The sequence below is a fragment of the Gallinula chloropus genome (genome assembly GCF_964237585.1).
Source record: "Gallinula chloropus genome assembly, chromosome: 4".
Taxonomy (NCBI): Eukaryota; Metazoa; Chordata; class Aves; order Gruiformes; family Rallidae; genus Gallinula; species Gallinula chloropus.
The window spans coordinates 91327187-91395730 of NC_140088.1; the positions used below are offsets into that span (position 1 = coordinate 91327187).

Sequence of the window (68544 nt, forward strand, 5' to 3'; positions counted from 1 at the left end):
CATTTTCTGTTTGTTGAAACTGGAACCTCACTGGATCAAATCAATCTGCTCCCGTCGCCACCACGGACTCTTGTCTCCAGCAGTGTCGTTGGGTTTGCCCTTTGACATCTCTTCCCTTGAGTTTATCCATGAGAAACAGGACATGGGACACACTGCAGCATCTCTGCAGATCCTCTAGGTGATGATTTATTTTGCAAGAGCACGTGCTACCTCGTCAGCAGGTCAGAGAGCCCCCTGACCAGCCAGTCTCCACGGGGCTCCTCAGGTGCCACTGCAGCTGCTCGCCAGCTTTGACCCCAACACTGTGAACAGGTTTCTGTTGTGGGTCTGCGTGGTGGGGCTGTGGCAGAGGAGGGGGCTACAAGGAGCAGTGAGAAGCTTCCCCCAGCCCCACAGAGCCAACCCCAAGCCCATCAGCGCCGGGCACAGGCCCTGGGAATCACCCTGAGCAGAAACAACCAACAGCGGCCGCTTTGTGCCCCAGAGAAGGGGGTGAGAAGGTGGGAGAAGCTCTGCAGGCACCAAGGCCAGGGGAGGAGGAGGCAGGAGGACAGAAAGATGCTGCTAAAGCCCCTGCAGAAGCCCGTGCTGGAGCAAGTGTCCACACAGCCCAGGGAAGAGGAAGGGGAGTAGAGACCCCTCCTACAGCCTGTGGAAGATGCTGTGACCCCACAGGAAGCCCACATTGGAGCAAGCTCCTGGCAGCAAAACCTGCAGCCTGTGGAGAGACCAACCCACACCAGAGCAGGTTTGTTGGGGGACTTGTGACCCCGTGGGGGACCAGGCTGGACCAAGGGAAGGCTGGGGGGGGGGGAATGGCCCCCTCCCCTGGCAAAGAGGGAAACCAACTGGTGAGGGACTGACCCAAACCCCCGTTCCCCAGTCCCTGCCCCTCCCCGTGCCACACTGGGGGAGAAGGGAGAGAAATGCTGGGTCAAGCTGGGTCTGGGAAGGAGGGAGGGCTGGGGGAAGGTGCTTTAAGGGCTGGTGGCACCTCTCATTCCCTGGCTCTGGTGTCACTGGGGGTGCAGTGCCACCAGTCAGAGTTCCTGTCCTCTGCCCCGTGCTGAGTCTGTCCTGCCCGTGACGCTGACTGTGGGATGGTCTCTCCTGCCCTGATCTCCACTCCTGAGCCTCTCAGCATCTCTTGCCTCCCCTGCCCAGCTGAGCAGGGCAGGGACAGAGCAGCTTTGGGGTGAGGCGTCCCAATCCAGCCTTGAACCCCTGAGGAGAAGGGTCCCACCCCGGGAGCTGGGCTGCCTCACCCGGGCCGCCCGTCCCGTCTCGGGGGCAGGAGGGCCGAGGGGACGGGAGGGCCGAGGGGACGGGAGGGCTGCGGGGACGGGAGGGCCGAGGGGAGGGGAGGGCCGCGGGACCGGGAGGGCCGAGGGGACGGGAGGGCCGAGGGGACGGGAGGGCCGCGGGACCGGGGTGCCGCGGGGGCGGGAGCGCTGTCCGGCCGCGCGCGCGCCTCCCGCCCTGAGGCGGCGAGGGGAGCGCGCGCGGGGCGCGCGGCACGGTTGCTAAGAGCCGGAGCCGTGGGCGAGGCCGAGGCAAAACTCACCCCACCAATCCGGAGGGCCGGGCCGTCAGCCGGCGACCAATCGGCGGAGGTAAACAAACAGCGCCGTGGGCGTGGGGGGGGTGTGTGAGGGCAAGGGAGGCGCGCTCCCGGCCAATCAGCGGCTGGCGAGCGCGGGCCAATCAGGGCGGGGGAGTGTTTCGGCGGACTTTTTAAAACGGGCCGCGGTGCCGGCGGCCGCGCTCCCGCGGCCCTTTAAAGGCGTGAGGCGGCCCCTCCTGGTCTTCCTCCGCCGGGGCCTGGCTTTTCCCCGTCCCGCCGGGGCGCGGCGCCGCCCCGCCTCCCGTTAGCGGCCGCGCCTCCGGGTGGTCGCGTCGCGCCTGAGCCCCGCGCCGCCTCGGGGCGCCGGCCGCGGTGTGCGGCTGGAGAGGGAACTACTTTCCTCCGCCGCGGCGCCTCACCGGCCGGGCCTATCGCGGCGCGCTCCGCCCGGGGCCACCCGCGGGCCGCCAGAACAAAAACAAGGGGGCGGGGCCGCGCCGGCTCCATCTTGCTGTGGGGCCGGGGCGGCGGCGGCGGCTGCGGGGCCGCCCAGCGCCGGGACCCGCGCGGGGGAGGCGAGCGGGGCCCGCCGCGGGCGGGGGCGCCAGGCGGCCCTGCCTGGATGCGGGGCCGACCCCCGGCCGCGAGGTGACGGGAGCCGGGCTCGCCTCCCCCTCCCCGCCGAGGAGGCACCGAGCGGTGAGGCCCGAGGAGGGGGAAGGGGGGTGGGCGGCGCTCGGGGTCGCCTCGCCGCTGCCCCGGGGCCGGGCCGCTCCCTTCCCGAGGCGGCCCCTTTGTTCGCCCCCTAGATGGGGCTGGGGGGAGGGGGGGGTGCGCCCCTCGGGTGGGGCGGGGGGGGTGTCTCTCGGCTCCCTTTGTCCGGTGGGGAGGGCAGCCTGCCAACCCCTGACGCCTGGTCTCCGCCTGCCGTACAGGGGGGAGCTGCGGAGGCCGGGGGGAAGATGAGCAGCGAGGGGCTGCGGCTCTTCAAGCAGCTGAATCTCCACCTGGAGCTGGAGGGGCGGTTCCAGCCCCGGGAGAAGGGGCTCAGCCTCATCGAGGGCGCCGCCGAGGTGAGGAGGGGGAAGGGGAAGGGGGGCGGGCTGGCGGGGCCCGGGGGGAGCGGGCAGCCTGCTCGGGCGCTGGGCACCCGTGGGTTTAGCGGCTCCCAGCTGGCGGGGAGACGTGTCTCGGGCCAGCCTGCTCTGCCCTCGCCCAGCGCCGCTCGTTCTCCTTCGCTCTGCAGTCTGTGCCTTCAGAGAGCGGCGAGGTCTGGGGCAAGGAGAGCATTCAGGCCTGTGCTGTTACTGGTTGGACTGGGGAGCGAGCGGGAGCCGGGGCAGCGGCGGCAGGTCCGCCCCCGGGGCTCGGTGCGCTGAGCGGTGCTGGGTGCTCAGGCGGGGACGCGGCCGCGCCGCCAGCAGCAGGGGCCGGGCAGAGGAGCCGTGGAAAGGGCCGTAGTGGCTGACCACACCACGCCACCGAGCCGTCTCCAACCGGTCTGCCTGTTTGCTTCGAAAGCAGGATGCTTGTCGCTGAAACGCGTGCGGGCAGGGAGGAGAACCAGCTCAATGTGGTCATCTCCGCTCCCAGGAGTCACCCACTGCCCGTGCTCAGCAGTGACCGTTTTTAAATCACCAGCGTGTGCTGGGAAGCTGTGCTTGTGCTGGCTCTTGCACCAGCCTCCAGACCTGCCTGTAATCTGTGTGCTGTGGGTGTGTTTTGTGTCTCCAGCATCAAGACTTTTCTTTATTTTACGTAGGGAAGTAAAGTGCTTATAGAAGAAAAGAATTGCATCCCTTTGATCAAGCTAAAAGATAACTTGGGGGCTTGAGGGGTCACAGGCACCACCACTACCACAGAATAATCCTGACTTTGGCTTTCTTGCCACAGAATGAAAACAGCCTGTGTCCCAGACAAAGGAACGCCAAGGTGGAGGATCTGTGGAGCCTGACCAACTTCTTTGGCTTTGCAACTGAAACGTTTGTTCTGGCTGTGAACATTCTGGACAGGTTCCTGGCTCTTATGAAGGTATTTTTAGGGGGAGAAGACCTGCCACGGTGTGAGCTGGGGGTATGTGAGATGCCTGAGAACCTTCTTGTCTGAGGGAAAGGGGAAGGCTGATCTAGGAGATAACTGTGGCTGGTTATGCATTCTGTGCTGGCAGCTCTTCTCAAGTCCTCCTTTGTAGGCTTGGAGTGCAGTTCTTACATGAAAGGTGAACTGGCATTGCTGTTAGTTATTAACTGCTTTAAACCACGGCCTGTCTTTAGGTACTTTGGCAAGTACCAGCAGGGTTTGCTGCCTTGTAAGCCTGTAGCCCTCACCCTGTAGGTGTGAAGAACTAAGAAAGGAGATTGCAGCATGAGCAGAGCAATCTGTGTTAGCTGATAGTGCTAGGGCCTGAGTCAAAGCCCAGCTCAGTGCTGGGACTGAGACCAAGTGATCATTTCTGGGTGTTTTCAGTTTTGATGGCAGACTGTTCACACCTAAACCAGCTCCCCCTTAAGCTGGCAGGAGAAACACTAAAGCTGTCTCAGTTCTCTAGTCTGACTGCCCTTCAGGTTGCCCAAAAGGTTACATGGGGGAGAGTTGCAGAGTGGGACTGTCTGGAGCAGGCTCAGGCCGGATTGGGATGGGCTTTAAACGAGGGTGGGTGAGCACTGCCGCTGGGAGCAGCGGGGTGTTACAGCTCTCCCTGCAGTTCTCACTGCGTAGCTGTGGGGAGCAGTTTCACTGGAGCTTCTCAGCTGCTGAACTGCCTCTGACTTGGCAGTGGCAGAGTCGTGTTGCTTTATTGGCTCTGCCAGCTGTGTTTCCATGAAACTAAAGTGATGAAACCAGTTGAGGTGTGTGAGCTGGCTGACTTGGGTCTGGCTGAGATAAGCTAATCTCTTTCTGTCAGACTATGAATATTCCAAGCAGCTTCCCTGGGCTGGGTGAGGTGTTGGTGTTGTGATTTCACACCCACGATGCTTATGAGGGGGGAAAGGTGAGTGTTGATAGTGCTTCCTCTTCCTCTCAGGTGAAGCCCAAGCATCTGTCTTGCATTGGAGTTTGCTGTTTCCAGCTGGCTGCCCGAGTGGTGGAAGAAGAATGCAACATTCCCTCTGCTCACGAGCTGATCCGGATCAGCCAGTGTAAATGCACTGTGTCCGACCTGAAGCGGATGGAGAAGATCATCGCAGAAAAGCTGCACTTTGAATTCAGAGCTACTACTGCCTTAACCTTCTTGCACTTGTACCACACTATTGTACTCTGCCATACCTCAGAAAGGTGGGTAGGGGGGCGTGCTGCTGGTGGGCTGGGTGTTGCCCAAGCCCTTCCTCTCTTTCAGTGCCTCTGAAATGATTGTGGCGCTGGTTGTAGAGGAAGCAGCTCCTCAGTTCCTCCTTCCTGATGGATGAACACTTGTTGATGTGAGTGCCTCTTCTCTTGCAGGAAAGAAGTACTGAATCTCGACAGGTTGGAAGCTCAGCTGAAAGCTTGCAACTGTCGTCTCATCTTTTCTAAAGCAAAAGTGAGTAGAAGGAAGCGGCTTCCTCTGGCTCCTGGGCAGGTTCTGATTCATGTCAGACTGAGCCCTGGTTTGTTTTCTGTCCTCCTAGCCGTCTGTCTTGGCCTTGTGCCTTCTCACTCTAGAAGTTCAGACTCTGAAATCTGTTGAGCTGTTTGAGATCCTTATGCGTGTTCAGAAGCACTCAAAGGTAAGGGTTTCAGTGGGCTGGTGTGGCGGGTGTTGGGACTGGTGTGGGACTGGTATGATTCCTGATGTGCAGCCTTAGGCTTAACAGACCCCTGCTCTGAGTGGCACAGTCTTCACAGGTGTGGTTCGGGGTGATCCTGCTCTGGTAGGGGGTTGGACTAGATCTCCAGAGGTCCCTTCCAACCCCGACTGTTGATTCTGTGATTCTGTTAGGCCCCAGCTGAACCAGGTGGTGACATGGGATTTGAGCATCTGCCTGTAGCTCCTGTAACTAACGCAGCTTCCTTGGTGGAATGCCAAGTGCAGAAATCCCGCTGCCTGGAGAATCGGGTCAGGCAGTCGATCTGCACTGGCACATCTTGGCAGCTGCCTGGCAAGCAAAAGGGTTATGGCTTCAAAAACTACCTGGAATGTTTAAAATCAGAACAACTGCTGACCTCACACCTCCATGGTGCCTCCACACAGCACATGCTTTAACAAGCAGCCGACTCAACTCCCATAGTTCTGGCTGCACATTCGAGAGAAGCTTCCAGTTGTTTCTTGGGGCTACAAAGACTGCTGGCCTGGCTCTTCTTTTTGCCTGAATAAACCAGGATTTGTGGCTTTATGCTCTCTCAGCTGATGTCCACACCAAGCTTTTTACTCCCAGGGTTAAATTGAACTAACCAGGTTTCTTGTGTTCCCCAAAGCACACGATTGTTTCATTTTTGAGTGGAACAGTTGTGGTTTCCTTTGGAGGTAATAATGAAAATGTTAACAGCTGCTGACAGGGGCCAACTGTCAACTGAATTCAGCCTTCAGCGTGGATGTTTGAGGGGTGTGTACAGTGGTTCACCTTCAGAAGCAGCCCAACTTTCACAAGGGGAGCAGGGTTATGACTCAGATCTCGACGGATGTTTTCCACGTCCTTTTGAGCAGGTGGAAGGGAAGGAGGGGGGTGTCAGACTGAACAAGTTCCTTTTCCTCTTGCCAGATAAGCGACAGTGACCTACTTTACTGGAGGGACCTGGTCTCGAAATGCCTGGCAGATTATTCCTCTCCTGAATGTTGCAAGCCTGACCACAGGAAGCTGGTTTGGATTGTCTCGAGGCGTACAGCCCAGAACCTGCAGCACAGTTACTACAGTGTGCCTGAGCTGCCCACCATACCCGAGGGCGGGCGCTTCAGCGAGAGGTCAGTGGCAGTGAGACTGGGAGCTTCACTTGCGGGGGGGGTTCTCCTTTTCACCTCTGTGCAAGTAGGGCTCGTTCAGTACTGCTTGGGGGAAAAGCTGCCAGCTTGGAAGATGTTGGGGGACTATTGTTTAGAGCCTGCACTTCTGCAGAAGGAAAAAGAGAGGGGGAACTGTCACTGTGGTGTTCAAAAAGCACTTTGTGGGGTGGGGGGAGGCATTCCCCTATTTTAAAGGCAGGGGAGTTTACAGAGCATTGAAGTCTTACAAAGCAATTGATGCTTGACATCTGGAACAGCAGCTCCTTGGCTTACAGGAGGTTTTTGGCCTCAGGAGAAAGCAAGCTGCACCCTGTGAGGGTTTAGCTGTAGCACTGAGCAGCGTTTGGAGTTGGGGTGTCACAGTGGGAACAGGCCAGCTTGCAGGGCAGCCCAGCATCGAGGCTTTGTGGCTTTGGAGGTGGTGAGCTTTAATCTGCCTTCCCTGCTGTTCCTTCTAGCGAAGACTCCTGCGAAGACATGAGCAGCGGAGAAGAAAGCCTTAGCAGCTCTCCACCCAGCGACCTGGAAGGCGCCTTCTTCTTTGAACTCAAACCTAAAACAAAGTGGCAACCTCTTAGTTGTCGGTCTTAGTACGATGGAGACTGGGTGCTGAGATCTTTAATGCACCATAGAGAGTCTTTTGGCAATAATGAGCGGGGTGGTAACCTGTAAACTGTATTAAGGCAAGAACTGCTGCGGTCTGTCCCTGCTTGGAATGCCTGCCTTGTTTTTTTTCTTTGTAATTTTAAGGAAGAAGAGAAGAGTTCTGTTTGGATTCCTAGTTCAGCAAAAAGAGTTCATGTTTAGTCCTGTTGTCAACAAGCATGAATGAAGCCCAGTGCCTGGTGCTCCAGAGTGGTTAGCAGTGTGCCCCAGCCCGACGAAGGCAGACAGCTGTGTGAGCAGGGATGTAGCCAGCACGCTGAGGGAAGGAGGTGGTTTTCCTCCCTTTACTTTGCATTCATGCTTATTTGGAACAGGGTCCAGTTTTGGGCTCAGAGATGTTGATCAGCTTGTGCAAGTCCACCAGGAAGCTGCCAAGAGTAAGTGCTTTGGGGCGAGGGGACCGGAGAGGAGAGGGGAGGTGAGAGGAGCTTATTCAGCCTGGCAGTGTGGCCTTGGAGGGTGGGGGGATGACATGGGGTTGAGCAGCAGCCTTTTGGTGTCTGAGAGGAGGTTGCTGAGGATGAGGGGATGTCAGGGTCTTAACTGAGAAGCACGGGGCCAGAGTGAGAGGCTGTAGTGGAATGGAGGTGTCCGTTCATGGAAGCTTGCTCCGTGGGGTGGCTCGGTGGACAAGGAGCGGCTGTGCGGTCTGTCCTGGGAAAGTCTCAAGCTCCAACGTGACACGGTTTGAAAGGAGCATTTGACCCTGCTTGGAGGGGGAGGTCAGACATAGAACCCTCCTGGGGCACCTCAGCTCATTAGTATTTTGGGATTAAATTGGCTGAGCAGGGTGTGTTGAATGATGTGTATGTAGTACCAGGCTGGAACCATTCGCTGCCCAGTGGGCTGAGTACTCACACTGCTCCAGTACCTCATGGGCTGGGGTCTCAAGTCACATGCTCCAAGCAGGTGGGGTTTTCTTTCTTTAAAGCTTGGCTTTTATAAACTTCAGGAATCCCTCTTCCACAAGAGGAGTGTGTGTGGCAAGGAGGGAGTTTATACTTGCTATGGAAGGATAGCATAAAGCGTGTGGCAGGATGAATCTCCTACGTCCTTTGACACAGACACACCGAAATTCCCATTGTGTCCTTCAGGGTGTTTAAAGTCTTCATTGTTAACATGCTGATTCATGCTACTAGCTTAGACTTATTAACATGGTAAATCTTGATAAGTCTACATTCCTTTTAATATTTAACCCTTGTAGTTGTTTTTCAGTATATCCACGTTACTGAGTCATAACCAGACTTGTTTGCATGCTTACGTACAGCAGTTAGCGCAGGAGAAGCTGAGTCTAGGCAGTGATACCAAGGTAATTGTGATGTTGAAGTAGTTAATGTAATGGTTATTTTTCCCTGAACTTCTTTTGTTGGAGCACAAACAGGAAGCACGATGGTGTTTCTCTGCGTTGAGAGAGATGCCTGAGTAGCAAGAGGACTAATTAATTAGCTGGAAGTCACGGTGTGAAGTGTGGTGGTGCCAAAGTAGGAGAGAAGGAGCTGAAGGCTGTTGGGGTTAGCTGCAGGTGTTGTGTGAGAGCGGTGCTGTAAGTTCCTAACTGTTCTGTGATTTCAGTTTGAGAAAAATGCAAAAAAAAAAGTTTACAAAATGTATATAAAAATGTAAATGGAAAAAATGTACAGAAAAAACTTTAAAATGAAAAGCAAGCAGAAAATACTGTATTTTTTTACGTTCTATGTACCTTTTTTTGTAGGTATGTTGCATGTAGATAGTAATTTATTGTGTACTCTGTATGATATAAATATTGTACATCTGAAGGCTTCTTCCTGCAAGTCTCTGGAAGCTCACTCCTGAAATAGAGTACTTTGGCTACAGGTAACAAACCTACCGAGGCTCGTTTGGGTTGAGGACACAAATAAACCAAGTGCTGGGATTTGTTAAGTGTGTGAGGTGTGGCTGGTTACTTTTTGGGGGTGTTTTCCTTCTGCACAGCTGTTTTCTAGGCTCCCCAGAAGTTCTGCTGAGTGGTTTGTGGAGAAAAAGGGAGAGGCTTCTCTCTGCCTTGATGGATCCTTTGGCTTTGCTGCTGTCAGCTTGAGAAGGTGGTTGTTGAGGTACCTTCTGCTGGGCCCCCAGTTGCCTGTGGGCTCTGGTGTGCTGGGATGAGTGGTGCACATCTGGCATGTTGTGCACATCTGGCAAACAGGAGCTCCCACTAGTGCTGGAGTTGGGAAGAGTGTGTGTGGGGGGGTGTTTGTTGGGTTTGTGGTTGCTGCTGTTCTGTGTCTCCTGAGGAAAACCTGGGGATGAGTCTGCATCTTGGCAACTGGAAGCACCTAAAATAACCCCTCAGAGGCAAACTTGAGCATGTTCCCTGTTTGTCCCATCTTGCCCAAGTCTTTCCAAATGGTGCCTGTGATGCAGAAACTAAGGACTCGGGGGCTGTAAAGGGTTCTTGGTGGAAAGATGTTCTAGCCCGAGGAGGACTGGGAGAGGGAGCCAGGACCTGCGCTCCTGAGGTGGCTGTAAGCACCATCACAGACCTATTGGACCTTGAAGCTTGATACACATCTTCCCTGCTGTTGTCCTGGTGCATGGGATGGAGTGAGAGAGAGCCCCAAAGGCTCCCTCTGCCAGGCCAGCCTGCTTCCCCCCAGCCACCACTGCTGCCAGGGGAAATCCTGCTTGGGACCTTTCACCTCTGGGCAGCGTGTGTAGGCTGGCAGTGGCTCGGGCACTGCCACACGTTGGCAGGGAGCGTGTGTGGGAAGAACAGGGCTGCTGCTGCTGCTAAAATCATCCTCAGAGTGTAAGGACTACTTGGGGGGGTGTTGAGGCTTTCATAACTCTTGGTTTTAAATATGGGAGCGTGCTGCAAGGCTTCTTCCTTCCCATGGAGAGCAGATGTGGGCTGGACACTGGGTGTGTGTGACTGAGTTGGGTGTGGAAGCCCCTTCTGCCTGCGAACTCCCAGGACCCACTGTGAGCCAGGTAGGCAGTGGAGCTGCTCCTCCTCCAAGCACAGGGTGCAGTGTTTCAGGAGCAGTGGCTTCCATCCCACGTGTGGTGACCGCTCTGAGCATCAAAGCTGCTGCAGCACGGGTGCTCAGGCTCCTGCTCGGGTGGCTGTGGTACAGCAGCAGCTAGTGAATAGCACGAGTGCTGTGTGGGTGAGCTGTGGGGAGGTAGGAAGCCATGGGCAACACCCCTGGGCTTACCAACAGCTTGTTTCATAAAGCTTGAGGGGTAGAGTTCAGCCCCTTTCGAACTTGTCCTGGCGTGAAGAGAAACTCACTTGCAGGATCTCCTGTGCTGTTTGTCTGTGGTGCAGCTGGAGTGCTGGGTCCAGTTCTGGGCCCCTCACTCCAAGAAGGACATGGAGGTCCTGGAGTGAGTCCAGAGAAGGGCAACCAGGCTGGGGAAGGGGCTGGAGGGCAAATCCTCTGAGGAGCAGCTGAGGGAGCTGGGGGTGTTGAGCCTGGAGAAGAGGAGGCTGAGGGGAGACCTTCTCCCCACCTCCCCTGCCCTGCCAGGAGGGTGCAGAGAGGTGGGCGATGGTCTCTGCAGCCAGGGGACAGGAGATGGGACAAGGGGCAATGGGCTCAAGCTGCCCCAGGGCAGGATCAGCTCAGCTGGGAGGGAAAAGTTCTTCCCTGGCAGAGTTGTGGGGCTGTGGCACAGGCTGCCCAGGGAGGGGCTGAGTCCCCACCCCTGAGTGTGTTTAACAGAGGGGAGATGAGGTGCTCAGGGATCTGGGTCAGCACAGGACAGGGACGGTTGGACTCCAGGGGCTTAAAGGGCTTTTCCAACCCTGTGACTCTGTGAAGAGTAAAGTGTTGGAGCAGGAGATGTCAGACAGCCCTGACTATGGTCCCTGTCTACTGTGAGCATTTCATCAGTGTCCCTTATCTGGTGCTACCTGTTGGAGCTGTGGGGTGTCACCCAGCCTTGCTGTGTGGTGAAGCCCCTGCATGTCTAGTGCAGCACACACACCGACAGGAGAAAGTTGCCATAACAACTGAATGAAGCAATTAGAGTAATAGGCAATTAAAATCTCATCCTTAGTGTTGCATAAACAGAGCATTTTGCTCATGAATTATTAGTGATCTTGCCTCTAGACCTGTATGTTCTGTTCCTGATTTGCAGTCTCAACAGTTTTGGAATTAATGAAGCATTTCATTCCCCTTCAGAGTGCTGCTGGCTCGGGCTGTGTTTTGGGTTTGGGGTGGGTGTTTTTGGCTGCAGTGAGAACATCCTCATCAGAGAGATGTAAACACTATTAGAACATCTGAATGAAGGAAGCCTTTGTGATGGGGTTTCCAGAGCACTTCTGTGCTGGCTTTCTTCCCACCCAGGGATTTCAATGGGAGAAGAACAAGCCTGTAATGATGGATTTTGCTCCAGACCTTGAAAGGCAAATGCAGCTCCTTCCTCTGCCAGGAGCTTCCTCCTTGTCCTTACATGTTCACCATCCCTTGGGGTGCTCAGGGAGAGGCTGGATGAGGGACTTGGGGACGTGGGTTAGTGGGTCGCATGGGTGGCAGGGGGGCAGTTGGACTAGATGAGCTTGGAGGCCTTTTCCAGCTTTCAGGTTTCTGTGTCATGACACTCAAAGGTCACTCCTCTCTGCCTGTGTGTTCCTAGATGTCACAGCCAGGACCTTGCAGGAATCTGGAGACGTCAAACCCCGTGATCCTGGACACTGTCCCATGCAGCCTACTTGAGGGGATCCTGCTCTGGCAGGGGTTTGACTGGGAGATCTCCAGAGGTCCCTGGCAGCCCTGCTGGATCTGTGATTTGATGCTGGATCTGTGATTTGATGCCTTTCTGAATCCCTGAGTCGAACCAAGACAGGAATGGCTCCTCACTGCGGCTCCCGGCGGTGAAGGGTAAGTCACCCGAAAACAGAGCACCAGGGAGCTGCCGTGGAGAGGTGGGATGTGTAGGGAGGGCCCAGGAGATCTCAGGACCATCAGTGGCCATGGAGCTAGGCCACCCATTTCTTCCCATTTAAGGGGGAGGAGGCATTCAGTGTTTCCCATGTACACTCTGGGGAAACCCCTCTGTTTCCTCCCTCTGCTTGCTGGGAGGGGGATGTCCCATGGTGGTTCTCCAACAGCCTTGTGCATGCTCCTGGCCTGCTGGCTATGGGTGGATGTGTGGACCGAGCCAAGGAGAGCTGCAGTGGGGAGAGTCACACAACAGGAGAGGGAAAACACCATCTCTGTTTACTTTGCAAGGGCCTGCATGTTTGTTCTCTGGGGATTTCACGTAGCTGTGGGTGAAATGTTTCAAAGGTCAGAGTTGAAAGTATAATCCCAAGTCTCCAAGGCACTTGGGAAAACATTGCTGCGGTCTAAAGAGCAGTCTTCTCACCTACAGTGTCTGAGCCAGGGATGTAGGAAGTGGTTTTCATCCAGAGCTCCATTATTAGCTATGTCAGGGAGCCAAAGGACTTGAGGCTGTCCCTGGTTTGGGCTGGCTGGCCTGCCAGGAGTCCAAAAGCAAAGGCCAGCAGCCCAATGGCTCGTGCTGCAGATGGTCAGAAGCTGGGTGCTGTTTACGTGCCAACTCCTTGTCCAAGATGTTGGCTTTTCCCTTGGTGTCTGAGGAGAGCAGAGGGATGCTGCAGCTCCCAGGTGATGCTCTGTGCTCCCACATGCTGTCCCTCACTTGAACCGTGCCATAAGAGGCTTGTGAGGCCAAGACCACCTCTTCTAGGGAGACATTCAGCAGTGCTGTCTCACCAGAGGCACTGATGGTGCGTCCAGAGCTCATCTGTCCGATGCCTTCTGCTTCCCTGAGTGATACATCATTCAGTGAGGTGTAATCCTGCTGCCTTTACCCTGGCTGGGCAGTCAGGAGAATCCCCATGCTCAGTGCCAGGGATGCAGTGAGCTGCTTCTGGCTGTTGTGACATCAGACGTGGCTCCCTGGAAGGAATTTGGGGTGGTTCTGTGTGGAACCTGAGCAGGCAGCGCTGCAGAGTGCTGCTGCTGTTGGAATAGCTGCTGTCCTGCTCTCAGGAGCCCGAGCTGGGATTCACTCTTCTGCCCCAAGCTCTCTAATTCCCTGTCAGTTCCCAGGGTGACACTTGCTTTAGCCAGGTGAGTGCTGGTGGTGACAGTGCTCCTCTGAGCTGTTCCTGGGAACAGTTTGGCTCACAATGCTTATGAAACCAGGGATTTTGGTTTCAGTGTTTGTGGTGGTTTGTCCCTGGCTGGAGGGCAGACACCCCCCAAAGCTGCTCTGTCCCTGCCCTGCTCAGCTGGGCAGGGGAGGCAAGAGATGCTGAGAGGCTCAGGAGTGGAGATCAGGGCAGGAGAGACCATCCCACAGTCAGCGTCACGGGCAGGACAGACTCAGCACGGGGCAGAGGACAGGAACTCTGACTGGTGGCACTGCACCCCCAGTGACACCAGAGCCAGGGAATGAGAGGTGCCCCAGCCCTTAAAGCACCTACCCCCAGCCCCCCCTCCTTTCCAGACCCAACCTGACCCAGCATTTCTCTCCCTTCTCCCCCAGTGTGGCACAGGGAGGGGCAGGGACTGGGGAATGGGGGTTTGGGTCAGTCCCTCACCAGCTGGTTTCCTTCTTAGGCAGGGTGGGGGCCGTTCCTCACCCCTTCCCCTGCTGCACCGTGGGGTCCCACCCACAGCAGACAGCCCTCCACCAGCTGCTCCCAGGGGAGTCCCTTTCCCAGGGGGCTTCAGCCCCCCCAGCTGCCCCAGTGTGGGTTTTGCTTAACTCAGCACAAGCTGGAGGCAAATCACTGCTCAGATCTTGGCAAATGGAGCAGCCTGGGCCTGGTGTTGCTGCCCTGGAAGGGAAGGAGTGAGGGTGAAGCTTGAATCAAAGAGGGATTGAGGGATGGGGTCCTGTCCTGCAGAAGAGGGTCCTGTGACTGGGATGTCCCAGTGATGCACTCGAATAGCTTCTGCCATCTTCCAGATCATCTGCATCAGCCAAGGGCCTCCTGATGTCTGCCAGGCTGTGGTGGCTTCCATCACCGACCTGAAATGCAAGTCTTCTTGTGGGGCACAGCAGCTCAGAGCCACTGTGCCTCAAAAGAAGAGCTTTGCCTCAGGCCTGGTAGAAACCTGGGCTCCCTGGTCTCAGCTTAACCTGGAGCAGGGCAGAGCTGTGAGTAACCTTAGGAGAGGCTCTGGGGAGGAAGTGAGTGTGCTCCTAGTCACCCAAACACCCTGACAGCTCAGGCAGTTGAGAGAGCAGCTCAAAGTGAGGAGTATCACCTGAGAGGTGTCAGCTGGGGAGGGGAAGGAGCTGTGGCCTTGCCCCTGAGCAGGTGGAGCTGGTGACAGCTTGGGAGGGGAGTGCGAATGAGTCACCCGACTTGAACCTTCACCTCTGCTTGCCCTGGCCTGAAGCAGAGGAAGAGGGCAGGCAGGGAAGGGAGGGCAGGCAGGGCAGGCAGGGAAGGGCAGGCAGGGCAGGGAGGGCATCTGGGGGAGGCTGAGGGGAAGCGATGGGGCCGAAACACGTCTGGCTGACAGAGCCAGGGGTGGGGATCTGGGATCTCATGCACACCATAAACTATCCAGTGATGGTGGAGGTGGGATGCAGCAGCCCTTCCCTCCTCACTCCTGGCACAATCCCAGGGCTGATCCAGGCAGGATTCCTCTGGGGAGCAAAACTCCTCCCCTGGGATGTGACCTTTGGATGCTTCCAGGGCCGGTGCCATACAGAGAACTCCCTGGAGGGGAGGTGGGGCTGGGTGTCTGCCTGTGGTGAGTCAGGCTGCGGGGTGCTGGCTGCTCCTGGCTTCCCAGCCCCTGTGTTTGGGTTCTGGGTGGGTGGGTAACACCACCCACTTCAGCACGGCACCGGGGACAGCCCCATCACTGCTGTGGATGAGCATTGGAGGGGACAGGGTGTGAGAGCCTTAGAGCATCGTGGTGTTCCTGGAGCGGGCCAGATCCCAGCTCTGGAAGGTGCTGGGCTGGAGGCTTTGCCCAGCCTCCCTGCAGAGCTGGGTCTCTCTGGGAAGTGGCCCCGTGCCCTCCAGCCTGGCCACTTCCCCACTATCGCTCCCTTCCAGCCGGAACGATGACCAGTTGTGCCACTGAACAGGGAGAAACCAGGCTCCAGGGAGGCTCAGCCAGCTGACATGGGGCAGGGTGGCTCCATCGCCCAGCTCCTGGGACCCAGTGCTTTCTGGGTGGCAGTTTGCATGACTCCCTGGGGACAGCACAGCCCTGGGCTCAAGCAAGGCCCTCCTGCTGCTGCCCAGAGAGAACTGGGCACTGTGTGTCTCTACCTCAGTGTTGTGGGAGGGGTTTGTGTGGCACTCAGTGAGCTCACAGCCCTGTCACTCACACCTCCCATCACTCCTGGGAAGCCACCAAGCCAAGAAATACCACACAGAAGCACGTGGGTCACCATGTGTCATGCTCACAAGCCGTGCCTGGTGCTTACAGGGGCCAACCTTGGTAACTCCAAACACTCTGGAGTAACCTAGGAGTTTCCTTTCAGTGTTTTCAGGGCCAGTGAGGTGTGAGGGTACCAGTGCCCATTCCTCTGTCTTCCCTTGGTTGTCTTTCATCCCTGGAAGCTTGTACTTGTGCTGGTTGTTAGTGAATATCCAGCGTTGTCTCAGGGGAAGCGTGTCTATGGGATGCAAATCTCCTTTGCAAGCAACAACCCAGGAGAAATCAGTTTCTCCAGCAGCTCCTGGCAGGAAAGCTCTGCTTGTTGGGGGTTAGTGTTCCTCTGCTTTTTGAGGTGGCACACTGGCTGCCTGTGCCATTGTCAGGTTCCAGTTGTTTCCAGGTGTGCAGATGAACAGTAACACTTGTGTTTAGTCTGGGTGGTCCTGCTCTGGATAGTTCAGTGATGGGGGGTCCTTCATAGCATACGTTCCTCAGCTGTAACCTCTGTCTGCATCTCCTCCTCCTCCTCACCTTCCAGAGCCATCCCCATGCTGCCAAGGAGGTTTCTTCCACCCTCCCTGAACCTGAAGGTCATTTACATTGCTGCAGGGTCTGTAGGGTCTAACCTGTGTTTCTAGATTTCCAGGATGCCTCTGTACCTCTCCCCACCCAAAAGCCTCCCCTAAACTCTGATTTGCTGCAGGACATCAAGTGGAGCCAGTTCCACAGGTTGCTACTGCTCCTGCCTGGGAAAGAGCACTACCCCAACCCCTGTGCTTTGTGAGAGGAGGAAATCCTCCTCCTTTCTCCTCTTTCCCTTTATCCTTCCCCAGACCCGAGTTTCCTCTGTGCTTCCCATCCTGACAGCCAGTCTCTGGGTCCTCTGCTACATCCCATCTCCTTGCCTATCCCTGGGGGTGACCAGCTCTTGGTGTGGCACCCAGCAGTGCTCAGGTCTGATGTCACCAGGCACTGGCCAGCTCCAGCTTTATCACACCCCAGTCACTAACAGAAGTGATAAACTGGGAGGTGGAATGGAAGCTGGTGGGTCAGCAATACTCCTGAAAACTGCCTTTCTGAAGGGGGGCAGTGGGTAAAATCCCTCTGGGATGAGAGCAGGCACGTGTAACACCTACAAAGGTGTTCAAAGCTCTTCCATACAGTCAGCTGGCTTTGGCTGCCATCCTCTGCCTGTGACCCAGACCCTTGGGTTACCCTGGGCTGTAGGAAAGTCTCCCTCCCCACTCCACTTTTCCTTGCTCAGCTGCCCTCTGCAGCACTGGTGGCTGATGCTCTCTAGTGGTGCTGAGCCCTGGGCCTCCTGGGGAGCCCTGCTTTGCACCTGCCTTTGTGAACCCCTGGATGCAGACACACGTGCTGGGAAGGGTGTCTGTCTGTCCAGCCAGTCCTCTCCAGGCATCTGCCACCAGGCCTTGCCCACGGTGAGTTGCTGGGCTCCCTGTCCCAGCTGTTCCCCAGGTCTTTCCTCAAACCAGATGAAACATCTTCCTGTGAGAAGAGGAGACCTGGACAGCTGTGCCACATGGCCCATGTGATGGACTAAAACCCCAGCTGTGGCTCTGAAGCTGAGGAGGAGGCTGCACACAGACCTTGTGGTGCCACTGCAAAGGGAGAACCTGGCTGGGGCTTCTCTGCTCCACAGCTCGCTTCTGGCGTGAGGAGTCTGAGTCCTGTATCCACGTGATGGGGATGGTTCTGTTCCCCGGTCAGTCCCCTGCTCAGAGGCAGAAGGAAAGTCCCTGGGTTTGGTTACACTAAGGAGATACCCCATGTGGATGTGTTATGTTGGGGAAACATCTTCCCAAGGGCCTCCCTTGGACACCACCTCCACCTTCCACCCAGCCCAAACTGCTGGGGAAATACTTCCCACTGCCATGGAGACCACAGCTCCCCAGCCCTCAGCAAGTAGGGTAGAAAAGAAAATCCCCTGTCCAGGGGTGGGAAAACCCTTTCTAGCATTAATTTCCTTGTGCTCAGACTCACCCTTTCCAGGTGCTGCAGCTTGGATGCTCGTTCTGCTGTGCCCTGGTCCCTGGCAGCGAAGAGGAAGGCTTTGGGGTGACCTGATTGTTTTGAGTGAGTGTGAGAAGGGGTTTTGCTCAGTTCAATTCATCAGGTGGCTGAAATTCAGACCCTCAAGTCCCAGTGCTGTCTCCTAGTGGGTGTGTAATGCACACATTGAGGAGAGAGGGCATCATGCTGAGATGTGAGGTACTGTGTCTTGGTTTAGTTTGCTGTTTAAAAGCAAAGTTGCAATGTCAGAGGCTTAAGAGGGGTGCAAGCAGCAGCTCCTGGGAATACAGTGTGTAAAGGTGTCCCCAGGTCCCTCATCCAACCTCTCCTTGAACACCCCGAGGGACGGTGACTCCCCCACCTCCCTGGGCAACCCCTTCCAATGCCCAACTGCTCTTTGGGAGAAGAAATGTCTCCTCATTCCTGACCTGACCCTCCCCTGGCACAGCTCACAGCCATTCCCTCTGTCCTGTCACTGGGTATCTGTGAGAAGGGGCTGAGCCCCAGCTCCCCACAGCCTCCTCTCAGGGAGCTGGAGAGAGCAAGGAGGTCTCCCCTGAGCCTCCCCTCCTCCAGACTGAGCAGTCCCAGCTCCCTCAGCTGCTCCTCATCACTCTTGTGTGCCAGAAACTTCCCCTGCTTCGTTTCCCTTCTCTGGGATCCTCTCTGCAGAGCTGCCCTGGTGTCTGTCGTGCCCTGAGGCACCAGGAGGTGTCGGGCTGAGCTCACTCCTTGGCTGTGGCTCAGCACCCACAACCTGCTCAGCCCATCCGTGCTTTTTCTGCCCCAGCCACAGGCACCCACCAGAGCTGCACTGTTGGCTTTCCTTACCAGCTGGTTTCCTTCTTAGGCAGGGTGGGGGCCATTCCTCACCCCTTCCCCTGCTGCACCGTGGGGTCCCACCCACAGCAGACAGCCCTCCACCAGCTGCTCCCAGGGGAGTCCCTTCCCCGGGGGCTTCAGCCCCCCCAGCTGCCCCGGTGTGGGTCAGTGCTGTGGGGCAGCCATAGAACCACAGAGTGTCTCTCAGTCCCTCTGGCCCAGACTGCTGCAGCCTGGGCCCCTCGGGGTCACAGGGCCCCTCGGGGTCACAGGGTCCCACGGGGTCACAGGGCCCCATGGGGTCACGGGCCCCATGGGGTCACAGCCCCCCAGCAAACCTGCTCCAGAGGGGGCTTCTCCCTCTCCCTGTGCTTCCTGGGGCCTGAGACCGGCGCTGCTGGGCTCGGCCTTGGCCCTGAGCCCGGCTGGGGTCGGCTCTGTGGGGCTGGGGGAAGCTCCTCGCTGCCCCTGCAGCCTCCCTGCAGCCTCCCGTGCAGACCCGTGGCCCTGCCCGCTCCAGCCTGTGGCAGGTGGTTTGCAGAGGTACCAGCTTGCTTTGGATGTAACTGAGCAGCTCCACGTGAGTGAGTAGAGGGACAGCAGTTTAAGGAAGGTGCTTAAGTTTGTGGAGGGGGTTTTGGCTTTTTTTTTCCTTTTTTTCTGTTTTTCTTCCTTTTCTCCTCTCCTCTGGGCCCTGGAAAATACCCTGAGCAAGTATCCTCCTAGTCAGAAGGTGTTTTTAAAACTGCATCATGCCCGTTGCCTTCCCTTGCCTTTGGACCTCTGCAAGGGTGCCTTTGTGTGGGTGGTGTGATGGGCCTGGAGCCACGACACGTCTGGGTGTCTGCTTAAGCTTCCTGGAGGCTGCAGGGCTGTTACTGGGTAAAGGATGAATGGAAACACGAGGGTTTCACCCGTGGTGCTTGGCAGACACGGTGTCTCTCTCTGTTTTCTGTTGTGAACATCCAGGTGAGCTTTCAGCATCGCCCTGACCCTGCTAGTACCTGCAGTCTGTAAGGCCACCCTGCTCAGCAGGGAAGGCACGGGTGGCAGCGAGCATGTCGTGTCCTGTCAGCACCAGCCCTGCCTGTGTCTCAGTCTGGGAAGGCTGGCACAGCTGCTGGGAAGCGTGTGCTTCCTCAGGGCATGGCTTGTACTGGCTGGGAGCAGGAGCCGTTCCCGTTAGGCGTTGGTCTCAAGTCACCTCTGAGGATCATGTCCCTTGGAGCGCCGAGGTGTCGTGTGCTGGGTCATGTTCCAGCTGACCCTTCGTAGCCTTAGGTTGTCCAGCACAGTGTGGCACCAGCTCCTCACCCAGCCTGACTCCCAGTCAGTGTCTGGCTCCAGCACAAGCCTGAGGCAAAGCCACAGGACAGCACACCCCTCACTGGCACGGGTCTGGGAGGTGGGGCAGGACCTCAGCACCAAGCCCAGGAGGTGCCTCCTGTTGGCTCCTCACTGAGCAGCCTGTGCAGCTGCTCTGCTGGAGCGATGGTGGTGGTGGTGTGGGTTTGGTACCATGACATGTGTGGTTCTTTAGTCTTTTATTTTCAATATCTCTTTTCCCTTGGGGGCTTTTCAGGCTCTGAACAGTCCTGTCTGTCCCTTCCTTTTGTAAATATAGGATTGTGCTCAAATCTGGGGTTAATGTGGTGGTTGGGAAGAGGGATCAGCTGAATTCTGCAGGGTTGTGGCAAACAGCTGAATTGCTTCATGTAGCATCCTGGCTGTTACTTCAGAGCCACAGGGTTAGAAAAGCCCTTTAAGCCCCTGGAGTCCAACCCTCCCTGTCCTGTGCTGACCCAGCTCCCTGAGCACCTCATCTCCCCTCTGTTAAACACACCCAGGGTGGGGACTCAGCCCCTCCCTGGGCAGCCTGTGCCACAGCCCCACAGCTCTGCCACGCTGAGCCATTTGTGTTTGTTAGTGTTTCAGTTTGGATCTCATGGGTTGGGGTGGGTGGGGGTTGTGTTTGGTTTGGTTTGGGGGGGTAAGTTGTGACTAAACACCCCCAGTGACCCCGCTTATCACTGCCGTGCTCCTTCCTACAGGGTGCTCCTTGAGGACGTGAACGTGGCTCCCTTCTGAGAGGCTCGACAGGGTGATGAGGCACACCAGACATGGGCCAGCATCCCATGGGTGTTTGGGCCACAGGACTGGACTAGTCTGAGTCTGGGATGAAAATCAGACAGCCCCTGGTGTACGTGAGAGGCTGGATGTCTGCAGATCGGCTGATGCTTTGCAGGTACTGTGCTGGCCCAGGCTGCTTGGTGATGTGGATGGGGATGTGACGGCTCTTTGTGACCTTAAGGGAGTAAATCACTGTGTTGAAATGGATGTAGGGGGTGGAGGGGAGCAGTAGTGAATCCTTGCTGGAGCACTGGGAGATGTACTGCAGGAGAAAACATAGCAATAGGATGAGGGGTGATGGTTTAAACTGGAAAAGGAGAGATTTAGGTTGGGTGTCAGGAAAAAGCTCTTCACTCTGAGGGTGGTGGGTCACTGGCCCAGGGTGCCCAGAGAGGTGGTGGAGGCCCCATCCCTGGAAACATCCAAGGTCAGGCTTGCTGGGGCTCTGAGTGACCTGCTGTAGTGAAGATGTCCCTGCTCACTGCAGGGTGGGACTAGATGGCCTTTGAAGGTCCCTTCCAGCCTTAAACATTCTAGGATTCTACAGAGTTAACTGGTATCCTTCTCCTCTGCAGTCTCAGGCAATCAGGCAGCTTTCATCCCTAGAGCAGCTTCCTTGCTGTGTACCCTGGTTGTGTAAAACCTGCTTCCCCCTGTTTTCCCCTTGTGTGTGGCTGGCTGGGGCAGGAAGCTTCATGTCTGGGCTGGAAGACCTTTCCTGCAAGACAAAACCTCAAGCCAGGGGATGCTCCAGCCTGTGCTTGCAAGAGATGGTCACCTGAGCTGGGGGAAGATGGGGTGTGAGGGGGGGGACAGATGTGCAGACGGGTCTGGGGATGTTCTGGACCCGACCCAGGGCTCACCCTGTGACAGGTGGGACTTTTTAGGCTGTATTGGTTTTCAGGGTGTGTTTGTAAGCAATGACCAAGATAAAAGCTTTGGAAAGATCAAAGCAGCTTTCATGGTCTGTGGGTTTGTGCTGCTTGGTTTCACTTTCCAGCACCTCCTGGTGCCTCCCTTCTCTCCCCACACGTTGCCCTGCCATCTGCCTCCCTTGCCAGAGCCTGCAGAGCTTCCAGCTTTGAGCGTGACCTGTGAGCTCCACCAGCCTTTCTTTCACCCCCCCAGAGCAGTGCTGGACAACTCCTTTCAGTATTGATTCCCTCAGCTGGTGAGATTTGGGTCCTTTGCAGAAGTTGGCCTCGAGTTCCTCCTTCTCTGTCGGGAGCAGCATCTCTGGGCAGCGGCGTTGGCGCAGCTGCGCGCGTGGGGCGCTGACGTCCCAAGTGCTGATTCAGGGATGCTGGGCCCAAGAGAAGGGCTGAGAAGGGGCTTTCCAAGGGGCAGGAGGCTGCTCATCTCCCAAGAAGGCATTCATGTTGCAGCCACATGGTTCCTTCTCAGTGGAGACCTGGGTTTCCCCTCCTTACCCTGTGCATTGCTGCTGGCTGCTAGAGAACAGTCGCTCTTGGTGGGCTTTTTTCTTGAATTTCTCTATTTAATGTGACTACTCTCAGGGTGGCTTGTGGCTGGCGTGTGGGGAAAGCATCTTCCCTGGGGAGAAGAGGTGGGGAGACACCTGGCCTAAAGAGGCTAAGGAAAGGCCTCAGTGATGAGTAGACATTAATGAGGATAACGACTCAGCCCAAGACTGATGGCTGAGTCTGGGTCTGTTCCTGGTACATTTGGGTACAAGTACCTCGTGGCAGAAGGGGTGTGCTGGGGTGTGCTGGGGTGGGCTTGGGTAGCACTATCCCCCAGTAGCAGAGGGTAATCACCACAGACTCACAGACTGGTCTGGGTTGGAAGGGACCCCAAGGGTCACAGAGCTCCAGCCCCCTGCCACAGGCAGGAACACCAACCTCCAGGCCTGGAGCTACACAAGGTTGCCCAGGGCAACCAGGAGAGCAAGCATTCATCTGTACCTGCCTGGGACTGGGACCATCACTCCCTCTCCTGCCCCACCATGTGGCTCTTCCAAAAGTAGCACATTTTGGTGCTCCAGACTGTGCTCACTTCGTGCTGCCAGCAGCCCAAGGACTTGGGGTGAGGATTAGTGCTCTGGTGGCTTCTCTGCATCTCTTCCCAGGGGGACTGGGGCTCATCTCTCAGCCCATCCAGCTGGTCCATCCTGCTGCCTTGGTTTCCTGACCTCTGGGTAGCTCACCCCAGGCTGTGAATGGGCCAGGCTGTGTCTCTCTGTGCGATTCCTGCTTGGAGAAGTGGGTCCTGTGGGCTCTGGGGGTTTGCAAACCCTTCGTAAGTGACTCAGAGGTGACAGAAACTCGTTGTTGGACCTCATCAGGCAGGACCCTCTTCGAGGAGGGGAGCTGGACCTCATGTGTGGCTGGTGTGAACTTCACATGTAGGGTGGATGAACCTGATGTTGCTCCATCAGACAGGAAATGTCAGGCACTGCGAGCACAAGGTCTGTAAACACCCCTTTGAAGGAGAGGGAAACGGGGGAGATGTCAGTAGGTCATCTCTGGAAAGAGGTGTCATCTGTTGGGAAATGAGTCACCCAACACATGTGTGAAGCGGAGATCTGCTGCTGCACACCGGGGAGGCTGGTGGTTGTGGCTGAGGGAGGCTGTGCCAGGTTACAAAGCCAGAGGTGCGAACTGGCTGGAGATGAGCTGCTGACTGAATCAGCAAAACGTGGGTCAGGGCCACGCTCAGCTTTACCAGAAAGCCACAGTTTCGGGTAGGGGTTGTTCACAGAGGCAGCTCAGTTACCCGCTCAGCTAAAACAGAAACCACTGATGTTTTGAAAAAATAAATTACAAATACAGCTTCAACCAAACCTGCCAGCTCCTAGCTGTGTGTGTTGAGGTGTCATGCTCTGAGGAGAAGGGGAGGAGACCTTGTGAGACCACAAAACAGACAGGGATCTCCTGGAGAGAGTCCAGAGGGGCTACGGAGATGCTGAAGGGCCTGGAGCATCTCCCCTGTGAGGAAAGGCTGAGTGAGCTGGGGCTGTTCAGCCTGGAGAGAAGCAGCCTGAGAGGGGATCTGATCACTGGGTATCAATAGCTGAAGGGTGGGACACAGGGGGACATGGGCAGCCTCTGCTCAGTGTCTGTGGGGACAGGACAAGGGGCGATGGGCTCAAGCTGGAGCACAGGGAGTTCCCCCCCAATGTGGGGAAGAACTTCTTCCCAGTGAGGGTGAGGGAGCCCTGGGACAGGCTGCCCAGGGGGTGTGGAGTCTCCTTCTCTGGAGAGATTCCAGCCCCGTCTGGACACCGACCTGTGTGCCCTGTCCCAGGGACCCTGCTTTGGCAGGGGGTTGGACCCCATGGGCTCTGGAGGTCCCTTCCAACCCCTACAGCTCTGTGACATGACTCTGTGGCTCTCTTTACGCACCTGTTGTGTGAGTCTCCTGGAGCAGCATCACCAGTGTGGCAGCATCTTCCTCCTGTCCCGGGAGAGGTGCTGGGGGGTATGGGGGCAGCCTTCGAATTTGGTGGAAGCTTCCCTTCTTGTGAAGCACAGGCTGGCTCTGGCTGGGCGAGCTTCTAGGGATGTGTTTTGGTCCAGCCATTGAGATTAAACCTGGACTGCTTCTCCTCCAGCCCCAGAATTAAGTGCTGACAGGAGACGTCCCTCCTGGCCAGCCAGGACGCAGGGTGAATTGGGTGGAAGTGGCACCACCCACGCACGGGGAGCAGTGAGGCCACGGCGAGGGTGCGTCTGGCGTACAAGGAGCTGCCTTGTGATTGACTGGCTCCCTCCCTGCCCCAGCCCGACTTGGTTTTGGCTCATCATCCACTGGCCCCTGCGCCGGGGCGTCGAGTCCCCCCACCGCCCGCAGCCCCTATGCAAATGGGTAACGGGCGCTCGCCCGGCGGCACCTGCGGCGTCTAGACCGGTTCCTGAGCCCCCCATGCAAATGAGCAGTGAGGGAGCCGGGCCCGTGGCCCAGGGTGAGGCCTCTGGGCCTTCATTTCACCCTTCGTGTCTCTGGTGCCGCACGGCACAGCGTGCTCCCCCCTTCCCAGGCGTGCCTCTGAGGGACAGCACTGCTTCCCCCCTGTGCAGCCTGTCCTGGGGACCCTGCTCTGGCAGGGGGTTGGACTCAACGGGCTCTGGAGGCCCCTTCCAACCCCTACAACTCTGTGAGTCTGTGATGGTGCCATCTGCATCTCTGGGGTGGGTGGGATGTCCCAGAATCTGTCCCTGCTCTGGGGCTGAGTGGCACGCTCTGCCATGCCACTGGTCACAGCTTCACAGAATAGTAGGGGTTGGAAGGGGCCTCCAGACCCCATGGGGTCCAACCCCCTGCCCAAGCAGGGTCCCTAGGACAGGGCACACAGGGCGGCGTCCAGACGGGGCTGGAATCTCTCCAGAGGAGGAGATACCGGTGTCTCCCAAAATGAGCCCGACATGAGGTCCTGTCCCCGTGCTGTGTCACCAGCTGGCCTGTGTTCCCTTCCTTCAAAGGCAGCTCGGTCAGTAGTTCAACCAGCCTAATTCTGGACCCGTCGTTAGGCTCTGGCTAATTGTGGTGTTGAGATTTCACTTCCATACCTGGTGTCTGCTGCACTCAGCACGGGCTGGTGTGCATCCGAGTGCCGACTTGTGTCTGCGCCGGTGCCCACGGCACGGGGCTTCGGGGACCCACACGTCCTGGCTCCTCCTGCCCTTCCCCTGGGCCGTCCCGTCCCGTTGGTGGGGTCTGGCTCTTGCTTGCGGATTTGGGCTCGTGATGTTTTGATTAACAGGTCAGTTGTACGAAGGGAGCGATTCTTCTTAAAATGCAACCCGGGGGGAGGAAAGGGGGTTGCAGGTGTTGCTGTCATACATGGATAAAGGAACAGAGCCTGGGTGGGAAGGTGTTTTTGAGGTGTAGGTGCCATGAGGGAATGGAGAACATCCCGGTTGGGCCAGAAGGAGCTTTGGGCTGGAAGCTGTGCTCGGTGTGGAGTGCCTGTTCCCGGGCTTCCACGTGGTGCTGACCTGGTTGGGGCTGGAGCAGGTGTTTTAGTCAGGAGGCATCTTCATCTGTGAAGCAGGTGATGGACCACAAACCACAGTGTGGATAATTCACCCCACTGGGGTTTGGGGTTTTTTTGTTTGGGGGGTAACTTAAAAAACCCCAACAACCCAAACCCCACACGCAGAGTTGTTGTCTCTCCTGCAAGAGGCGCTGGGTGAGCTGTGGAGACAGGAGGGGTGTGCTGAGAGGTCCTGTTCTCTGCAGGCAAACCCGGGGGTTTCGGTGTGGCCCAGAGGTTTCCTTGCTGTGGGTGTCACTGACACGGCCCCTTCTGAATCCCAAAGGGCAGGCGGGCAGGTGTCTCCATGGCATCGACATCCATCCTGGCCAGATGTGGAAAAGGGGTTCTTTTACAGGTGTGGGGGGCTCTGGGGTCTCACTTTGGGTTTTGGTGGGTACTCAGGGATCTGGGTCAGCACAGGACAGAAGTGGTTGGACTCCATGAGCTTGAAGGCCTTTTCCAACTGTGACTCTGGGTATGTTTCAGTTGATGCTGGCTGGGACAAGTCTGTGGGTCAGCATCTTCTGAATTACTGGCACCCAGGAAGTGAGTAGATTAAAAATAGTGATGGGCCAGCTCCTCACCCTCCCTCTCCCTTCTCCGAATTACCCCTGGCATGGGCAGGCCTTCGCTGCAGCGCGCCGCCTGCGAGCTCTTCCTTCCAGAGGAAACCTCACAGCACTTACCCTGACACACGTCAGTCAGGCGTCAGAGCCACCCTGACTGCTCTGAAGATGATTCAGGAGCCCTGGGGTGGCAGTACCTCTGCTGAGTTCCCCTTTCTCTCCACGTCTGCGTTTATTCTGCCTTTCCTACCCGAAACAGAAACTCGCTGCCTGAGGAGCAGCAGCGCAGCCGTGCGCCCCTGGGGCAAGGGGATGGGGATTCACCAAGCTACCCTGGCCTCCTGGGGGAAACCCATCACCTCAGAGATGGAGCCCGAGCTGGGCTTCGCTATGAGGGTCTGTGTCTAGGTATGAATCAAAGAGGGATGTCTGAAAGGGAGTGGCCGGTGATGCTGGTTCATCTCCATCGCCTTGCAGGCAGTGGCTGCCATGCCACCCACCAGCCAACGTTGCAAAGCTGAGCCCATGCTTTGGGCTGTCTTTCTAAAGGCATCTCTGGGCCAGGCCAGGGGCACTGATGCTTCGATGGCTGTTGCTTCCCTGTATTCCTAGGGTGAGCATGTTATTTTGTCCCAGCAGTGTCCTTTTCTCCTACTTGGAGCTGCTGCCAAGGCCACCGCTGCAAAGGCGACAACTTTCTTGGTGCTTGTGAGGAAGAGGAGGTCCTTCTGTCCTCCCACTGAGGGAGGATATGTGGGTTTCATCCAGAGTACAAAGGGAGCTAATGAGCACCACAACCATCACAGAAGAAGTCTTGTGAGGATAGGCATCAACAGACATGTCAGCACAAAGTAGCCCAAACCTAGAGGGGACAACCTCAGTGGAAGCACCTTGCCTAAGTCTGGGAGGAAACGCCTGCTCCAGGCTAAAACTGGGGTCGCTGGGGCTGAACTGATTGCCCAGGACCCCTCTAAAGCCATCCAGCTGAAACGTCCTCCTGTAGCTCCCATGTCTCTCCGGGGTAGACAGGAGGTGGCTGCCCTGTAGCCACAGGTCTGGTGTATGGTCTTGGTCGTGAGTTACCTCAGTCTGTTTGTTGCCTGTCTCCCAGGGGTAGCTTCCTCCCATACCAGTTTCCTTGCCTGCTGCCAGGGCTGGTGTTCGTTTCCTCTTGGCCGTGGAAGAGCCGCACTCAGAGCTCTGGCCACGTGTCCTGACTGTCCTCTCCTCTCTGCTGTGCAGCTCTGGGGAAAGTTGCTTTTGCTTCTCTTGGTTTTCCCCAGCTCTAAAGCAAGATCACTTTGAAGTCATGAACTTGAGGGACATTTCACGGTGTCTTTGGTGCCTCCACAGCACTTGGAGCTGGTGGCCAGCGACCTTCCCCAGCAAACCACTGCCTTCCGCACCGCTCTGTGGACTCTTCTTTGAGGAGACTGCTGCTGTGACCCAGCCACACCACTCAGACTGGCCCTAGGTTGGGCTCCTTCCCATAAATCTCTGCAAGGAAACGTCACAATTCTGAGCACTCAGCAGAGCACGGTGTGGAAGCCATCTCCTCCTCACCCCCTCCGTGGGTCTCTGGGAATAGCTCACGGAGAGTGTCCCTGGCCTCTCTGTGACCCCAGTCTATGGGGAGTTGAAGTATTGCTTGTCCCTTTCTGACCTTCATGCCTTGAATGAAGCCTTCACCAGACTTCAGGACCTATTTTGGAGGAAACATAAGTTTTTAAGAGAAAGAGGAGAAGCTTAGTTTGAATGGGAGACTGTTCCTCCCCCCCTTTTTTTAGTTCACCATTTTATTACTATATAAAACGCTGATGTGATTTTAAAAGCTCCAATTCACAACATTATTGCCCAACCACATTTTTTTTTGCTTTCTTCTTCTGCCCTCTTCCTTCCTCCTGGCCTGTGCCCTTCCCCTTTTGCTTCCTGGCTGGTGACTTGGCCTTATTCAGGGCAGCCCCATCCCAGCACGAAACTGTGAGCGTGGGGTGCTGCTGCAGCCGTCGCTGTGTAGTGAGGGGCCTCAGATATCCTGTGTGAGAGCCCAAGGGGTTGGTGTTACAGGGCTGAACCCCCCGAGTGCTGAAACAGAATCACAGGGTTGGAAAAGACTTTTGGGACCGTCGAGTCCAACCGTCCCTGTCCTGTGCTGACCCAGATCCCTGAGCACCTCATCTCCCCTCTGTTAAACACCCCCAGGGCTGGGGACTCAGCCCCTTCCCTGGGCAGCCTGTGCCACAGCCCCACAACTCTGCCAGGGAAGAGCTTTTCCCTCCCATCTGATCTGACCCTGCCCTGGCCCAGCTTGAGCCCATTTCCCCTTAGCACCACAGCATTTCGGTCCTTCACCATCTCAAGAGGAAACCCAGCAGTGGCTGTGAAACGGTCCCACGGTGCCCCAAACGGGGCGGGTGTGCGTGGTCTGACCTCCCTTTCTCCATCCCCTCTGGTTTCTCTCTGCCATGGATGCACCTGCCTGGAGGTCAGTAGTTTTCCCACTGCTGCTTGCTGATCCCTGCCATGACCCATGGAGACCTGGCTCTCCGACTGCTCTGCGCAGCGCGTCCCTGAGCTGGGAACGCCATAACAGCCCCTTTAGCTGAATGGGTGGGCAGGCAGCACCCCCTTGCTGAGCCCAAGCTGTTTCGGGTCTCAAGCAATGGGATACTAAATGCACCCGGGGAGCAAAGCCTCATGGCCATCCCTGGCGCTCCCCCCTGGCTCCTTGTGCATCCGGATGGGGATTCATTCCCTCTGGGATTGTTCTGGAGAGAGACGTTCACTCTGGGAACTACAGGGCTGCAGCGGCGTGAGGCAGGGGAGAGCTGAGGCCTCCCCCTCGCCAATCCCTGAGCCCATCCCAGCCCCTGTCCCTCTTCCTGCTGCCATCCTCTCCCCCTGTTCCTCTCCCAAAAGTGCTCCAACACGTGGAGATGTAGGAGTGACCCTTCCAGGGCCCCTTCCAGTCACCCCTCGCGTTCCCCAGGGGCTCTGCCCAGCGCGCGGTGCGAAGGGTTGGAGTGGAAACAGGCACCAGCAGCCCCTTATTATGGCTTTTTTCCATGGTGCAGCGTTTTTGCTGATGTCAGAGTGTGAAATTAGTGTGGTGGAATTAGAGCCCCAAGAAACAAATATGTAAATATCTGAGCATCTCAAAACCCCCTGCTTACCCAGGCTCTGCACTCCCGTTTTAGCCCGGGCTCTCTTTTTTGTGGTTGACTAATGAATGGTTAAAGGGAACAAACAGGGGCTGTTTGTAGTAACCAGAAACGGGGTGTGTGGGGGGAAATGATGTGGGGGATCCACATGTGCACCTTGTCCTGATGCCTGCTCGAAGCAGTGACACTGTCAGCTCAGGTTCTGAGCAGCCTGCCCGGAGCATCCGAGAAATGACGTCACCTCTCTCCTCACGCTCCGCTGGCGCGATGCGGCCGCTCGTGTTGGAGCGTGACCCTCCCAGATAAATAGACCCTTGCTTCACCCCACTCCTCAGTCTGTCTCTGGGGCTGAGCCCTACGCAAGGATGCAGGTGCTGGCTGGGTCGGGGACCGGAGCCCCTGTGCTCCTGTGTCTGCTGCTGCTGCTGGTGTCCCACTCAGCCCACGCAGGTGAGATCCTGGTGTCTCCCAGCCCACCGTGGTCCTGGCGATGGGTGGGCATCACCTGCATCCTGCCCTGAAAGGGGCTGGAGGAGATGGGGGCTGCACCTGGGGGTTGTTCTGGGAGCAAAGGGAAGAGTGTGGTGTGCTCCTTTGCTGGGAGCTGTGGGAGAGCAGGGTGGTGAGGCAGGGCACAGCTTCTTGCTGGCGAAGGCGCGGGGAGGGACAGTTTTTCCTCCGTCACTGCAACGGTCTGTGAGTCACCACCTTCTCCTCTGTCCCTCAGCCATCCTGGAGGTGAACGGGAACCTCAGCTGTCGGTGTGTAAAGACAACCTCAGACTACATCAGTCCCAAGAGGTACGAAAGCATCGAGATCAGACCCGTGGGGAGCACCTGCCGGCGCACGGAGATCATGTAAGTGCTGATGCTGGGGTGGAAAGCTGCTGCCTTTCTCCTCTGGCCCCTGCAGAGCAGCTGGGGCCAGTGCCGCTCCATCAGCATCATCTTCTTCTGCATCCACTTTGCTTTGCTGCTCCCTTTCTGGTAACTCAGGCTTTCAAAAACACCGGGCGACCCCCCTCGTGTCTCGGGGCTGCGGAACATCAGAGCCCAGCCGAGCTGGGAAGGGAACACAGGTTCCTTCATGCTGGTGCTTAGCAGGAAGCGTGCTGGGCTTGGGGTTTGGAGGAAGCACATCCTCAGGCACTGAGGCAGGATGAGCTGTAACCCTGTATTATTACTATTGTTATTATTAGTCAGGCCCTTCACTCACAGCTGCTGTCCTGGCTAAAGCAGTCCTGCTGAGCAGGAGCGTGACATCTCTGTAGCCACTGGGTTTGTTAAACCTACAGAGAACACTTGTCCTTCAACACACCTGGGCTTCAGGCGTGGGCTCTGCTCTGCACGGGGACACAGCTGGCTTCTCCTGGCTGTCCCCTGGCTTCCTCCCATCCCAAGCAGCTTTCTGCTGTGCACTGAGGCTCTAAAGGATCACCCAGCCTTGCACATCGCCTGTGCCCGCTCCCACCCCTGCCTTTGAGGATGCTTTTAAACTCTCCTGCGTTGCAGAATTAAACTCCGGACCTCGGGGAAGGTGTGTGTGAATCCTGACGCCCCCTGGGTGAAGAAGCTGCTCAAGCGCATCGCCGGCGTGTAAGTTGCTCTGATGGAAAATCCCTCTGGCTCCCGTGGCCCCAGATGGCATCCTGTGACATCCACAGTCCTGGGAAGCGCTCATGGGACCCAGGGCTCTGGGTTGGGGGGCTGCAGGGAGGGTGCCTGCACCCAAGGTGACGAGGGGTGAGAGCTCTGTGGAGCGTGTGGGTGCTGAGCTCTGCTGGGGTGGGTGCTTTGGTGAAAGACAACAAGGAAGGAAAAATATTTGGGTGGAGTGGGATGGGCAGGAGCAGGGTTTTCTCCCCGTGGGTGTGACGGTGTGTGGGTGCTCAGCAGAGAAAGCCCCCTTCATCCCACACACCCCGGGCGATGGCAGAGCAGAGGAGGGACGGCTGGGAGCCATCCCTGGGGAGGATGCCTGCCCTGCGGAAGTGGCAGCTGCTTCCTTTGGCTGGGGCAGGAGCTTCCTCCTCCTCCAGGCCCTGCTTTTCTCCCTGTTCACACGTTTCTCCTCCTTCTGCTTTTTGCAGGAAGAAAAAATAAGTTCCCTGCCAAGGAAGTCGATGCTCAGAGCCCTGAGATGGTTCGGCAGGCTGATTGCACAGGCTGCTCCTCACTTTGCCCTTGCTCCCCCCCTTCCCAAAAGCCTCTCAGCTGGCCCCAGCCCCAGGGCAGGTTGTTGGGGGTGTTTTTCCTGCCTCCCCCCCCAGCATTCTGTCCTCGGGTTCCTGATTAGAAACGCTTCATTTACTTAATTGCCTGGAGCCCCCGAAGCATCTCTGTCAGGGGCGGCTCCCGTCGCTGTAGGAGCAACTCCGTGCCCCTTTCTTGCCATGCAAAGCTCCCCAGAGCCGGCCTGGAGGCTGAGGGGGGGTTATTACTTAGTGTGGTGTGTCCTGTCCCAGGCAGCTCAAGTCAAATAAAATTTGGGGTGTGTTGGTTTGGCTTTTGGTGCTTCTCCCTGTGCTGTGTTTGCCTTGGTGCTCTCCTAACCTGGGAGAAGCTCTGTGGAGCTTTGATGAGGCCCCCATCCTGGAGCTGGATTTACCAGCGCTTGTATCTGGTGCTCTCCCATGGTTTGTGTACTCAGGGCTGTACCTCAGGTGGGGTACGTCTGCTGTAGGTCAGGGGGTGTGTCTGGTGTGATTAAATCCCCCTTTTAGGTGGTGGGATTGAGGCAGGGATGGAGAACAGATTGTCCAAGGCTAGGCAGGCACTGGGATGGGTGTCCCGTGCCCCAAACCACCAGCAAAGGGTCTGGCAGAGCTGGTGGGGGAAGCAAAGCTCCTTCCCACTGCAACCTGTTGTGTCCCTGGGTGCTGATTTGAGGGCAGGAGGGTGCTGGCAGGGTGCTGTATCCAGGCGCCATGGTTTGTGATGGGGCTGGGGTCTGCAGGTGGCTGTAAAGGCTTTGGGGAGCACTCAAAGCCAAGGAGGAAATGAAGAGGGTGGGTGGGGGGTCACTTTGGCAGGGCTTTGGGGTAACCAGCCCTGGAGAGGTGGGAAGAGGGAAAGCAAATGGTGGGATGCACCTTCCAGGGGCAAATCTGGCTGCAGGAGGAAAGAGCTGGTGTGGAAGAGAAAAGCTTCTCCCCCAAAAGAAGGTCTCTGGGCTTCTGCAGCTGCACAGGCTGAGAACAGGCGCTGGGGCTGTGACCAGGACCTCTGTGAGACCCGGCTTCTGCGGAAGGGGGAAACGGAGCCGGTTTCAGGAAGCCCCCCCGAGCTCCCCCCAAGCCCCCCGCTCCTTCCAGCGGCAGCCTGAGCTCGGCGAGCGCCGTCAGCAGGGAACTGGGGTGGGTGAAAACCACCCTGACCCCGGGGCCTCCCCCCGGCGCCGCCTCACTTCTCCTCTCCTCCCGCTCAAATAGCGGGATGCCGCCGCGGCGCGGGATGGGCACCGGCCGGCATGGCTGCGCGGGCGGCCCTGCTGCTGGCGCTGCTGCTGGCGACCCCCCGCCCCGGCGATGCAGGTGAGGCTTCCTGGGCCCCCCTCCCGTGGGGCTGGGGGATGTTTGGGCTGGGGGGTCAGGTGGGAAAGGGTCTTGGAGGTGGCATCTTGTCTCTGGGGTTTAAATACTTCCAAGGCCCTTCTGCAAGGGGGCAGAGTGATCCTGGTGGGATGCAGGGATGGGGGGGGGAATGAGATGTGTTGCCCTGAAAGGGATTTTGGGATGGAGGTGGGAGATGGGTTTCCAGGTGACGCGTCAGCCATGGCTGTGTGCCCCCCCCTCCAGCTCTTCTGGAAGCCAACAGCAACCTGAGCTGCCGCTGCGCCAAGACCACCAGGGCCCTCATCCCGCCCTGGAAGTACCGCAGCGTGGAGGTCTGGCCGGTGGGCAGCAGCTGCCGGCGCCCCGAGGTGGTGTAAGTGCCTCCCGGGGGGCTGGGGGCACCACATGAGCTCTCTGCTCCCCTCCTCATCACCCCCAAATTACTGTTCTTTGCAAAGTGTGGGGGGGCTCAGCTGCTGGAGCCCCCCCTGCCAGAGGGAGGGGAGGCAGCAGCACCGAAACCCAGTGTGTTTTCCAGGATTCGGTTGAAGAGCCGGGAGAGGGTCTGCGTGGATCCTGAGGCCCCGTGGGTGAAGAAACTCCTGCAGGACCTCCCAAACTTGTAAGTGCCTCTCCGCCCCGGGCAAAGGGGGCTCCTGGCAGGACCTGGGGCAGCCCGTAGTGACCAGACATCACACGTTTCCCCTCCGCTTCTGCTTTGGGCAGGAGGAAGAAAGAGGCTGCACGCTGAGGAAGCTGCTGCTGCTGGGCCAGCCAGAGAACACCCGTCCCCAAAGCAGACACCCCCGTCCCCACTGCCGCCTCGCCCTGTTGCAGAGGGGTGCGAGTGCTGCTGTGGGATGCCCTGAGCCCCCTTCTCTCTGGTTTATCCGGTTAAACCCTTGAAAATGCCTGTCCCTGCTTCCCAACGCTCACGCCCCACGGCCGTGCCCGGGGCGTCCCCTTTGGGCACGGCCCCGTGGGGCCAATAAAGGCAGCAGCCCTCAGCCAGTGTCCCTCCTGTCCCTTCCTGCGGCGTGCCAGGGGCAACCCACGTCCCCGTGGGGAGGGGTACGGAGGGGGGTCACTGCAGTTCCTGCCCTGGGGGGCATGGGATGCGCAGGAGGGCTCTGCAGGAGCCACGGGGCTTTCCTCCTCTCTCGGTGGGGACGTGCCCTGGCCACGTGTGATGGGGGAAGCGCTGGCAGGGAAGTCGGTGCCAGGGGCAGCTCCTTTTTCACCCCCCCACCCCCTGGCATTTCCCATCCTGCAAAATCCCCCTGGGGCCGCCTATAAAGCGGCCCCTGCAGAGGCTTCGGGCAGGTGGAGAGGATGCAGCTGCTGCCGGCGGCGCTGGCCCTGGCCGTGCTCACCAGCAGCCTGGTGCCGGCGGGCGGTGAGTGACCTCGGGGTGTCCGTCTGTCTGTCTCACCCTCCGAATCCCCGACTCGGGGCCGAGCATGGGCTCCTCTGAGCCTTCCCATTTGCCTCTTGCCTACCTTTGAGCTTGAGTTTCTCTCTCTCCAACCCAGCTGGAGGGGTGCCTGGGACTGGGGAGGGGGGTGTGTGGGAGGGAAGATTTGCCTGATGGGTTTTAAGGTGCTTCTCTTCAAGACCCTCGTGAAACTTGAGCACTTTGGGGGTGGCAACAGGTTTAATTCCTAAAAGAGCGGGTCAGTGTTCCAATCCTGAAGGTAAAACCTCCTCTGTAGGCATGAAAAGCGAGTGTTGAGCCTGTGCTGGGGAGGGGTCGGCCCCCGTTACACACAGGCCCATCGCTGCCCCGCGGGTGCTGGGGAGGGGAGGGGGGGAGGAGCATCCTCACCCACCTTCCCCCGTGGAGGGCCCGAGACGTGGGTGCAGGCTGCTCTGGGGTGCAGGTCTGTCGCTGGAGAGCCTCCTGACCAACATGAGGTGCAAGTGCATCAAGTCCACCGCCCGCATCATCAACCTGGGGCTGATCCTGGCCATCGACGTGACGCCGCCGGGAATCCACTGCCGGAGGAAGGAGATCATGTAAGTGGGAAGCCCAGCAGCCAGCTTGTGGGACCAGGTGGTTTGGGTGGCTGCGCCCTCTCCCCAGCCCCAACTCTCCTGGTGGCTCTTGCAAGGCACTGGCTGTTGCACAGGACATCGCTGCCTGGTTTGGGGGGGGGTCAGCCCTGGCACAGCTCACAGAGCCGAGGGTGATGCCCAAAAACACCCGTCTGTCTCCCACCAGGGGTTGCAGGGGTGTTGGGTGTAGCTGTGCAGGGAGCGAGGAGGGGTTTGCTCTGCAGGTGGTGGCATGGGTAGGAAAATCTGGGGCTGAGAGGGTTGTCTCCTTACAGCCTGACCCTGAAGAAGAACAAGAAGGTGTGTGTGGCCCCCGAGGCGCCCTGGATCCAGCTGCTGGTGCACAAGCTGATGCAGAGGTACGTACTGCCCGGCGACCGAAAAACCAGCCGCCTGTGGAAGGCGTTGGCGGGCCCATCCCTTCCTCCCCACACCTCTGAGTTCCAGTTCCTCCCCCCTCTACAATTTTCAGGAACACCAGCAAGAAAGAGGCAGCAGTGCGGCTGCGGAGGGACACGGAGCAGTGGGACAGGGGGGAGGAGAGGTGGGCTGGGGGAGGGGAGCGGTGGTGCCGACCCCCTCGCAGACCCCCCGCCCCATCTCTCCCTCTGCCTGGATCCGGGGATAAATAACCAGCCGCGGCTGGCTGTTCCCCTGGGGGTGGCAGCGATTTGACCATCCCTCTGCGCCGGGATTCGCGGCAGGTGCCGGCACCCGCTCTGCTGCCGGGGCGGGGGGCAGGAGCCTTTCCCTGCACCCCCTGAAACCAGGCACCCGGCATCGCCTCCCTTTTCGGGCAGCTCCCCGGCCCCCAGCGCCTTCAATAAAAGGATGAACGTGCTTCCCCCCCTCTTCCTGTACGGACTGGTGTAAGAACTGGGATTTTTGGGGTGGGGGAGTCAGGCTGGACCTGGCACCACGAAGCCCTTGGCTGATGTGGGGATGTCCTTCGGCTGCGCGGACCGAGGCGACGCGGGGTGTGACTTCCAACCCCCTTGCACAGTTCTCACCACCCAAAGCTCAGTGCTGGCTGTGCTGGTAGTAGGTGGCCGAGGCCTGGGGATCTCCCCAAAAAGGGCAGGACGCAAATTTGCACCCCCTTGGATTGCAGAAGCGCGTCCCGGGGCGGTGACGAGCTGTGGCGCACGCAGCCGGTCCCCAGCATCCCCCTCTTTCCCACCTCCTGCTTCCCAAGAACCGGAGCAGGGGCCAAGGGCGGTTGCCAGAGGGCTGGCTGATGCCCATGGAAGGAAATACAAGTACAGGAGTTGGAAGAAACCAGCAGGTATTTAGCAGTACCCACCGTGCGTGAGCAGCACCCCCTCTCCACGGGGCCCAGTGGGTGTGTTTAAACACACACATCGATTATCTAAAGAGAAAAAAGGGCAAGAAAAGCAAAAGGTTGAGGGTGTTCGAGGAGCTCCTTCTCCTGAGCTGCCCTAAGGTTGGGGAATCTCTGTTGCTGTGGAGATTGTACCTGTGTCGGGTCGGTGTGGGGAGAAGGTCTCAGCCCTACCTGGGTGCCGACTCGATGGGAATTCCTCTGCTGGGTGAGATTCTCACAGCAAAGAAGAATTCCAGGGAGGGGGAACTGTGCTGTGGCACCGTCGCCAGAAGAGGATTTCTTTTGGGGGAACAGAAGGATCCTGTTGTGAAAGCCAAGGCGGGCTGGAGAGGCGGCTTCCCGCTGCTCACTGCCGTGGAGTACGTGAGCTGGGGTCTTGCTCCGGTTTCGGTTGAAGGCTGGAGCTGGAGTCAGCCTTTGGGAAGCCCTTTCTTTTGCCAGGCAGCACTATCCCCCCTCCCCGGGTCAGGGCTGGTGGGGAAAGCAGCACCCAAGATATCCCCCCATCCCTGAGGGTGACAGTGATGCAGAGCTGCCCCAAGGGGCAAAACCAGGGCTGGGAGAGGGGCAGCAGCGGCTCCCACCTCCCTGAGCAGCAATTTCCCCAGCTGAGCACCCTTTCCTTAAAACAAGATGTAACACCCCCCACCCCATCTTCCCCACCCCACCCATCTTCCCCCCCGCCCCTCCCCCCGCAATTTTAGCTTCAGCGTGCTGGGGAACGACGCTGCAGCATCCCACACAAGACAGTAAACATAATCTGACTCACCCCCCCACCCCACCCTGTCCCACCTCCCAAAACCACCCCGGGGATCCGGGGCAGGAGAGGGAGCCCAGGCTCCCGCCGCTCCCTCGGGATCCAGCCTGTGAGGTTAGGAATGAAGGGAGTATTTAGGCACTGTGGTGCACACAAACACTTTTAATGGCTCGGAAAGCAACACCCGACCTGGTCATTGAAAACAACGTGTCAGGACAAAGCCAGAGATCAGGGAACAGTCACTGGGGAAGGGAGGCACCGCGGGGGTCAGTTGGGGGGGGTTTGACTGTTTGGTTTCCTTTTGCTTTGGAACAGAGACAGACAGAGGCAAATGCAAACTCAGGAACTGTGGGGACCGGTTAAGAGGACAAGCCCAGTACCAGCATCACCCCAACCTTCACTGCTGGGACAGCAAGAGGTTCCACAAGCTGTGTGAGCACAGGGAGGGAAGTGGAGGAAGAGAAAGAGCTTTGCCACCAACGCTGCTTCCAACGGCCCAACGTACCCAGGTACGTCCCAAAGCACCCAGGTATGTCCCAAGGAACCCAGGTACATCCCAAAGCACCCAGGTACATCCCAAAGCGCCCAGGTACATCCCAAAGCACCCGAGCGTTCCTCTACCCGCGCACCTGTTTTCAGATCCACCCCATGAACCTCTCCCCTGACAGCTGTCGCTGTCAAACAGCCAAACTAATAAGGTCTCTGCTCTCATCGTACCTTTTAGAGCCAAATCATTTCTCATGGGATGGAGGAGGTATTCAAGGGGTTATTTTTGTCCCTTTTCTGCCCCTGCCCCATCCACTCTGCTTTATGCCCCTGCTCTCTTTCCCAGAGGAAAAGCCAAGCCGTGGTTGCAGTGGGAGCCAAGAGCAGCCCCGGGGAGGCAGGGTGCCTCCTAGAGCTGTGCCCACATCGGGAGCCTCCCCATCCCCTCCAGAAGCTGTTTGTAACCTTAGAACGAGTTCTCAGTGGTACTTGGCAGACTTGAGCCATGAATGGTTCCCCCTGGGTTCTCTGGGGTTCCTGTGGCCTTTGCACGCAGAGGGGTGAGCAGAAGCTCAAGGGGATGTGCTGAGCTGTGTCACAGAATGCTTTTCCTCTGCAGTGAGCACAGCAGTGTCTGTCAGAGAAACCCAATCCTCTGCCCCTAGGGCTCATTTCTTTTCCCATCTTTAACCCACCAGGCTCTCTGGCCCCCTTTTTAAACTGGTACAAGGGTGCAGACTGTGCTTTGGTGGTGTTCCCAGGGCAGGCTGCTGCTTCAGAGTGGACAGGAGTGGAAAACACTGAGCCTTTCCCTCTATCCTGCTCTACCAGTTCGTGCCAAAGGAAGGGTTTGAGGCTAGAAATGGAAAAGGCATCGTGGAAGTGAAGCAGCTGCAGCTGGGTTTAAAGCTGGTGCTTGGACAGTAAGGCCAGGCAGCCTCCTCCAGCTCCTGCTCCCTCCCAGCAAGAGGTGAGTGCTGTGCTCCTGGTCTAGGACTCCTGGTTTGTAAATTAACAGAAACTGGGGATTTCAAGAAGCCCTTTTGTCTTCCCCTGCCCCACACCTTCCCAAAACCAACCCCCAGAGAGAACACGTGCTATGAACTTTTACAGGCTCAAATTCTCGCTCACGATTCGGACCAGGTCAGTGGCAAGTGCCTCTGGAAAGGTTGAGGGTCAAAGATTTTGGCTTTCTAGCCTCTAAACAACAGCAGAAGCAAGGCTTTGGGACTACAGAGCCCTCTTCTGGGTGTGCCTGCAGACTGATCAGGGGTGGCTCCCAAGAGAGGGGGAAAGCTCAGCCATATGCTGAACCCCTTTTTGATGATGAAGGCTGGCAGGAGACGACAGAAAGCTTTTACCAAGGCAAACGGGAAGCAAAGCTGGTCTCAGGCCCCACTGTGCTGCACCTGACAAAGGTTCAGGCTCCCTAATGTGGGAATAAGGAACAAGAAATACCCAGCTACATTGTAGAAAATTCTCTTTTGTTTATATATATATATACATACACACACACATACACACACCCCCTGCAGCTAACAGGAGGGAACTTTAAAAAGTTGCTTGTGGAAGGGTTGGTTTTTTTCTCTGCTGGCTTTAGGCAGTGCTGCTGCTGAGGAGTTGACACCAGGCACCAGAGTTTTGGGAGCAAACCAAGACAGTGAGGAGCAGTAAAGGACTTGGAGCTTCATCCCCACCACATGCTGGGAACTGTGGGTGGGTGATGGAGAGAACTGATGGGTTTCCCACCCATCCCCACTCAGAGTAAGGGATGTTCTGCTTCAGATCCTTCCCTCCCCCCTAGAAAACTCCCAGCTGTCAGCTGCCATCTGGGTCAGGAGCTGATTAGTGCTGCTGCCTGGGTGATGAGTAGAGGTTTGCTGGAAGGGATCTCAGCCTGCATGTGAGGCTGATGGCTGCCTGCTCCCTGCTCCCTGCTCCCTCTCTTCTTGGAGGAGAAATTCCCTGCAGAGAGCGAGCAGCATTTCTGCTCAGCTGGGTTAACCCAAAGGAGCACAATCCCTTTACTGCTCCTGCTGGGAAGGGGGAACCAGAAGGAAAACAGGGAGCCAGGCACATGGAGGGCAGGTAAACACACCCCTGGGCAGGTGCATCGACTGAAACATGAAGAAGACCTGGGGCTGTTGAAAAATAAACCCCAGAGGGTTTGTGCAACATCATAAAATAACTTGTCCTTAAAACCCCCACGGCACAGCGTGGGGAGTGTGTTCCACAGCAGAGAAAAATCCAACTAACCCCCTTCCTGCAGCACTTGGATCACTCAGAAACCACAGGGGAGTCAAAGGGGAGCAGTTCCTGGGGTTGGGTTGGGTTTTCTTTCATCCCCATCGTCTCCCAGGCCGGTATTACAAAAGGTTGTTGTTGTTGGGGGTGTTTTTATTAACAAACGGGTTCCTCTGCAGTTCATATACAATCACAGGTGTATTGTAAATCCCACTTTTATACAAAGAGCTCCAAAAAATCCTGGGAGTGAAGTATGGTAGGAGATATTGCTGATGTTGCTAGAGAACAGGCGTGTGGGGGAGGAGGAGCAGGGCTGGTTAGAGCAGAGCAAACCCCGTCCCCACTCCATCCCCTCCAAGAAAAGGCCCCAGCAGCTGCTCCCAGAAAGGTGATGTCCAGGGAATGACGTTTTCATGCTATTCTACTTTCCTCTGCTCTGCAGGTGGTGCTGGCTGGGGGTGTGTTCCCAGTCACCTCCCAGAACACCCAGCCTTAAAGGGGCTTTTTATCCACTCAGCTCGGTGCTGCCAGCAAGGAGATGGCTGGAGAGGTGCCTCACTCCCCCACCAGCACTTCTAGTTACCAGCAGGCAGTAAGAATCCTTATTTTAGGGTTTTTTGGGGGTAGGTGGGGGTTTATTTTAGGCACTTTTAAAAGGGAGTCACTGTTTCCTTACACCCGATTCCTTACACCACCCCGCTCCCCGGCCCCAACAACAGTCAGGGAACAGTTTCTACTCCAGCTCCAATGGGTTTATTTCTTTTTAATTATTTTTTTTTGGCCTTATTTCCCCTCCCTGCAGCTAATTCCCCATGTGTGAAACAACAAAGGGAACGTTTAGTTGAGGAGTAGAGGATTTGTGAGACAGAAGCTGGCTCCTCAGCCTTTGAAACTGATTTCACCGTTTTCAATTTGACTTTGTTGAGACATCAGTACAGGCTGCAGCTCTCTCAAAATTTCATCCACATCATGGAAAAAATTCTTTTTTCTTTTTCATTTATTAAAAATATCACATTTTGAGACTAGAAACAGTAAAGTGCATGAAAAGTTTAAAATATAAATTCAAGAAAAAACCTTATAGCAGCAAAAAAGCAGAATAAAGAAAAACTTAAAAACACAGACACAACCTTGTTCCTATCCCTGTGCCTTTCTGGGTGTTTTGTTTTGTTTTGAAACATGGAGCAGCCAACCAATCTTTCAGAAAATTGCATTCTGCTTAATGCCTTGAGAGGCACAAGGGGTTTTGAACTGGCCACCTAGAGCATAAAAACAGGAGGAAAAAAGAAAGAAAAAATAGAAAGAAAGAAAGAGGAAAAAATAGGAAGAAAGACCAAAAAAAAGCAAGTTTTTTATGAAGACACCAAAGAGTGTTACTGGCTGGGAATGAACCAGCAGCTTTGTGTTTCAATTCCACCCTGACTGAGAACAGAAAGGAAAGGTTATCCCAAAAAACAAAGGTGTGATGGTTATTTGGCAACTAGGGTGAGGAAAGAGAACCCAAGGAGTGAGTCCAGCTCCCGCTCGCTTCCCCAGGGAGTAAGAAGCATGCTGATGGCTGCTCCGCATGCCCTCAGGGGACAGATCCTTTCCAGAGGCTCCTTTCCCTGTACCCTCTGCTCATTTCACCCCAAACTCCCCATCCTTGCACCCCAGCTTTGGGAAAGGGATCTGAGGACGGATTCACAACCTCTTTATTCACCCAGAACCCAAACACTCCCAGGTGTGGCTTCTTACCGGTGCAACGGCCCGTGTTCCCCAGTCCAAGTTCTCCAGGGCTCCAGAGGAGGGAAACTCCCACCCCCCACAATGCAGGTGGCAGCAGCACCCGCTGAGCACACAGGGTTCCACGCTCACCCGCGAGACGAGGCTGCGCTGGGAGGCTCCTTGGGAAGGAAACTGCACCAGGAGAATTCAGAGCTCGAATTTCATCACCAATATTAACCATCTTTGGTCTTTTCTCTGAGGGTAATGGGGCCGGGGCAGGGCCAGGCTGCTCATCACACACAGTTGGGCATTAAGTGCTTCGTTAATGTGCAAAATTTGTTTTGAGGGCTCTCTGAGAGTCCGCCCTCCGTTCTGGGGTCAGGCAGAGAGTGTTTCTAATGCTCTTCCTACAAAAACCAGCATTGCTGGGGTTGGTTTGCCTTTCTCCTAAAAGGTTGGCTCGTTTCGCCACGGCCTGGGAAAAACAACACTGTCCTGAAATCTGTTAATAAGCAACTTTTTAATCTCATTCGTCCATTTATAAGTGCAGCTTCCTATTGAAAAGAAAACGCTTGCCAGTTGTGTTTGGTTTTGTTGTTGGTTTTTTTTTTTTTCCTTAAAAATAATTAAATTAAAAAACCTGGAAAGGGAATAATACTTTGGTTCCAGCCCTAGTGCCAAATGATACCAATAATGCACCAAAATGTGCAAAAATCTCATATCAAACACATAAGGAAAGGAGCTCGAAGAAGCAGCTTAAGGTTGGCCATACTTCACTCCTATAGACTTTGATTTACAACTGTACAGGTCCGTGACAACAGGTCCTGGCCCTCAGAGGGGCAGGGCTGCTGCACTACCTCCTGCTCGGCAAGTGCACGCCGTTGACAAGAGGCAGGAGCGGAGGGTGGAGTTCGAGTTGTGTTAACAGTGAGAAGTGGTCTGAAGGGATGTGAGGGTGTGGACACCCAGTGATGTTGTTGTCAACCAGCCACTGAGGGTCCAAAGGCCCCAGGACACCAAGCACGTTCATGTGAGTGTTGGAATAGAAAATGTAGTCAATCACACCCTAGGGAGAAAGAGAAACACGACAGTGAGAACAGAGCTCGCTTCTGGCAGCCTGAACTGGGCTGGCTGCTGGCTGCCGCTCAGAGGGGGAGGCGCAGCTGGGATTAGGGTAGAACTGCCCGTGGCCCTCCCTGTTCTCGTTAAGTCACCGGCCGGGGCCAGGTCGTTAAGCCTACACACACCACGTAGGCAGAGTGTCCACCAGCGCAGGGACCGGGGATGAGGCACTTACAGCAACAGAGGGGAAGAGCCAACGGTCAGAAAGCTAAGGCAGCGTCCTGGGGACACCAGGCCAGTGCTGCCACGTCAGAGAGCGCTGCTTACTTTGAAGTCAAAAGTGTAATTGGTGTAAGGCATCAGGTTGTTTTCGTAGGCGCTCTTGAGCTGGAAGCCGTGCGTGATCCTGCCCTCGGCAGCCCCGTTCTTGCCGTTGCCGCTGAAGTTCATCAGACACTCGTTGTACCGCAGCTCCTTGAAGTCCTTGTGGTTGTCAGCCACGATGCCATTGCTCAGGTATTCCACCACACCTGTTTGCAAAAGAAAGGAGTCGGGGAGTGGCTGGGAAATACAGCGGGCAGGGACCGTCGGCCTCCGAGTCAGAAACCAAACCAGCAGTCAGACACCCTGTGAGATGAGAGAAGAGCTCTGTGTCTGAGGGGCAACGTACACAGCGCCTGGCTGCTCCATGTCTGAGCTCTACACACCTTCCCGACACTCAGCCAGGGAACTGAGGCTCTCCAGAGGCTTTGAGCCATTGTTTGAGGCTTACAGTAAACCCCAAGTGCAGGTACCGTGTGGCGGGGTGCTAGCGAGGCAGCTTTTGTAGGTGTACCTGGTATTACAGTACCAAAGGTTATTGGTACTAGAGCATAAAACCCCAGACTGGTTTGGGCTGGAAGGGACCTCAAAGATCACCCAGTCCCACCCCACCCGCCATGGGCAGGGACACCCTCACCAGCCCAGGGTGCCCAAAGCCCCATCCAACCCGGCCTTGAGCCCTGCCAGGGATCCAGGGGCTCCCACAGCCTCTCTGTGCCAGGGCCTGCTGGGGAAGGATTTCTTCCTACTATCTAGTCCCTGTTTCCCCTCTGTCAGTTTAAAGCCGTTCCCCTCACCCTATCGTTCTGTGCCCATCTCAATGGTCCCTCTCCAGCTTTCAAAGCAAACTCACTCCCTCAGAAAGTGTTCACCACAAGCTCACATCTTTCCTGCTCAGCACTGCTGCTCAAGGCGTGGGTATCTATCCAACGATTTCAGATCTACTTGTGCTTTTCTCCATCTTCACAGGCATAGCCAGCTTTTCTGGAGGGTGAAACTGACCATGAAAAGCAGTCTGATCAGCTGACTCACACTCCCCTCAGCCAGATTCCCACAGCCAGCTGCTATTGAGGAGGCTTTCATCCAGCCCAGGGAAGCAGAAACCACCCCATCCTCCTCAGAGGGAAAGAGTCGTCAAACGCTCCAGCAGGTAAGATGGAAATGAAACCAGTCTTACCTGAATCAGGCAACGAGTTGAGATCTGCACACAGCACCAGGGGGATAGAGTTGGGATCTGCTGTTGGGCTCCCGGGCCTGCTTGAGGCTTTCTCAAGGATATTCTTCAGTTCTGAGACAAACATCATGGTCTGGATGAGCTTCACATCCGAGTACTCAGGGTCCCAGTGCATGTGGGCATTGGCCACGATAAGCAGCTGTTTGTCCACGTGCAGAGATTTCAGACCTGGGTAAACAGACAGGTTTCTGTCAGGGAAAGGCTGAACACAGCAGGTTCCACCATTAACCTGCAGGGTACTGAGGACTTCAAGCCTTAGTAGCAGCAGATGGATGTATGTCATTGCTGGAGAAAAAGGTGTTACCTGAACCTGGCTGCTGCACAACCACAGAATCACAGGTTGGGTGGGAAGGGACCTTCAGAGGCCATCTAGTCCCACCCTGCAGTGAGCAGGGACATCTTCACTAGAGCAGGGCGCTCAGAGCCCCAGCAAGCCTGACCTTGGGTGTCTCCAGGGATGGGGCCTCCACCAGCTCTTTGGGCAACCTGTCCCAGTGACCCACCACCCTCAGAGTGAAGAGCTTTTTCCTAATACACACCTAAATCTCCCCTTTTCTGCTTTAAAACCATCACTGTCGTCCTGTCGCTCCATGCCCTCGGGAACAGTTCTTCCCCAGCTTCCTACAGGCACCTTTCAGGGGCTGGAAGGTGCCCCCAGAGCCTTCTCCTCTCCAGTCTGAACCACCCCAGCTCTCTCAGCCTATAAAGCTGTAGCTGCTTTTTATCTGAGCAACAGCACTCTGAAAGATAGGGTGTACAGTCCCAGGCAGCTCCTTCCTGTCCTGCAATTCAGACACCCTGCTCCTTTGCAGGGTACTCTGGCAACAAGCCATCAAAAACCCAGGCAGGCTGACAGCGTAGGGTGGCAGTCTGGAGTCTGTTGAGATTGTCTGCTGGTTCTTATCAAACTTCATGAAGATGTGACAGTCAGTCAATCAAGCAGCATGAAAAGAGACCTGATCATCTCATTCTTCCCCAAGAGTCTGTTAGCCCTGTCACAGAACCACTGGGGAAGGGTGGGAGGAGTCAGTCAAGGGGGGGGAAAAAGAGAGGTGAAAATAGAAGTCAAACAGCTGGTACACAGGCAAACACACTGACCTTGGGAAAACCTGATTCCTCAGGTAGAACTGAACAGAGCAAGCAAGCAGGGACAAAGGCTTGACAGGAGAAAGCTACGTGTTGGGCACCTGGCTGCCCATACAGTCATGTCTTCTGCCTCCTGTCTAAGCCACCCCTGGGCTCAGTTAGCACCGTGAACAGTGTTTGCTCATCTGCCAGGATCTGGTTACCCCCTGATGGGAATAACATCCTGGAGAGCTGTATCCTCTGGGAACAGCTACTGAGTGACGGGCGAGGGAACCGGCAGCCGACTCACCTGCTCCGAACAGCTCCTTGTGCACCTCTAACACCACGGCCACGCCGATGTTGTCCTTGGTCATCACCCTGTTGAGCATGGCCTCCGAGCCCTCCGAGTTGGCCATGGCCACCTGGTTGAACTCCACCGTGTGCTTCTGCACCAGCGTGAACCTGGGGGGACAGAGACAACCGCTGACCCGCAGCTGCGAGAGGAGCGGGGTCTGCCTGTGCTCCGCTCTGCCAGAGGGTCTGCAGGGCAGTGTGAGGCACCTTTCTTCTGGCCTCTTGTTTGATACAAGCAAATCCAGCTCCAAGAAAGTGAGTTCCAAGAAACTGAGTCTGGATGGAGCTCAGAGCCCGGCACGGGAGGTACCTGGGGTTTGGGAAGCACTCGCCTGTTCCAGCACTCAGAGGACCTTTCAGAGCAATGCCCAGAGGTGATCACACCTGCTGAGGTGTTTTAGGCACAAACTGAAGATGTGGTGGCAAGCAAAGGCTGGGTTTTACTCTGGGCAAATGCATTATTACCAACCAGCTTCTTTCCAACCACTGGCTACCACCAGTAGTTTTGTGAAACTGGTTTCTCTCTCCTTCCAGCCTCAGGGCACCCAAAACTGCCTTGTTTCAGGACTAACTCAAGTCTACCTATTGAAATGGGCTTTGCTGTTTGTTTGGAGCTCTAAGAAAATTAGAACAGAACATTATTAGACTGCTGTTCTCACCCAAGAGCAGCACAGCATAGTAACAAGCTCTCTACACACACTTGTTGGTTTCAAGGTTTACAGAAAGCATCAGCTGTTTGTTTTCACAGGCTTCCTCCATGGCAAAACAAGCTGAGTTGTTTTTATACATGCTCTGAAAGGCATATTTTCGTTTCTGGAAGCAGTGAAAAACTCTGAAAGGGAGCCAAGGCTTTGGGAAGCTTCCATTCTCCTTACTGAAACCTGCTGGGAGGGGGTGTTTAGTGGGATACTCGGTGTGGTACAACCCGTGAGCAGTTTACACAGAGGAGAAGTGTGACTGTCAGCACCTTTTCTCCCTTCCAGAGGGAAGAACTGTTGGTATCAGAAATTCATTAATGTAATCTTTTGATTCTTAAAAGCAGAGAACCTTCCATGATCAGCTGGCTCCAATACATCTTCTAACACCTGAAGATTAAGCCAGCACTGCTTATCACCCCTTACTCTTAGAGGGGTGGAACTTGTGTGGAGCAAGGCAAGAGTCTGTAGAGGAGCTGAGGGATTTCTGAGATCCCCAGAACACGTGTGCAGGGAGCACCTGCCCCTTACTTTTCAGTTTTGAAGAATATGGCACAGCCATCCACATGCTTCTTCTCCTGCTCAGACATGATTTTGGCACGTGACTTGGGAGAAAAGAACCCATCGTATCCTCGTTCTTTCAGGGCTGGCAGGAAAAGGGTGAAGTATTGCTCTGTTTCCACTTCCTGGAAGGGAATACAAACACCTTAGGCTAAGCAAGGCAAGCCAGCCCTTCCCATCGCCCTGCAGCACTGCCTCAGCTTGCAGTCAGCGGCTCTCCCCAAAGAGAAGAGCTCCTGGTCATGTCACTTCCCACATCAGCAGCCTGCTGGAAACAGGTTTGTGTTCCTGGATATCCCAGATCCCCCCCAAAGGGGAAGGGACAGGTGTATTTTGAATAGATTGCACCTGGCATTCTGGGCACCTGCCTGGGGATACTGCCTGAGAGGTCAATAGACACCCAGCAGCATTTCACCAGGAGAGCTCTTTCCCACAAGGGTCTCCCACTGCTCTGTAACTGCATTTCCTTTGTAGTAACATTTGGTCTCCAAGACAATGTCAGAGGCTGATCTCTTGAGGTTTGCAGAGCAAGGTAACTGATCTTATTGTGCCAGATTCTTGCTTACCAGAACTTGCTTAAAAACCCTAAGATCATTTTAAAGGCAGATGCATTCTAAACATGATCAATACATCTCTAGGACTGCAGCAGGATACACATGCCAACAACAACTGATACTTAACTTTGGCCACAAGAGGCCCCTTTTTTTGCCAATGAGACTATTTTTGAAACTTCCCCTTCTGTAGCCAGCAGGAACAGACTAGGAACAGTGGCATGTGGGGGTATGGCATTCGACATCCTCCCTCTCTGCCACAAACACCCAGAAGGAGAAGAGTTATGAAGCTCATCTGAGGGGAGCAAGACCCAGCTCTCCCAGTGCAAATTACCTACTTGTTTAGCTAATTTTACCAGGTTTTATAAAACACAAGCCAATGCTTAACAGAGGAGCTGTGCACGTGGTGTGTATCAGTAAGAATGTGGGAGAAAATACAGTGTTTGGAAGGTGGCATTTCATTCTGTGTGCTGAAGAGTACAGGTATTGCCCAGTTACCTGAAGACTGATGATGTCTGCGTCGCAGTTGACGATCTCCTCCATGATCCCCTTCTTCCTGTACTCCCAGTTGAGTGCCCAGGAGGGGCAGTAGCCATAGAGCTGCCGGGTGGCGTATTTATCACACAACACGTTGTAACACATGACTGTGAATGAAGCTGGAAGGAGAGGAGGGAAGGGGAAGGGTTCTCAGCCTCACAGCATCACCAGTGCTGAACTTATTCAAGCCCAGGCACTGAATCTTACACAGTCTGGTCTGCTAAGGGGCTGTTCCCGTGTCACCATCCCACAGCACCAGAGAGCTGCTCAGCATCTTGATGTTTTAGGTGGATTCCAGAAATGCTTGTACAATTTTCACAGCATCACCAGGTTGGAAAAGCCCTTTGAGCCCCTGGAGTCCAACCATCCCTGTCCTGTGCTGACCCAGATCTCTGAGCACCTCATCTCCCCTCTGTTAAACACCCCCAGGGGTGGGGACTCAGCCCCCTCCCTGGGCAGCCTGTGCCACAGCCCCACAACTCTGCCAGGGAAGAGCTTTTCCCTCCCAGCTGAGCTGACCCTGCCCTGGGGCAGCTTGAGCCCATTGCCCCTTGTCCCATCTCCTGTCCCCTGGCTGAAGAGACCATCGCCCACCTCTCTGCACCCTCCTGGCAGGGCAGGGGAGGTGGGGAGAAGGGCTCCCCTCAGCCTCCTCTTCTCCAGGCTCAACACCCCCAGCTCCCTCAGCTGCTCCTCAGAGGATTTGCCCTCCAGCCCCTTCCCCAGCCTGGGTGCCCTTCTCTGGACTCGCTCCAGGACCTCCATGTCCTTCTGATGCTGAGGAGCCCAGAACTGGACCCAGCACTCCAGCTGCAGCCTCACAGTCCAGGGGCACAATCCCCTCCCTGTGCCTGTTGGCCACACTATTCCTGACACAGGCCAGGATGCCCTTGGCACTTCCCTAGTGCCTGTACAACATTTCTAAGTTGCATCAAGTCGTATCTGTCTGCCAAGTCCAAGGGGCAGAGAGAGGTCTGGGTGAGGGCAGGAAGAGAAGGAGAAATGAAGCCATAAATTAGCAAGCACCTAGAAGTTTTTTGGTTGCATTTCTTCTTTAAAAAAGAGAGAAGTCAGCACCAGCTCAGCAGCTCCTTCAGCCTGAAACAAGCTTCTTTCACTCACACACTTCTTGACTCCTTTAGATTTTTTTTACACCAATTAAAACAACAGCCAAGTGCAACTTCCCAGCACCTCACCCCTGGGAAAATGCTGCTTGTGTTTGCAGGGAAAGAAGTGAGGTTTTGCTGTGTGGCTATCCCAGTGCTGTGCATTTTTATCCTCATGGACAAAGAGCTCCACTCTTCAGCTGCTTCCATTTTACAGTGACAGCCAAGAGACTTGTTAGAGTTTCTACCATGCAATGCTCCACAGCCTCTCTGCCTGCCCAACACTGCTTTCTGATGGCTTCAGAATTCTGTTTCTGCTCAGAAGAACAAAAGCAAAGTCCATAACACTCCACTGAGATACCCATTTGTAAGGGAATTTGAAACAGAAATGCAGAACTTGATGCTGTGGTGGCTTACAGGACGCCTGGTGTTCCTGTTTCTTCCTGCTTGCTTTTTCTGGTTTGTTGCTCTATCACATAAACAAGCTGATCTCAACTGTGACACACAACTGAGTGAAGTTGGGAGGATCTGCCATCCTCGTGCTTCTGAACAGTAAACCGTAGAGGACTGCCACGTTATTCTCACTGCTTAGTGACCTGATCTTGAGCAACAACAGCACGAGCCTTTTCCTTCTTTACCCAGGCTCACAGGTGCTTTTTTTGAGGGCTGCATTCAGGAAGAGCCACCTGACTCGCAGAGCAAGCGCTGCCTCTCGCACTTTACAAAAGCAACAATAGGGGGCATTAAACTAACCTCAGTCCGAGCTGCTCCCCGGCCTTCCCTCCAACAGGACTTCTCCACCTCTGCTCTGCACAGCCCGTGTGCAGACAGGGCGTTTGAGGGTGCGTGGTGGGGCAGCTTCTGCAAGGGGCAGGGAGAAGCTCCCCCCAGCCCCACAGAGCCAACCCCGAGCCCATCAGCGCCGGGCACAGGCCCTGGGAATCACCCTGAGCAGAAACAGCCTATTGCCTCCCCTGCCCAGCTGAGCAGGGCAGGGACAGAGCAGCTTTGGGGGTGTCTGCCCTCCAGCCAGGGCCAAACCACCACATCCATGCAAGGCAGAAGACCTTCTGAGAATGAAGAGAGGTTTTTCATTGTGTGAGTAAAGGGAAGAACCACAGGTTTACCTGAGGGAAGAATTTGGTCTCGTTCTTTTAAAGTAATCCATGGCCTTGGAGGCAGCTGCTCTGGATGAACTGAAAAAGAATTGAAACCAGTGATTAATCCTGGGTTTACATCCCCAAGTTACAATTTCTAAGTCAAACTGATGACTGAACAATAACTGTGCTCTGCAACCCCAACTCCCCAAGGCTTTTTACGCTCCAGGGGAGGCAAAAAATCATTTAAAAGACTAGCAAGAGAGAGCAAACTTGTCTCTTGTGGGATTCATGACTCTCTGTCTCTTGCTTTCAGATCTTGAAGTACCACTGAAATCCTCCTGCACCTTGAATATGCTGCTGAAGAAGGAGAGGTAAATCCTGCAGTGGTTCAGGTATCCCTCCCCTTCCCCAAGACCCTCACCCTAATATCCATCCTTCCTGCAACGCTGTCTTAGGAGACCCCAGGTGTCAAAGCAGAAAGCTCAGGCACAGAACCACGAAGCAGGGTTTAAATCAGGCACTGGATAGTCTTGATTTCTACATCTGAACTTAACATCTTTCTTGCATTTGGATTATAAATTCTAGGGGAATTTATCAAAGTAGCTCCAGCAAGGAAGACTGCACTTTCTTGCCAATCAAAAGGCTTCACACAACAGTGGGAACAACCAGCTGTAAGGTGGGAAAAGCTGAGACAATGTATGTCAGCCTCCTCCCCTGTGTGTGAGTGTGTACCACCAGAGCCACTTGACAGAGATGTGAAAGCAGTTAGGAAATACTCTCCCTTCAGCCACTCAGAGCCTTGTTTCAGCAGCAAATATTGTCAGAAATGCCTGGTTTTAAATCACTTCTGTCAATCAGATTTGTAGGGCTGTCACCTGCTAGATTGTCAAGCATGTAGTTCAGTAGCTTTCGAGTTCCATCTGGGTCCTGGTAGAGGCTGAGAATATCTTGTGATAAAGGATTGCCTGCCAACAGCAGAAAACAACAACTGGTCATTAGCTGCCTGACTTTCTTGAGGCCTTCCAAGCAAAGAAAATCTCCCCTAACGAGCACGGACGAATTGACTCAGAAGATATTTAGGCTGCTCGGCTTGGGACTGCAGAATACAGCAGCAACAGATGCTGCAGGATCAGCACGAGGCGATTTTCTGCCTTCAACTCACTGCAGCCAGGAACACAGCAGGTTAAAGGGTCTGTTCACCTGTCTACAGATTTGAAATGGGCTCATGAGGAGGTTTAGTCGCACTAAGAAAGAAAAAGCCTTGTTCTGCAAAGCTGCTGGCCATTTCTGCTACAAGCTTAGTATCTCAAATAACCTGTTAAGAAAATCAGAGTCACAGAGCTATAGGGGTTGGAAGGATCCTCCAGAGCCCATGGGGTCCAACCCCCTGCCCAAGCAGGGTCCCTGGGACAGGGCACACAGGTCAGTGTCCAGACGGGGCTGGAATCTCCCCAGAGAAGGAGACTCCACACCCCCTGGGCAGCCTGTCCCAGGGCTCCCTCACCCTCACTGGGAAGAAGTTCTTCCCCACATTGGTGGGGAACTCCCTGTGCTCCAACTTGAGCCCATCGCCCCTTGTCCTGTCCCCACAGACCCTGAGCAGAGGCTGCCCATGTCCCCTGTGTCCCACCCTTCAGCTATTGATACCCATTGATCAGATCCCCTCTCAGGCTTCCTTCCTCCAGAGAATGTTGAGGTAGAACACAAAGGTTTCCAGCCCAGCCCCTCAGCAATTCAGGAGTACCCTGAGCAATATTTAACTGTAAGAACTCACCTTTCAAACCGAGGGTTTGTAGCTGGAAGAGCCGTCCAAGTTCATAAGGCAAAACCCGTAACAGATTGTTATTTAAAAGCAATTCCCTGCAGCAAATGCAGAAACACTTCTGGTGAGTATCACTTCAGAAGGAACCTTTGCAGCACTACACACCACTCATCTTCAAAGATAAGACTTTGCACCCTGAATTTTTTTGTATTAGGGAAAGATATGCCAATCTCCCCACTTCAAAGCACCACCAAAATGCTTTCATTGGGGAAAGAAAAGCCACAAAACCCCCAAAACCCAACATTAAATCAGGGGGACCTGAAGCAGCAGGCAAGCACCAAGTCCCAGAGAATGTTTCAGAGCAGAAGACTACACAGCTTACAGACAGGTGTCTGCAGGGATCAGGGGATGAACCCAAAAGTCCTTACTGGGACCAAAGCTCTGCACCAATCCCAAATGCTCAGATTTATGTGTCACACAAGGACAGGAAGGAGAATGGAAGGATCGGTCCTGATCCTGGAGCACAGTCACGGGAGGCTAATGGGAATAACCCCTCTCACCTGAGAGACACCATGTTTCCCAATTCTGCTGGTAAACTTCGGAGTTTGTTGGATGACAGATCCAGGTAAAGCAGGTTGTGGAGCTTGGCAATGTCAGGCGGAATGCGAGTGAGGTTGTTGTCATTGAGGTGCAGAGCCGTCAGGTGCGTCAGCGACCACAGCGACGTGCTCAAGCTCCGCACTCTGCCTGCAAGAGACAAGCCAGAGCTCCTCAGCCACCACACAGCAGCTCTGGGGGTGCTGGGCTGTGGGACTCCCAGCGTGGGGCACCAGCACCTCTCAAAACCCAACCAACTCACCCGAGATCTCCAACTCGGCCCAGTGCGACTTCTTCCCGTTGGCTACCTCTTCTGCTGACATGATGGTGTAAATCCTGCGGGGATCTGGAGGATCATATTTTTCCTTTGGCATCCCTGTTAGTCTGAGAGACCATCACAGCCGTTACCACCTGCCACTGACACCATCTCTTCATTCCCAGACAACCTCTCCCAGTGACCCTCCGCACACACACAGGCCCTGCAGGTGATGGATGATAAATACCGTGCTGATGCCCACCCAAGGGCTCCAAGGTTCTTTTGGTCTTCTAGAGGCTCTTAGAGGCAGGAGGTAGGACTCCTTTTACAGAGGACAAGGACCTGGGGGTGTTGGGTGACACCCCCCTGAACACGAGCCAGCAGTGTGCCCAGGTGGCTGAGAAGGCCAACAGCATCCTGGCCTGTGTCAGGAACAGTGTGGCCAGCAGGACCAGGGGGTGACCATCCCCCTGTGCTCAGCTCTGGTGAGGCCCCACCTCAAATACTGGGTTCAGTTTGGGCCCCTGGCTGCAAGACAGACACTGAGGCCCTGGAGTGTGTCCAGAGAAGGGCAACCAGGCTGGGGAAGGGTCTGGCACACAAGGGTGATGGGAGAGACTGAGGGAGCTGGGACTGCTCAGTCTGGAGGAGGGGAGGCTCAGGGGAGACCTCCTTGCTCTCTCCAGCTCCCTGGGAGGAGGCTGTGGGGAGCTGGGGCTCAGCCCCTTCTCACAGATACCCAGTGACAGGACAGAGGGAATGGCTGTGAGCTGTGCCAGGGGAGGGTCAGGACAGGAATGAGGAGACATTTCTTCTCCCAAAGAGCGGTTGGGCATTGGAAGGGGTTGCCCAGGGAGGTGGGGGAGTCACCGTCCCTCAGGGTGTTCAAGGAGAGGCTGGATGAGGGACCTGGGGACATGGGTTAGTGAGGCATATGGGTGGCAGGGGGACAGTTGGACTAGATGAGCTTGGAGGCCTTTTCCACCCTCCATGATTCTGTGATTGATGAAAACGTAAGGTTACCTGACTGTGCTGCTCACTGGCCTTTCCCCACAACACACAGTACACACAACCCTCGATTTCACACACACACAAAGCAGCTGGCCCATGGGGTGCATTGTTTCCCCTCATACAACTGGCTGCAGCAAAGGGTGTGAAGCTTTTAACTATCACCCACTGGGTCTGCTGACCTGACAGGACAGAAAGCCACAGAGAGTTTGAGGAAACTAGTTCAGCTATTTTTTCCCCCAGCTACCCCAACAAAACCAACCTCACATCCCAGGTTGGCTGGGGCCCTGGGCAGCCTTGTGTAGCTCCAGGCCTGGAGGTTGGTGTCCCTGCCTGTGGCAGGGGGTTGGAGCTCTGGGACCCTTGGGGTCCCTTCCAACCCAGACTATTCTATGATTCTTTATGATCTTCAAGCACCCCATTATTTCCCCAGCTGATGCCAACAGCCAAGGCAGGGTTCCAGCATCACAGGGGAGCAGCTGTCAGGGCTGCCTCCTGCGAAGGGTCCCTGTCACACCTCTGGTGCTTCTTTCCCCACCAAACACTCAAGGAAATGCTACTGATGCTGCATTAGGGCTCCCTGGTGCAAGTGCAGAGCAGACACGAGCCCCATATCTAATTACAGCCAAGGTCTATTTCCAGGTGAAGTCACAGGGTGAGGAAAGCTGCAGGGTAAGAGGATTCTGCACTCACGCTGCTCAGCTGCAGCCATTCAGTTGGGGCCATGAATGAAGCAGATTACTTAAGGACATGGGATTAGATCCCAAATCCTTCTATCATCAGGACAATCCCCTCCCTGGACCACCTCCCTTTTCTCCTGGGGATCCTTCCTCTCAGACGTGTATGAGACTAATCCACATTCCTGGATTTTGCTGGACCCCTGGAACCAACCAGAGACACCCAGCAGAGCCATGAATCACTGCTGAGACTGGGGGCACCAAGACCCAGGCCCTGGGGGAGCCTGCAGTCCCTGGCAGCTGCAAAGAACACAGTCCCAGACGTTGTAAACACTACAGCACTTTGTATTAAACCCTGGCAGGCCAGACACAGGTGGCTAACAGCTCGGGAAGGCTTAGTCCAGCCAGAGGTCCTTGCGGTGCACACGCACGTCAGTTCCAAGTCTTGAAGCAGCTACGGTCTTCTCCAGCTGCTGAGCACCCTCACTGGAAACCAGAGGATGGCAAATCCTCTGAGGAGCAGCTGAGGGAGCTGGGGGATTCAGCCTGGAGAAGAGGAGGCTGAGAAGAGACCACCTCCCCACCTCCCCTGCCCTGCCAGGAGGGTGCAGAGAGGTGGGCGATGGTCTCTTCAGCCAGGGGACAGGAGATGGGACAAGGGGCAATGGACTCAAGCTGCCCCAGGGCAGGGTCAGCTCAGATGGGAGGGAAAAGCTCTTCCCTGGCAGAGTTGTGGGGCTGTGGCACAGGCTGCCCAGGGAGGGGCTGAGTCCCCACCCCTGGGTGTGTTTAACAGAGGGGAGATGAGGTGCTCAGGGATCTGGGTCAGCACAGGACAGGGACAGTTGGACTACATGATCTTAAAGGGCTTTTGCAACTGTGTGACTGATTCCTGAGATTTAATGCCTGAGATTTAAATCCTGAGATTTAATGGGGGCTTCTCACTTCCAGACCCCAGCAGCTTTGCTCCTCGTGATGAGGGGAGAAGTCAGACAAACAGCTCAAGGCTGGTGATGAAGCCTTTAGAACTGTGGTGGTCAGCCCACCCCAGTCACCCCATACTCATCATACCTGCCCGCAGGCCAAGAGGTGACCACTGCCCAGGTGACACCATCACAAAGCTGCCTCCTGGCAGGGAACCCAGTCAAACCACGTCCGAGCCCTGCTGGTTCTGAGGAGTGCTCTGCCACTTCCCACACTGCTGTGTGTGGCAGGCAGGGCCCTGCACTGGAGGAGCCTGTGCTGCACGCAGTCCACACGCATTTTTCCAGCTATTAGTCACTTGGACACTATTTTGAAAGGGTGGTGAGTCAAACGAGCACCAGTGCCACTTCCACAGTTGCAGAGGAGGCAAAACAAACCCCAATCAAGCACACTTTTTTAAATTTCTTCTGCATAACAGCAGCATTGAGCAAGACTTGAAAGCCACCAGATGTATTTTTTTCCAGCACAATGTCATTCTGCCTGGGTTCCCAACCCCTGTCGCCCCCACCACTCCCTCTGCTTACCCTGGAACTAAACCAGCATCCAGAACTCCCAGCCTATTTTTGCTCAGTGTCTGGGGAGCTGCAGAGCTCCCCAGATCAGTTCAGCCCCAAATGGGGCCCGTGCTCGTGCTGCCCCAAGGGACAGGGCTCAGCCAGGGCCGTGGCCGTGGCGCAGCTCTGATCTAGGTCAGCTGGAGCCGCGGCAGAGCCGGCCCCGCAGGGCTCAGCTGACACGGGTGTGACATGGGCAGGGGATGTGCACTCAGCTCCTTGGCCTTCCAGAAGAACACCCCAGGAATTCTGGCTGGCTTTTCTTCTAAAGACTTGTCTTTGGAAGTAGCAGCTATGTTGAAGCTACTAAACCCCCTTCTCCCTGCAAATCTGACCCTGGGGACTGGAATAGCATGACCCTGGTACTGTGTAACTTACAGAAAGCCCGAAAGTGAGAGCACCTGTGTGTGAGTAGGAACACTACTGAAGCTCTGAGCAAACTGCATGCTGGGGGTTCTGACAACATCCTGCTTACGTGCTCTGGGGCTGTGAGCCCATCCCCAAAAGCCTGGAGATGACTGGGCTAGCAGGGCTGCTCAGCTGCAGCCCTCGCCATGGCCCCAGGTGAACTCAAGCAGCTCTAGCTCAGCTGTACATAAAAGGGGCTCAGGAGGTTGTGTGGTTTGGGAGCCTTGCAGGAAGGGGGTTGTGGTTGTTTTTGTCCAGGTTGGGGTTTACAGGCTGCTGTATTTGCTGGCTTTCTGTGTGTGGGGTGTGCTGTCTATCAAAGCCAAACCCAAAAGGGTTAATGCAGCAGTGCTGAAGGTGTGAAGAGCACAAAGAAGGCTGGTTTGAGTTGCTGGGCTGTGCCCCAGGCTCTTAATCTGAAGGTGCTTTTCTGGGGCAACAAGCAACAGGAGCTTCTGCACACTTGGAGTTTCAAAGAGGTAATAACAGAGAGGAGCACTGCTCTTCTGTGTTTAACTGTCAGAGGCCTTCCTGGGTTCTGCAGGTGTGGAGAACAGGAGGTGGGGATGTGGTGTGAAACACAAAGTGTGGGGTTCTTCCTTAGGGAGAAGCTGGAGACAGCCCTGCAATGTGCATCAGCAAAACAAGAGGCAAAAAAGGATGTGATGCTAGGGACTAAGAAGCTTCTTACTCATAGTGTTTTGGTCTGGGTGTTTTTTATGGGTGGGGAAATCAAGAGCAGCTGCATGCAGAGACAATCTCTGCCCTTACACAACACACCAAAGCAGCTACCTTCAGGGCTGCTGGGAGAGATGAGCTGCATCGCTGTCCTTTCTAACCAAGGCAGATCCCCTCTTCTGAGGGCAAACGTCCCCCAGCAAGCAGCAGGATAAGGTATGTTCAGAGGGAAAGAAAGCCTGTTCAGAGGGAAAGAAAGCCTGCTCAGAGCTGGCCAGGTTATCTGGCATTTGAGTTGCAGGAGGGCTTTGAAGCCAGGCAGGTCAAAGTCCTTCAGTGCTATGCACTGCTGCAAAGCAATGTCCAGCCCCTTCCCCAGAGAGCTCAGAGGATGCATTTAAATTACAGCAGCTCTAATGTATTGTTCCATTTAAGTTCTTTAGTACCTCAATGCATAAATTAATTGTCTGACTCCAACGAGGAAGCAAATTGAGAAGAGCTGCAGCTTCATCCCCTTTCAGCCCTGTGTCTGGGGAGGTGCTGGCACCACTCAAAAGCCTCCCCTCCAGTGGAGTGACATCCTTTGTGATTTTCTTTCTTCCCCCGTGTCTTTTCAGTCTCTGTACACAGATGAGTCAAACTGGCAAAGCATTTTGAAAAGCATCCAGCAGAGCACCCTGCATCACTCCCCCTTCCCCTGGCAGTCACAGCTCACTGGCCTCTGCTCCCAGATGGTGATCCCTCGCGGGGATGGGAGGTGCTGCTGCCTGACAGGCTGGAGTCTGTCTGTCTGTCTGTGTGTGTGTGTGTGTGTGTGTGTGTGTGTGTGTGTGTGTGTGTACACACACTGGCACGTGTTGCTTAAGGTTGGGAAGCCAGACTGGCTGGAACATGGATCCATTTTTATCTCTATTTTGTAAACAGGACTGGAGAGTGGCAAAGGGAGGGGAGAAAGGCTGCTGGTGTGCAGTAGGTGTGCTCTGGTGCTGCAGGGGGTGTGACAAAAGTCTCCCTGAGTTTCAGCCTCCTGAAGGAGAGGGGGATTTACAGGTGGTGCCAGTACAAAACCAGACTTAGAGTACTTTGGGGGGAGGGTGAGGATGAAGAAGATAAAGCAATTAAAGGGATTTAAAACAAAACTGTTAAAATTGGGATACATAAATATGTGTTAGCTTAAGGTGAGCTACTTAGTGTGTAGTATCTAGTGTGTACATACACCAGCAACAAAATATGCAGAGGGGAGTTGGACAGGCTCTGGCTTGGACCTGAATTTTCTTTCTTGTGCTTTCCTGCAGGAACACGTTCAGCTGCTCCTGCACACACCATCCCAGCCCTGAGATCACCCAGCAGCCTGGGCTGCCAGCAAAGGCACAGTCTCTTCTCAGTCTCCTACTCCCAGGAACCTGACTGGGACTAGAGATTACCAGTGAAACAACAGCAAAGGCCTCATGCAGGCTTGTTTTGTTGGTGTCATTTCCCAGTACTGAGATTTCAAACCACCTGTGCAGAGAGGATAACCCAAGCACAGAGATGCTGGGATACAGGTAAGCATCCTGCCAGCAGGAGGGCACAGAACCAGTAAGTGGGAACAAACTGTACAGCCAAAGATGGAATTTGAAGTGCATATTAAGTCTCAGGAGTAACAATTTTTGGTCTGGTGTTGGACCTAGTGGGGCTGGATAGAGGTTGGACTTGATCTTGGAGGCCTTTTCCAACTGAAACCATTCCATGTTTAATTAAAATGCCAAGCTTAGCACCACGAGCTAGGAACACCTGGTGAAGTCCAAGGTACAACTGAGTTTTGTCTTTTATAAATCTGTGAGAAGATGTATCTATATCCACATCATCCACCTGGAAAACACTGTTTCTCACAAGCAGGTGAGCTGACTGCTGCCTGGGTCTATTGATGTCTACTCACTAGCCATCTCTTCTTCAGTAGAAACTGAGTCCAAGCCCACACAGGTAGGAGAACTCTGGAAAGGTAGAGCATTAAAGGTCATTTACTTGTATCTCCTTTCAAGCCTGTAGCAACAGTAACTCTGCCTCTATAGTAACCTGGAGACAGGACCTTAGCTCAGCTTCCTCTTTTTTTCAATAAAATAACCTGGCTCCAAGTGGGGAAGAGGTCTCAGCCCTGCCTTCTGTAACGCTGTTTGGAGTTACATCAGCTGGCACTCTGAGCTGCCAATGCATGTGAGAATACAGCAGGGTAATACAGGGGTTGAACCACAGCCATCGTGCCTCTAACACCAAACTGGCTTTAGAGGGCATCTCTGTTAGGCTGAGGTGCAGTGCTCCACCTGGAGCTTCCAGGGAGTTCTCACACAGACTGCATGCTGAAGGTTTTAACAGAACTTCCATCTCTTCTCTGTATGATCAGAGGGCTGGAGCAGCTCCCCTGTGGAGAGAGGCTGGGGGAGCTGGGCTGGGTCAGCCTGGAGAAGAGAAGGCTGTGGGGGGACCTCACTGCAGCCTCCCCGTCCCTGAAGGGACCCCAGGAACAGGAGGGGAATGGGCTTGTTAAAGGGCAGAGACAGGCAGGACAAGGGGCTGGAGTGAAGCTGGAGGAGGGAAGGGGGAGAGGAGAGACTGGGGGGAAGCTCTTTCCAGAGAGAGTGGTGAGGGGCTGGAAGGGGCTGCCCAGAGAGGGGGTGGGTGCCCCATCCCTGGGGGTGTTCAAGGCCAGGTTGGCTGGGGCCCTGGGCAACCTTGTGTAGCTCCAGGCCTGGAGGTTGGTGTCCCTGCCTGTGGCAGGGGGCTGGAGCTCTGGGACCCTTGGGGTCCCTTCCAACCCAGACCAGGCTGGGATTCTATGATTACATGTAGAAGCCACTGCAGCAAAATAAGCTGCAGAAGTAACTCTCACAGGCCTGCCTTGTACCTGGCACAAGGTGGATCTCCTTCAAGGACTGGAGCTTTATGTTGCAGCTGATGTGGAAAGAAGCAGAAGTGGGAAGACCCAAGTGGTGGGATCTCCATACAGATGCTGAGAGGATGAGGAGCTGTTCCTCTAAGCCTTTGCTGGTCAGGATGCACGTTGGTTCTGAGAAGCAGAAGGGAAGAAACTCTTTCTATGGCAATTTTGCCTTTGCCACAGCCAAGGGAAACTCACAGCCATCCATCAGGTTAGGAACAAGGTTGCACAGGCATGAGGCATCTTCATGGAGTAATTTCAGGGTCAGGAAGAGAGTACTACTGCTTGATAAATCTGGTTGACAATTTGGGAAGTGTTGCTGTTCTTACCAGAGTGGCATCAACCCTGCAAGAACTTGTGTGCAAGATTCTGGATTAGCACTCACCCACTCAAACCAGAGACCCCAGAAGTGTGGTGAAAAGGGCATGTCAACAATTAGCACTGCAACAATAGGATGGAGTTTGTCCAAACCTTGCTCTGGTTTTCATTCCATGTGGTACTCTGACTGGGCTCAGCAAGAGGAAGCTATTTAAGGTTCACATGTACAGTTTCACAGAACATCTCTGCTTACTAGTGAGCTCTTCATGGTGTGAGAGGTGCAGCAGTTTGTAGGGATCTATCTGCTAGAGGCTGTTGTACAAAGGGACACAGTCACTACCCAGCTTCACTCCTCTCCAGTAAGGAGCTGCCTATGCCTGGCCCTCTGGTTATGGTGCTGGCTCTGCTGGCCTGCTGCTGAGCCCCTGCAAGGTAAGCACACCCAGCTGCACAGCTGGCTGTGGGGACGGGTGGCAGCCACATCCTGCCAGCCTTCTCCCCTCCTCTGCCCACCTTTGCAGCTCAAGTGCGAGCACATCCAAGTTGGGTGGGAGTGGTGGAACTCAAGAAGCAACTGGGATCTCACAGCTCATAGTAAGTCCAGTGGTGGTGGGATCTCAGGGGGCTTTGTGTTATCACTTCAACACAGGCAGGGAAAGCCCAGAGAGGCACAGAGAAGTCACAGAAGCCAACCCTGGAGGGGGGAAAAAAAAGGCAGCAAAAGCCAAGGGGAGGAGTGGGAAGGGAGGGAATGAGCTGTATTCAATTAGTTCTAGAGCCAACTGGCACTTGCCTGATGGAAATGCTAATTGTCCTACTGACATACACCCACTAGCTATTTCCCCTGTTCCCTCATCTCCTCTAAATGAAGCACAGAGTCTTGTCTTAAACCACAGGTAACACAAGACTATCCAGGTTTCCACCCTTCCTCTTCCTCTATGTCACACCCCCACTTACTGAACTATTTACAAGGAATATGTAGCATTATGTAGTTATTTTTAATTTCTGTATTCAGTTAGCATGTCAGCCCTTGCCCTGAAAGAACAGAGGCTGCTCTGTTTGCAACTGCCTGTTACCTCTCCTTGTGTACATGATGCAGACATTCCAGAATCCTCAAGTCCTAGAGTAAGACCTGCCTTTGTCTGCAGATGCCTTTTGTGCTTCTTCCAAAGGAGCTCTCAGGGGCTACTTTACAGGCAAGCAGGGAGTAGGGAGCTCCTCAAAAGCAAAGTTTAGCAGAAATGCATACAAGGGGTCTATTATAGGGCAAGAAGAGTCCCACCAGCCAGCCTGTAAATAAACCTAATCGGGAGCCCCCCCGGGATGGTTTAAATAGTACATTTCTTTACACCAGTTCAAAGAAATGACCCGTTTGCAGCGCTGCCCCATCCCCCGGGGAGCGCCGCTCTGGTAATGAGATACAGGATGCAGTGGCTTAAAGGATTACGAGCCTGGGGAAGGGAGCAGCCAGTGCTGGGTCAGTAGCAGGCATCAAGGCACAGCGCTGCCCCGGGCAGGGGGAGCAGCAGCCGTGTGGGGCTCCAGCCTGAGGCAGCAGCTTTGGCTGGCGCTGGCCTGGCAGCGACAGGGCTGGGGACACTGAAACCTCTCAGCACCGGGGACTGAGTGAGCTCGGAGTGCAGTGGTGCTGAGCATCCCTCTGAGCCTCTGGGGGAAGAGTAGTTCTGACAAGCACCATCCCACAGCTCAGCTCCTTCAGCTGCTGGCTGAGAAATGCTCAAGACCCTGTTTGGGTTGCCCCCAGGCAACCCCTTGTCTCCTGCCACTCCTCTGGATCGATAATTGGAGAGAGTCAAGCCATCGACCTGTTTGTTTCTGGGCAAAACTGCCCCAGAGTTGTGAGCTCGTAGGGACCACAGCAGCGCCTGGGAAGGGATCCCCAGCAAGCTTTCTGCCTTTCTCTGAACACAGCCCCAATCGTAACCCTTCCTCCTTCCAAGGGAAGTTTGTGCTAGGAGGAAAGAACAAATGAGTTCTGCAGCTACAAAGGTGTCTTGGCCTTCAAGCAGCAGGCTGCCAGCACTTCAGCAAAATAAGCAAAGCCCAGCAGCACTTCAGCTACTCTCTCTGCGTGATGGAGAGAGAACGGCCAGCTTATCGCTCACGATCTGTTCTGTGCACCAATCACTAACAACAGGGAAACCTGCCCCGGGAAACTCACCTCAGATAGCTTTAAAGGCCTGCCCTCTTCAACTGCAGGTAGATTTGGCTGAGTCAAAGCTCAAGAGTTTAAAAGAAAGGAGGAAAAAGGACACACCAGTAGTGGAAGCGATTGCAAAACAGTTGGTGTGATAAATTGGCCTTTTTGCACTACAGCCCAGTTTCAACAGGCCCCTGGATGCTGCTCTAGGATGCTCAGGAGAGGAGAAACTAAAGGGATCTCTCAAATAAAGCAGTTTATAGACCTAAACCCCTTTTCTCGGTAGGATATGCTTAAATGTACTTTACTGCTTTAATCAGCAGAGTGGAAAAGCTTTGCTGACAGCCTGAGAAAAGCATGTTATTTGAATTTTGAAGGATAGTTCAGCTGGTTCTGTATCATGATTATCCCAGTGTTTCCTGTGTGCCTTTATGTGATTCTTACTCTTCCAATTACTAGACTCTGCTACTCGTCAGCACTGAGTTTAAAGCTTGCACTCTCCTAGCTATGTTCCAGCAAGGTGGAAAATGAGGAACTACAGCAGCAGCATGCCAAGACAACCTCCAAAGGGACCAGGAAACTCACCTCTAACAGCAGAGTGAGATTACCTGGAGGCTGATCTACAAGCATCTGTGAAACCTGCCTGCCACAAGCCACAGGTGAGCTGTGATCTCCAGTGGATCAATACGCTGCCCTGTGCAGGAGGCATCCTGCTCTCTAAACCCAAATTCTGCTGCCCAGAAGGATCAGGGTAATACTTCATTTATCAGAGGGAAGTGGGCCATACAGACAAACCCTGATGTATGTGTTAGTTGGCAAGGGGCACAGCTCAGGACTGATACCAACTGTGATTGCTCCTGGCAGAAAATCATTTGACCTTGGGTGGAGTCCCTCTGTTCAGGCACCAGAAGGGATTCCATCTCAAGTGTGTGTGTTACCTAACCAGGGAATACCTTTGGCAATTCTTGCTGATGTTTATTCAAACAGGTGAGTTTTCTGCCATTCCTTAGCGTGCCAGCACAGAAACCAGTCCAGAAGCTCCCTGAAGTTTGTGCTTGCCCCCACCTCCCTGGCACACTGAGTTTGGGTGATGGTCCTTTGCTGTGGACTTGGAGTGACGCAGGTCATTGGGCTCCATGGGAAGAGCTGCAGCCCTGATGCTGGCTTTGAAGGTGCTGAGGTGCTAGGGGGCTGTGCACTCAGTGCTAAGTACTGTATAAACCTGTGAAGCAGGTACTGATCTCTGAAAGAAGTTAAAGAGGAGCGATACACTCTGAGGCCCTGTCCTCCCAAGTGGGCAGCAGGCACGCTGGGAGCGAGCGCAGACAGCGCGGGCGTGCGGAAGCGGCAGGTGTGGACTCAGGAATGCTGTGGTGCTGCTGACAGCCCGAGGTTTTATAACCCCTCATTCCCCAAGCACAACGTGCTTCTGGGTTACACTCATCTCTCAGGGCCAGGGTTGTTTTGTCCATCCCTGCAGCTGCCAGGGAGCAAAGGGCCACCACTTCAAGGTCCAGCGGCACCACCTCTGCGTGCCTGGGGAGCTCTGTCTGGCAGCACCCAGGGGTTACTGCAGCAGGCAGGAAACCAGCTTGCAGGTCATCACAGGACTGCTCAATGTCCACCAAAACATACATCAGACAATGAAGGGGATATCCTGAAGTCGCAGCCTCACCCAGGCTTTGCTACCTACGCCTGCAGAAAGGCTGTGTGACCTTGTAACCCCTGACACTTCTCAGATATTAGTGCTGTAAAAAACCCCTAACCTCTTCTCTCCACAGGTCTCAAAATAGTTAATATGTGTGATCCACCCACTCAAAATATTCCTCCTGTACCTGATGAACTCCACTCCTGCAAATCCTGCACTCCAGAGTAAGGAGGAGAAGAAAGAGGGTCACTTCATGCATATAAAAACACACCTAGAGAGTGAACCACTACCACTGGTAAGTCAGCTGGCTGGAGGGAAAAATACAGGTCAAGAGGTACCTGACAGTCCAAACTCCTCCTGGCACTTGTGCCTACGTTCCAGTGTGTGAGCACTTGTCTGCCCCCCTTCTTCCTTTTGCTTTCTTAACTTTCCAAAACAAAAAGGGATCAGAGGAAAGGCGTTCACAAGTGGAAATTTCTGCTGGGTGGGTAATTTATCCTGTGCCAGCTCTCTCCCACTTCCAGGGCCAGTTGTAAACTCACACAAGAGAATAAATGCAACCTGAATTTTAAGGTATGGATGAACCACAGCCATCTTTCTGGGACTACATTCAGCAGTGCCCCACCTGGCCTTTTCCTGCCAGGAGCTGCGAGTTCCAGGAGTCTAAGAAAATGCAAAGACCTTTCCACTCCACTGTTTATAAACCACAACAAAGCACACAAAGTATGTTTTCTGCTATCCCCCTTCTGTTTTCTTGCAAGCATCACGTGGTGGGGGAGAAAACCCCACTCAAATCTGCAGAAGGAAGTCTTCCTCAACATGGTGCTTTCTCTATGTACCTGAAGTCAAGCCAGAACCTTCAGAGAAAGCATTTAGATTGATTTCTTAGGAAGGGAGGGGAGAAAAGAAAGCAAGGAAAACCAATTTGTGATTAGGAGGCACAAAGATGTTCAGATGGAAGCATTCCTGAAAAGCAGGGGGAAACTAGGCAATCAGTTCCTTCAGCTGCCCTAAAGGGTCAGCACAAGCTGAGCACTATCTGCCAAGCCTGACTCTGGCCAGCAGCTTGACCAAAAGCAGACAGGTTTTATATAAGATACTGCTGGGCTCATGGAAATCTGCTGAACTAAAACTAGGTTGGACAGACCCTGGCCCCAAAGCAAAGAGGAGAAAGAAGGGGGTACACTTTGCTCCTGGTGGGAGGTTCCAGTAGCTTACTCAGAGGTGGAAGCTGCTGAAAGTGGTTGTTTCAGCTGGTAACAGGGACTCAAGGAAACAAAAACTAAACAGGCTTTTTTCTGGGTTTCTTGTTTCCCCCCAAAGGCATACACCTCAGCAGGCACACAGCTGTGCTTAGCAGCCCATCACAACCTCCTCTTCCCAAAGCTCTGTTAGTAAGACAGGTTTATAGAGTTGCCAAAATGTTTTAAGAAGAAAAGCAAATCGTTTTGTGTGTGTTATGTGGGGAAAGTTCCCTGTTCAATAGCAGTACCCCATGAGGTGATGGCTGCATGTCCCCTGTCTGTAGCTGTGAGCCTTGGCGCCTGTGTTGTGAAGCAGGAAGCAATTCCCTTTTCCCCTCACTTTTCCTGAGACCTTCCTTCTCCCTGCCAGCCCCAAAGGCAGCCAGCAAAACCTCCCTCTGCAGCAACACAAGGCTAAATGTTCCTCTCTCCTGCACCCTGCAGAGCTGCCTCAGCCCATAGATATTTTTGGCCTTTAAAAACCATTTAAGATAGTGTAATTGTTTGGGGGTTTTAACTTTCAGGTGGCTGCAGGTAGGAGACTGGAATGCTGCTGACTTGCAGTAGTACTTCTGGGAGGATTGGTGACCAGGATAAAGGACCCTTGATAGGCAGCTCTGGTTTTTGTTCCCCCTTTTTCCAACACAGGAGAGCTGCCTCTGTTAGTTTCCAGCTGCTCCTCCCTGAGGGGATGATAGTTTTTCCTTTAGGCTTGGTTTAGGGTAAGGAGTAATCCTGACTGACATCAGCAGGGATGATGGCAGGGTGCTCCAAAGGATTAGTCAGTTGTGTCTGTAAATAGTCACAGATTTACCGATCCTCAAGCTGCACGTGGTGTGGGGAGGAACCCAAAACTAAAACCCCTTCTGAAGAGCTGTCACCTGTGAACTCATATGCCCCCTCCTGAGAGTTGTCATCTTTATTCCCAGACTCTTCCCTCAACGGGACCTGCCTGACCGGGAGCCTGTCAGCAGCGCTGCTGGTCTGATCCTGGGACTCTCCCACCCACCAGTGTGGCACAAGCCCCAGCTCGCTTTCGGCAGTGAGAACCCCTCCTCTTCCTCTCCTGGCCCTACTCTCACTGTTGTGCTCCGTGTGGAAGTTTCACTTTCCTCAACCTGTTCAGCTCTGATGAAAGAGGAGAAGGGTTTCATTTCTCTGCTGCTAGCACAGATGGGCTGAACACCCCTGTGACCAGGACTGTGGTGTAAGCCTGTGATATCTGCCTGTGGGCAGCATTAACTTCCTTTAAAATATGTACTTATCCCACAGACTTGGTATCCTAGGAAATCTGCAGATAGAGTCCTGCAGCCCTTGTAATCTCATTTTATACACCTTTCTCTGAGAAAACATAAAGCTGCTTAGAGGAGAGCAGCAAGCAAAAGACAATAAAGCATTTAGCTGAACGCTGAGCACAAACAGCTACGATGCTGGGCAATCATAAAGCACCATTAATCATTTACATCAGGAAATGCCAAAGTAAGGGTGAACACACACAGCCTTATCTGCTCCTTGTGTACACATGCAGGTTACAAGCACTGGTTAAGTTACTCCTGTGCACAGCATGCCGTGGATAAATGGTGCTCTGTTCCTTGGCCCTGGGTGCTGGCTGACTTAAAAGCTTAAAAAAAGAATCCCTCTGTCTGCTGACTGCACGTGAGTTGTAGCTGAAATTGTTGGTAGATGCTTTTACTCCACCTTGGAGCACTTTTATCAGTGCTGGTTTAACATCTCCTCTTGAAAGGGCAGAGATTTGTTTCTTGTAGAACATCATATAAGGCATTTCTCTCTCCTTTTACTTGTACTTCTGGTGCCCACCTCGGAGCCTGGAGGGAAAGCTTTCTGGCAGTGTCTGAATGCTGGTAAGCTCATCTTCTGTAGGGAGACGTGTCAAAGTTCTTCTTCCAAACAGGATTCCAAAGCAACTGTTCTGGTGAGAGTTTCCTCTGGTGCTGCTCTCTTTTCATTTGGAGTAATTTCAGTTTGGGGTTGGGGTTTTTTTGGTGGGGTTTGTTCCCCCCTGATTGTTTAGAGCTCCGAGCAGGGGGGGTTGTCCCAAATAACAGAAAGCAAGTCACAGCCAGTGCCTTGCCACTGCAGGCAGCTGTGGCACAGCCCGTCTCTGAGTTCACCAAGCTCCAAAGCTGGCTGGTCAGCACGTTCAGCCAAGCACTTCACATGTCCTCTCTGTGTCCTGCTCTGAGATCTAGTCCCAGGCACTCTGGAAAGAGGTACAAATGGATCTGGTCGATCCCGGGTATATAAAGTGGTTTTGCCACCTCCTGTGGGATACTTCAGAGTTTGCTTTGTCCCATCTGAGTAGTTTGATCCTTTTCTGTGGGGCAGTCTTAGGGGAGAAGGTACATGTGTAAAGCTTGCTGAGACAGACTGGAGATGCACAAGCCTTTTTAAGATGGGGAAGGGGAGAGAGGGAATTCCAGAAACGTTATCACCAGTTAAAGACACTGATAAAGACATGTCCTAAGACGCTCTCTGGTGTTACTGGCTTGGTTTTTAAATCTTTACAGGGCAGCAGGACTGGGAGCAGACACTAGCACAGCTCAGTCAGCTCAGCTGGGACGGCTGCACCATCAAACCCACTCCCTTGCATGCTTCTGATGTGTGTGTTAACCCCTTGGATGAAGCCTCAGGGCGATGGAAGAGCTGACAGCTGGGCATCCTGAGCAAGGTAAGCACAGCATTTAAAGGCAGCTTGCTGCCAGAGCAGCAGGAGGGATGCAGCCAAACACAGAGCTATCTGTACCTTCATGGCACTAGTGAATCTGCTCCAGGCAGGAGGAGCGCTTTGTTAAACCGAACAGAGCAAGTAACAAGCACTCAAGCCTTGACTCCAGGCTGTCATCAAGAGAACCACAGAATTTGGGGGGGAAAATATTACAAGAGGCTTAGCATTTAATGCTCTAAAGCAGTAAATCCCACAGCAAATCCTCCTGAATCTAAATATGCCTAAGACATATTTTAACTTATTTTTTGAAGCTTTCTCCAATGCCATCCTGCTCTCCCAAACAAGTAAGCTCTGCCGTTGTATTTGCTCTCTCAGTATTCAGATCAGGTTATATCCAGGGCCCCGAGTGCCCTTTTGGCATCCCAAAAGCTCTTTCCAATAAACCAGTGAGATAAATACATTTATTTGTATCTATATCCCCTTTTAAACCCAAGTAACCCTAAGTGTCCAGCAGGTTAAAGCTGACCTAAGCAGCATGTTGTATTTTTCCCACAATTTAAAGGAAGTTTGCTCTATGATGATGCATGTTACTGACACACAGCTTTCTAACTGAAACCTGGAATGGTGTTGGAAAGGTTTTAATAAGAAAAAGAAATGCACCTCCCTTTTGTGCATACTGACTCTGAACAAGAGTTCAGCTTAGCTAAAGGT

At 54.7% G+C, this 68544-nt stretch overlaps 5 protein-coding genes across 5 annotated transcripts; 4 read left to right on the forward strand and 1 right to left on the reverse strand.

Annotated features, from left to right (window-relative positions):
* Positions 1–2526: 2526 nt before the first annotated feature.
* CCNG2 (cyclin G2) lies at positions 2527–9050 on the forward strand (the record flags this gene model as incomplete). Its single annotated transcript, XM_084263982.1, has 7 exons — positions 2527–2637; positions 3458–3595; positions 4590–4840; positions 5006–5084; positions 5173–5271; positions 6244–6443; positions 6941–9050. 7 exons carry the CDS (start codon positions 2527–2529, stop codon positions 7071–7073), a joined length of 1011 nt encoding a protein of 336 aa, XP_084120108.1. The 3' UTR covers positions 7074–9050.
* Positions 9051–29573: 20523 nt separating this feature from the next.
* LOC311191194 (C-X-C motif chemokine 5-like) lies at positions 29574–31396 on the forward strand (the record flags this gene model as incomplete). Its single annotated transcript, XM_084263293.1, has 4 exons — positions 29574–29658; positions 29936–30065; positions 30720–30803; positions 31298–31396. The coding sequence occupies 4 exons, from the start codon at positions 29574–29576 to the stop codon at positions 31308–31310; spliced, it is 312 nt and encodes a 103-aa protein (XP_084119419.1). The 3' UTR covers positions 31311–31396.
* A 1280-nt stretch (positions 31397–32676) lies between these two features.
* LOC311191481 (alveolar macrophage chemotactic factor-like) lies at positions 32677–33599 on the forward strand (the record flags this gene model as incomplete). The annotated part of the gene is made up of 4 exons (XM_084263668.1): positions 32677–32740; positions 33005–33134; positions 33300–33383; positions 33488–33599. 4 exons carry the CDS (start codon positions 32677–32679, stop codon positions 33510–33512), a joined length of 303 nt encoding a protein of 100 aa, XP_084119794.1. The 3' UTR covers positions 33513–33599.
* Positions 33600–34093: 494 nt separating this feature from the next.
* Positions 34094–35448, forward strand: LOC311191636 (C-X-C motif chemokine 2-like; the record flags this gene model as incomplete). Its single annotated transcript, XM_084263871.1, has 4 exons — positions 34094–34157; positions 34642–34777; positions 35092–35175; positions 35289–35448. 4 exons carry the CDS (start codon positions 34094–34096, stop codon positions 35446–35448), a joined length of 444 nt encoding a protein of 147 aa, XP_084119997.1.
* Positions 35449–41643: 6195 nt separating this feature from the next.
* On the reverse strand, positions 41644–52671 carry CNOT6L (CCR4-NOT transcription complex subunit 6 like; the record flags this gene model as incomplete). The annotated part of the gene is made up of 11 exons (XM_084263869.1): positions 41644–42418; positions 42742–42944; positions 43913–44137; positions 45345–45496; positions 46615–46769; positions 47694–47851; positions 49966–50034; positions 50814–50903; positions 51713–51798; positions 52261–52447; positions 52560–52671. 11 exons carry the CDS (start codon positions 52669–52671, stop codon positions 42206–42208), a joined length of 1650 nt encoding a protein of 549 aa, XP_084119995.1. The 3' UTR covers positions 41644–42205.
* Positions 52672–68544: the final 15873 nt, after the last annotated feature.